Here is a 72,089-nt window from a genome sequence, read left to right as displayed (position 1 = left end):
TTCGGAACTCGCGGGCCTACTGCTGTAATACTCATAGCTTGTTTTTACAACAGGACCCATGCAATAAAACTTGAATGAATGAATGAATGAATGAATGAATGTGTGTGGTGTAGTGGCGCAAGGGGCAGATATGGCCAAAAATAAAACTTGACTTTAGTCGGTTCGCACCATGGGGAAGATGCTTTTCATCTAAAAAAAACAATAAATAATGTCCCCTATAAATTCCGTGTCTTCCTTATCTGTTATTTTCGTATGGTTGTGGTTAACAAATATGGGGTCCCTCAGTTCTGCTTTCTTTAGGTCATACTCTTTTACGTGTTATTGAGAAGCTTTATGTTGAGATATTTTGCCATGAAATTTTGGCGCATGTAGAAAAGAGACGTACAACACTGCGCATGCTGCTCGCCTCTTGTCCTCTGCGCTTTCGCCGCGCTGGTAATCAGTAGAACCACCGTGCTAGCTCTTGCATTCATCATCTCAGCACGAGGTCATGGGCTCAATTTCCGGTCGCGGCAGCCGCATTTCATTGGAAGCAAACTGGAAGAACGCCGGTGACATTTAGGAGCGCGTTAAACAACACCGTGGGCTCAAAATAACCCGAAGCCCCAATGCCTCTTAAGGGGACCCTCCTTCCAAACCCCAGTGCTTCTCTGTGAACTTGCTCGGAATTTTTAGCTCAGGCAAACAAAGATTTTTAATGTACTTTACAGGGCTTGCGCAAGGACAATCATTTTATTGTACAAAACACTTCTATAAAAGTGTGAATTTCCAATTTACGCTTAAGTCAGACTTGCTGGGGGCCCTAGAAAGCCTATCGCGTTCTACTCTGTTGCTTAATAGGAACGATTACGGCATCGGCTGTTTTGAAGACGCTACTGTTCGTGAGATTTCCCATGAGAAATTGTCTCCGTTGTTTCGCAGCAGTTTTGTTTCAACCTCGAAAATAGGACTTTGCTGAAGCACTGGCAATAATTTTGTTCGAACTGCTCCTCACAAACTTCCTTTAGCATATAAGCTAGCGATATATCTTATCATTAAGTGTTAAGCGTTGGACTGGAGGAATATAGCGTGAATTCTAAGCTGTTGATAGGCAAGATGCTGGGACACTGCTGAAATTCTAACGAATTTAAAAAGACAGCACCGTACCATATTCCAGAATGTGTCATTGTGCCTGCGCTGATGCTGCAGTTCTCGTGTGTACTTGATGTTCCGGGTGGAGAAATCATTAAGCCTGCGGCAATACTCCGCTTGGTTGTCGCAGTAGCCCGAGAAGAGATTCGTCCAGTGTTGTTCCATACGTTGACGGGTGAGGTGAGCCTCCAACGCCCCGGCTGCATATGCTTGCAACTCGTCAGGCACACGCTCATTGCTCTCTACCTGGAGGTACGACCACCTGGAAGGCAAAAGGTAAACCTCAATGTGTTCTCCTGGTATCACACCACAGATAGGCGAAATCATTGATTGCTGCATTCCTGTCTGTGTTTTTTCATTAGTCACAGATATTCACAACAACAAAGCGTTGCCAGCTTTCAGTAGTGGCGCTAGAATTTTCCTAATAGGAAAAATGCTGTATTCAACTTTATTAGCATTATATGTCGGAATGCATTTTATGCGAAGAAGTTTTACGTGGGGAAAATTTTGGGATTGAGAAAATTATGTCCGAGTATTCCTTCCCGGATAAATTTTGACCACCTGTGGTTCTGCAACGTGCACGCAAATATATGTGCACGGGGATATTTCTTTTTTTTTTTGTTCATTTCGCTGCTATATATATGCTTCTGCCGTGGCAGGGATAGCCTAGATGGTGGTGCCCTAAAGAAAACAGCAATATAGTCACATGCGCGCAGAGAACATTTGCTTTCTTTCGCAAATTTTTGCGATGAATGTGCATAAATCGGGTATATTATGGTGTCACTGACTCACTGCTTCCTAAGCGTAAATAGAAGAAATCCTCATTATATAGCAGCCCAAGGCACAACACATTCTAACGTGCCTACACAAGGCACCAAAATAGGCACATAGCTTCGAGCGGAGCAGGAGCTTCATGGCAACCAAGTGAAAAGTATCTTGTTTCTGCGGGACGCAAGAAGCTATGGTAACGCAGAACGAGCCACAGGGCTCTCACGGATTTCGGTTCCTTGCGGTGAGATAAGCGAACCGTGCGCTCTCGTTGGGAGGCGATAGAGCCGAGTTGATTTAAAGAGTGGCTTGGAACGCGAGAGCGCACCAGGACTACATCCTAATTAATATAAATCGGGATCATTTTAAAGTTCTACGGAATTTTTAAAAAGAGCATGTTGCAGATAACACAATTCCCGTCCTTCAGCTCCAATATTCCAGCTTCAGCTCCGATGAGGCGGCCATCACTTGCAGGAGAAATCGAAACGCATATTAAACTGATCAATAACCGTCTGCTAATTATCTTTTGAATCAATTACTATACGGCGCGTATTGAAATATAAGCCGTTGAGTTCGCGAAGCTGCGTCCACTTAGAATGAATTTGCAAAATTTGCGAAATCTAACTTGCCGTAAGAATGCGCTATTGTTGCACTTACACTTTTTTTAAACAAAACCCTCTCTTAATAATGCGCATGTATTTGCTTCCACACATTGGGAAATTATCTCTCCAAACTGGTATCAGTCTGGAAACGTCTTGCAAACTCAGCGGCCACAATTCCTACATTGCAATACGTTGGAATAGCGTTGGAAGTTAAGAAACTTTTGGGCGTAGTAAGAGCGTGTGTTGCGAAGGATGAGTTTTTACTGAGTGCTAACTTGGGCTAGTTACGAGCACATAGTCTGGCGAAGAAACAGCCCTTGATAACGGAACAACAGGAGGTGGCAGGTACGAGCCCTTGCGTCTGTTCAGGCACCACTACGGCTGAGATATACATTTTTACGACTCCACGTTTCAAGCTTAACCTAGCGAATAACAGAAATGCAATATTTTTCATGATGTCGCCTGGTGTGTAATTCGGCAAAATGGCGCGTACACTCACCCACTCTCCTCTATTTCGTCTTGAAACGTCGCCCACGCAACCGGTACCCGCAATGAGTCGGCGCTAAAGTCGGCCGCCTGCAATTCGCCGTCGTGTATGACAACCTTCTGTGTGTCCATTTCCACCGTCGCCCAGGCCGATTGGGTGTGGGCGTCTTGCGTCACGGCCAGGGTAAAGAGTGCGCATATCAGCAGTTGAATGATGTTCCCGCGCAGAGATCTTCTGTACATCCTGAATCTGCATCGAACAGGAAATCATGTTGCTATACAGCGAAGCCGTTAGCCTCTCTCTGGTCGGCAGCATTTGCCTCCGTCGGTGGACTGAGGATGATCATCATCAGCAGTGGCTCATACCTCCCAAGTCGAGCAAAAATGCAGTAGTTCCTCCCCTTCGTAACGCACAGGCTAGACGCACTCGGCAAAGTGAAGCGAACAGTGCATACATTCAGTGAAATCATGCCTACAACGTACAGAGCAGCGCAGTTTTGAAAAGAGAAAAACAAGCTCGAAAGAAGCATCTATCATGATCAGCTATAGACCATGCAGCGTAAGCAAATAAAAATGCAATGGTGGGGGGTGGAACTTTATTATTACAGAAATCGTTGCGCGGTTTATTCCTGGGTGGTTCCCTCTGACAGGGATGTAATGGCGATCGCGGCTCGCCGGGCCTGGTCAAGGGTCGCAATGCATCATACCCCCGTTAGCAGTGGCTCATAGCCACGTAAGTAAGCAAAAAATGCAATGACTCATACCCATAAGGCAGTGAGTACAAGCGCTCAGCAAAGTGAAGTGAACAGGGAATACATTCAGTGAAATCACGCATGCAACACAGGAAGCATCATATGCGTCATTGAAAAAAACAAGCTCAAGACAAGCATCTGAACCATCAACAAAGCATTGCAGACCCCACTAAGGTGTTGTAGCGGTGGATTTGCAACAGCTTCACAGGATATTCACTTTTGCAGGACCGGGGTGGCGAGTCAATTTCTTGCTTACTTCTAATCAAACAGAAAACATAGCTAATCTCAAGAAATACAAAATGAAGCAGGGGGATAGCGCCAAACTCCTTTTATTGACTGAAATGATGGTGGAATGCATAATACCAATGTTGAAGGACACACAGCCGAGTCACTAATATTGCAATGTTTGAGTGGCGCATAGGTTGGTGGACGACTAACCAACTCATAGAGTATCTTTGCATTTCGTAGATTATTTTAGCATGTCTTCAATGTGGGGATAGAATTAATTGCCTGTACAAGTGAGGTAGGATGTACGGTTGGGAAAACAATTATCCAAGGCGAGAATGTATCACCTCTTTCAATGCAAAAATCTCTTAGACGGCATGCACTACTGCTTGTACAGAGCCTGTTCTGTACTTACCATCTGCGCAGTATGCTCGATCACTTGGGTTGTCAGCCTAAAGCGCAAAATACGAATACCTCAGATTGCTCTATTTAACAGTGCCTGGTCCTTGTGGCCAGGCCTGACTGTTAAGCTCTGGATGCGAGTGTCTGATAGAAAGCGTTCTCTTACCAAATATACCGTTATGCGCATGCGTGCCTTTCGGGCTTTGCATCTGTGCCGGTGGCGTCCGAATGACGGATGTTAACGCGTGTGAGCACTCGCGCAAACCTACCGCGATAGCGTCGTATCTACGATGGGCCCATCGTATCAGGCAGGGCAACTCGCGCTATCTCCCGCGATAGTTCTACGCACGTTACTTCACAGCCTTTAAATACTGCCCGCAGATAGGGGGTGTTCGTTCTTTTTGTCGATTGCTGTCCATGCTTGCACATGTTGCTTTTGGGCTAGTTGCTTTTGGTTATGTGGGGCACAAGTTCGCCTCAATAAATGGTTGTCTTGCTGTGCGCTCGTCTTCTGTAATTACCGGTGTGTAGCACCACTCGTGACAACTGGTGGAGGTGCTGGGTATGTCCAGCGCTCGTTCAGGCACTCGTGACACCAGTCTGCATCAGCCAGAAGAAGACGACCCACGAAGAAGTCGCCGGAATCTTGGGCTCTCCCCTGAGTACGGCTTCCTACCAGAGAAGACACGCCCTGCAAAACAGGCCACGACAGTCAAGATGAGCGAGCCCATCACTCCTACAGCCGTCGTGTTGCAGCAGCCACGGGAGCCACCAACATTCCGTGGAAATCCCTGCGATGATCCTGAAGACTGGCTCGAACAGTTCGAGCGCTTGGCGAGCTACAACAAGTGGGACGACGATGCGAAGCTGCAGCACGTTTACTTCGCGCTGGAGGAGTCTGCACGTACGTGGTTCACCAACCAAGAGTCGCAGCTCAGGACATGGGAAGACTTCAAGCGAAGCCTTCTTGTTACATTTACAAGTGTCCTTCGCAAAGAAAGAGCAGAGCGACAACTTCAAACACGTCTCCAGCTGCCCAACGAAAGCGTGGCCGTCTTCGTGGAAGAAATGAAGAATCTTTTTGGTCGGGCAGACCCAGAAATGCCGGAAGAAAAGAAGCTTGGTTTTCTTATCAGAGGAGTGAAAGAAGAGCTTTTCGCTGGGCTTATGCGGAACCCACCGAAAACAGTCGCTGAATTTTTAAGTGAAGCCGCAGCCATGGAAAAAACACTCGACGTTCGGAGAAGACAGTATGGACGCCCTGCTCTGGTCTGTGGTGCGTCTCCCACGGAATTCGACACCGTGAGCAGGAGCAACCTTCACGACACAATCAAGGCTGTAGTACAAGAGGAACTTCGTAAAATGTTCCCTAGCTCCAGTCTTCAAGTCGCAGCGCTCAGCGACGTTATCAGGCAAGAAGTCCAGCAGGCACTGGGAACAGGGCCACTAGTTCAGCCGCACCAAGCACCGGAATATACCCCTCGACCACCTCAGGTCATGTCGTATGCCGCCGCGGTGCAAAGCCAAGTGCGGCCGACCAGATCGGCGTACACGCCGTTGCAACGCTCACGACCAAATGACCGCCCGCCTAGAGTCGAACAGGCAGCCCCGAGAAAGTCCGACGTCTGGAGGACTCCCGACCAGCGTCCTTTATGCTTCCACTGCGGCGAGCCCGGCCATGTATACCGTCGCTGCTTCTACAGGAACCTCGGCATCCGTGGGTTCCCTATCGGGGCTCCACGTCCGCAACCTGGCCAAAGGCCACTTGAGATAGAACACTACCTACAAAGGCAGAATTCGTCAACAAGCCGCTACAGGTCGCCGTCACCCTCATCCCGCCGCTCTACTTCTCCTCGTCCTAGCTACGCGGAAGCAGTGCGGGGAAGGTCCCCCAGCCCTGGCTTGGGAAACTGAGGACGGCAACCGGTGGAGGCACGGTTGCGGCCAGTCGCACTGCTGAAAACCCTCCCCCGCCGCAACATTCTAGGGATGAAACTACGCCTGCGCCGCCCGAACAAAATGTGTCAACGACGCGACAATATAGTCTTCATGCCAGCGACGAAACCAAGCGATCCGTCAGTAGCAAATACCGGCAAAGCCGCAGCACCGCACCCCGACGCACGTGCAATACCACAACAAAATCCACAGACCTAGCAGTGAAGATAGACAACCGGGATGTGTTTGCACTGGTTGACACCGGTGTTGACTTCTCCGTCGTGAGCGCAGTGTTTGCCACTAAACTAAGGAAAGTTCTTACTGCTTGGGACGGCCCACAGATACGAACAGCAGGTGGTCACGTAGTAACGCCAAAGGGAAGATGTACGGCTCGTGTAGCGGTGCGAGGACACACGTACCCTACCGTTTTCATCGTCCTAGAGCAGTGCTCCCGTGACGTCATTCTGGGCGTAGATTTCCTTTCGGCAAACAGTGCGGTCATTAATCTACAGGCACAGACCATAAGTCTTTCACCAGAGAACGCCATCGCGCACGATTTAAGTCCTGCATTATCTGCTTCACTCGCGATTCTCGATGAACATATCACGTCGCCACCCCGGTCGAGTACTCTGATCGCAGTGGGTACCAACAACGGCAGCTGCTTGGAGGGATTGGTCGAAGCGAACCCAAGTTTGCTGTTTGAGCGGGGGTTGTCAGTAGCAAGAGGGATCGTCCGCCTGGTCGAAGGAACAGCCAATATACTGATAACGAATTTCTGCTCGGAATACCGTCATCTCGCTAAAGGAACCACGGTGGCGCTCTTCGAGACCATTCCCGACATAGGCAACGTCCTCACGCTCGAAAACGAACTCGCACCTCGACCTCCTGACATTTCATTCGATATAAACCCTGATCTACCGCAAGCGAGACAAGAACGGCTGCAGAAACTGCTTCATACCTACCAGGATTGCTTCGCTACATCGTCCAAGATTCGCCAGACGACGCTTACAAAGCATCGGATAATAACAGATGAATGTACACGGCCTATTCACCAGTCGCCGTACCGCGTGTCCATGAAAGAACGGGAAGCAATCGGGAAACAGATAAAAGAAATGCTGCACGACGACGTCATCGAACCCTCTCAAAGTCCCTGGGCTTCCCCCGTCGTGCTCGTGAAAAAGAGACAACACCCTAAGATTCTGTGTCGATTACCGCCGACTCAACAAGGTCACGAGAAAGGACGTCTACCCGCTCCCTCGAATTGACGACGCCTTGGATCGCCTTTGCAATGCAAGATACTTCTCGTCCATGGACCTAAAGAGCGGCTATTGGCAGGTAGAGGTTGACGAAAGGGATCGCGAAAAGACTGCGTTCATTACGCCAGATGGCTTATACCAGTTCAAGGTCATGCCATTTGGGCTGTGTACTGCCCCTGCAACCTTCCAAAGGGTAATGGACACCGTATTGGCTGGACTTAAGTGGCAGACTTGTCTGGTATATCTTGATGATGTGATAGTATTCGCTTCTACCTTCGACGAACACCTTAGCAGGCTAGAGGTGGTACTGCATGCTATCAAGTCTTCCGGACTTACGATGAAGCCTGAAAAATGTCGCTTCGCCTACGCACAGCTGAAATTCCTGGGCCACGTTGTGAACTCTGCAGGCATCTTACCAGACCCAGAGAAGACGGCTGCCGTGCGACACTTTCCACCGCCCCGTGAAAAGAGAGGCGTCAGAAGGTTTCTCGGACTTTGCCCCTACTACAGACGTTTCGTCAAAGACTTCTCGCGTATCGCAGAGCCTTTGACACGCCTGACAAAAGAGGACGTCCCGTTTGTATGGCATGCACCACAAGAAGCGTTTCGAGAGCTCCAGCGCCGTCTCCAATCGCCACCCATTTTGGCGCACTTCGACGACAAGGCGGAAACTGAAATCCACACCGACGCCAGCAGTTACGGGCTCGGCGCAGTTCTTGTTCAGAGACAGAACGGACGAGAACACGTCATCGCCTATGCCAGTCGTTCTTTATCGAAGGCCGAGTCAAACTATTCCACAACGGAAAAAGAATGTCTGGCAATAGTGTGGGCAACATCAAAATTTCGCCCATATGTATACGGCCGACCTTTTACTGTCGTTACCGATCACCATGCGTTATGCTGGTTAGCAAACCTGAAGGACCCGTCCGGACGCCTCGCAAGATGGAGTTTGCGGCTGCAGGAGTTCGATATCTCCGTAGTCTACAAGAACGGAAGAAAGCATTCAGACGCAGACTGTCTGTCCCGAGCCCCCGTCGAGCAACCACCACCGTGTACAGACGACGACTCTACCTTTCTTGGCATGGTTACCGCCTCCGATTTCGCCACGCAACAGCAGACCGACCCTGAACTTAGTGGCCTCATTGAGTACCTTGAAGGACGAAGTGACAGGGTGCCACAAATCTTCAAGCGCAGTGTGTCAGCTTTCTGTTTGAGAAATGGTGTCCTAACCAAAAAGAACTTCGATCCTACGAAGAAGGCCTACCTTCTTGTTGTACCATCGTCGCTACGTCCAGAAATTTTGCTGGCGTCTCATGATGAAGCAACATCTGGACACCTCGGCTCTGCACGAACACTCGCGCGGATTCGAGAAAGTTATTACTGGCCGCGTATTGCCGAAGAAGTCAAGCACTACGTCCGTACGTGCAGAGAGTGTCAACGCCGCAAGACTCCCCCAACGAAACCTGCCGGATTCCTGCAACCGATCAAACCCTCGAGAAAACCGTTCCAGCAAGTTGGATTGGACTTTCTTGGGCCTTTTCCGACGTCCACCGCTGGGAACAAATGGATTATAGTTGCGACGGATTACTTGACGCGCTGCGCAGAAACGTGCGCCCTCTCAAGAGCCACCGCTGAAGAAGCCGCCAGATTTTTTATTTTTCATATCGTCCTGCGTCACGGCGCGCCAGAGGTCATTATCACTGACAGGGGCACAGCATTCTGTAGTGACCTGATGCAGGCCATACTACGGTACAGCCAAACTACTCACCGCAGAACTACCGCATACCATCCGCAAAGTAATGGTCTCACGGAACGGCTAAATAAAACCCTGGCGGACATGATGTCGATGTACGTTGACGTAGAACATAAAACGTGGGACGAAGTACTCCCTTATGTCACCTTCGCATATAATACCGCCATTCAGGAGACAACTGGGGTGACACAGTTCGCTCTTGTTTACGGCCGGGAAGTGACTACGACACTCGACGCCATGCTCCCTCATGTGAATGAAGGTGACCCACATCCTGACGTGGCGACGTTTCAGCAGCGCGCCGAAGAGGCCCGGCAGCTCGCTCGAGTACGAACAGTAAGACAGCAAGCAATTGACGCCCGGCACTACAACCTTCGACACCGCCATCAAGAATACACGCCCGGCGACCAAGTTTGGGTATGGGCACCAGTTCGCCGACGAGGCCTCAGCGAGAAGCTTCTTCGACGTTATTTCGGCCCATACAAGATTGTCCGCCGTGTGGGTGCATTGAACTATGAGGTCATTCCTGACGGGCTGACGAACTCTCAGCGACGGCGCGCACGGCCTGAAATCGTTCATGTTGTGCGCATGAAGCCGTATTACGCACGTTAGAAAACTTCTAGCGTAGTTTTTTTCTTTACTTTGTGTTCACCACGAACTCTAGTACTGTGTACTTACTTACCTAAGTGCTTATTTTCAACATCGAGACGATGCTTTTTTTGGAGGGGAGCAATGCCACGTGCCTTTCGGGCTTTGCATCTGTGCCGGTGGCGTCCGAATGACGGATGTTAACGCGTGTGAGCACTCGCGCAAACCTACCGCGATAGCGTCGTATCTACGATGGGCCCATCGTATCAGGCAGGGCAACTCGCGCTATCTCCCGCGATAGTTCTACGCACGTTACTTCACAGCCTTTAAATACTGCCCGCAGATAGGGGGTGTTCGTTCTTTTTGTCGATTGCTGTCCATGCTTGCACATGTTGCTATTGGGCTAGTTGCTTTTGGTTATGTGGGGCACAAGTTCGCCTCAATAAATGGTTGTCTTGCTGTGCGCTCGTCTTCTGTAATTACCGGTGTGTAGCACCACTCGTGACAATATGCGTCATTGAAAAAAACAAGCTCAAGACAAGCATCTGAACCATCAACAAAGCATTGCAGACCCCACTAAGGTGTTGTAGCGGTGGATTTGCAACAGCTTCACAGGATATTCACTTTTGCAGGACCGGGGTGGCGAGTCAATTTTTTGCTTACTTCTAATCAAACAGAAAACATAGCTAATCTCAAGAAATACAAAATGAAGCAGGGGGATAGCGCCAAACTCCTTTTATTGACTGAAATGATGGTGGAATGCATAATACCAATGTTGAAGGACACACAGCCGAGTCACTAATATTGCAATGTTTGAGTGGCGCATAGGTTGGTGGACGTCTAACCAACTCATAGATTATCTTTGCATTTCGTAGATTATTTTAGCATGTCTTCAACGTGGGGATAGAATTAATTGCCTGTACAAGTGAGGTAGGATGTACGGTTGGGAAAACAATTATCCAAGGCGAGAATGTATCACCTCTTTCAATGCAAAAATCTCTTAGACGGCATGCACTACTGCTTGTACAGAGCCTGTTCTGTACTTACCATCTGCGCAGTATGCTCGATCACTTGGGTTGTCAGCCTAAAGCGCAAAATACGAATACCTCAGATTGCTCTATTTAACAGTGCCTGGTCCTTGTGGCCAGGCCTGACTGTTAAGCTCTGGATGCGAGTGTCTGATAGAAAGCGTTCTCTTACCAAATATACCGTTATGCGCATGATAAAAATAAAGATCAGGAGAAAGAGGCGCGCTGAACTTTTAAAAGCTGCAGATGAGAGTCGGGAAACAGCTGGGATGCAGCGGAATGCAGTAGGGTTATATCGCCTGACGGCATGTGAAATGTCAGGACAAGAACATGACGAGCTTGGCCACTATTGCGGGATGCTACAAAGAGAAGGGTTGAACGTGCCTTTGTTTGCGAAAAGCCATTCTACTACTTCACTACTCGTCTAATTGCTTCCGTATTATAACAATGGCCCCTCTTAAAGACTTTAAAAAATATTTGTAACAGGGTACCCATTCCCGTGTATTATGCCGTGTTACATATGAATAAAAAATGCTTTTTTTCGGAGAAGGAAATTTTAAAACCTTCACATAGGACACAATAGCTCACATAATGTGGCGCAAAACTAACACTACGTAATGTTAAAATAAATGCTAATAGTGTCGTGCTGACAGCAATCAAACGAAAGGGAAAATATGAAATAAAGAAAACGATTTAACATGTATTTCATACAGCCGATGAAATTTATCTCTCATAACTCATGAGTCACGTGTCCTGTAAAAGAATGTCTTTCGCCTATTGGGAATAGGTTCGCTTTCGGTTCATCAAAAAATGCTAGTAAAATGGTATCAGCATACTAGGATAGATCGTAGCCAATCTCCACTTTATGCCGCATAGACGATGCAAACAATTCACATATTCATCGAAAACATTTGCATATGTCACCGCAAACATCTCTACGACATATCAGTCGAGGCAGGAAACTACACAGCCATCAAAAAACGGAATAAACAAAACTCGCTGCCGAACAGCTGGCGACATTCAGGAATGGTTCTCCGGGTCGCTGTCGATGGTCCGAAATAATGTTTTATGATGTGACATCTTCAGACTCCCTGTTACTCAGCACCCAAAGATTCGTTCGGGCCGAAACAGCATCGCGAGACTGATGTCGTTCATACGAGGGCCCAGTTACTCAAGCACCCAACGCATTCTCGATCACAAGGCGAACATTTATTTCTGCTTCGTGAAAATTGCTGCGACGTGGTAAGGAAAGACACTACTATGGAGCTAAAAGTTTGCTCCTTGGGCAGCGTTGCACTCAGTAAAAACACCCGTAGCTTTGAAATCAGGCGCGGCGCTCGTTAGCCTGAGAAATGCCAGAGATAAGATTTATGCCTATAAGCATCCGGCAAACCTTTGTGTCATAGTAGGTACCGGAACCTAAGCCATAGTTGGCGCGCACGTTGATCTGTGAGGGGCAGTTAACCCCTCTTTTATTACGTTCGAAACAGCGACCCTTGTTTGGAGGTCTTATCATTGAATTTCGTTGATTGGACAATTATGGTAATACCAACACGCAATGTGCAAAAAAGCTAAAGAATGTGCTTTCCAAAGAAATGTACACAAAATACACATGCAGGCGGTAGTAGGTGCTACAGTTTTGGAAATGCAAACTTTACAAAAATTGCACGAAAATTGTTTAAAATATAGCGCTGAAAAACTATGTATAAATAAAGGAACAATACACTAAAATCTTCAAAATGTTCCTACCTCAATTGCTGATAGCACACGAAAATTGCCAGCTTCGAGATTGTTGAGAACGCCAGCTACAATTTTTTTCTTCTGCCTAATGGAAACTGCTTTCTTCTAGTTAGTCTCGCAAATGAAAACAAAGGACTACAGTCTTGTGGGGTAAAATTAGCGAACAACCAATATAGCCATTAAAGACAATCTAAAGAAGACCTACAATATTGTGAACGTATATGTAGGACACCTTAGTGAGAACAAGAAATCAGTCAATTGTGAACTGGCGAAAAGCCAACCTCGCCCCAAGACATCTATAAAACTAGATAGCGAGTTTGGCAGATTCATATCGTCCAACATAACCTACGGGAGTGCCTGGCGCCTGTGCGATTACCGGGATGACACATTTGCGTGCTAGGTAAATGATTGCCTCAGCATGGCAAAAAACTAAACATTCAGAAAGCATAATAACAAATTGAGGCGCTTTTATGTGGGAAAACCACGATCTGATTATGAGGCACGTCGTAGAGGGGGACTATGGAATAAATTGTACCACCTGGGGTTCTTTAATGTGCACTGAAATCTAAGTACACGGGTGTCTTTGCATTTCGCTCCTATCGAAATACGGCCGCCGTGGCAGGGATTCGATCCCGCGACCTCGTGCTTAGCTGCTCAATACAATACCGATAACCAACCACGTCTGGTGACTCAGAAAGCAATAGTCTACTCTTTAGACAGGTTAGACTCAGCACAGCTGATTTGTACGGCAGCCGGTAGCCTTAAAAACGGGCGCAATGAACGTGGTTGACATTGGCTCACAAACCCTGATTTTGGTTAGGAAATCGTGCCATGTTTCGTAGCCGCTGTGGAGATAACCGCGCCGTGTACCTGTAGGGATACTGCCCCTTTTAGACAAGCGACCTTCATCGGCGTTGCTCTGGGGACATATTCTCGGATGGGCGCTTTCAGTGATATCACTTTCAGTGACCGCTTATTGGCTGGCTGAGCAAAGCCAGATGAGTTGATTGGCTAGCTGATCCCTAAGTCGGCTTAGTATAGCCAAAAGTGATCGCTCGAAAATATGTCCTCTGATGTGCAATCATTAGGAGTGATTGGCAGTTCTCCCCGAAGGGCGATGCACTGACCGCGACAACAAAGTCTCGCGTTGGGATTTGATTACTCGGATGGTGCTCTGAATGATCGCCGCAGGTTCTATACGCGAATGCGGCATCTGCGCGTGCACTTATAATATCCGGCACCCTTTAAAGCGTCCACACATCGTGCACGTAGATCTTGGAAGCGCATCGCACAGGCGCCACTGCGCTGACCGTGGCGGCGCCAGTGAAATTACATTGCTTCAAATTGTGAGCACTAATATTGCTTTCCTGCTGAGCACGAGGTCGCGGGATCGAATCCCGGCCACGGCGGCCGCATTTCGATGGGGCGAAATGCGAAAACACCCGTGTGCTTAGATTTAGGTACACGTTAAAGAACCCCAGGTGGTCGAAATTTCCGGAGTCCCCCACTACGGCGTGCCTCATAATCAGAAAGTGGTTTTGGCACGTTAAACCCCATAATTTTTTTAATATTGCTTTCATTCATTCAAGTAATTTTATTGAGTGCCCTTCGATTAGGTGGGATGGGCCTGGACCCCGCCAAGGTTTCGGCCAAGGGTAGCTAGCCTTTGATGGTTGCCTCGGCTCGCTGGATGGCCTAGAGTTGGTGCTGCAGGACCGAGCTGAGCAAAGCAGACTCTCAGTGCGTGCGGAGACTGTCGCTCTTTGAGGCTGTATCATCGTTATTGTGTATTATACACGTACAATCCCATAAGATATGCTCTAGGGTGGCTCTAGATTCGCAGTGTCTGCACTTGTCAGTCGTGTATAAATGTGGGTGTATTATGTTTGTGATAGCTAGACTGCTACGTAACATCTGCTTTATAACTGCCGCCATTCGACACACTGATTTTTGCTTAATTTGGGTGCGGAAATATGTGCCTGTGCAATCTATGGTGTTGTGTAATTTCGTGCAATCTGGATATTATATCTTTTCACTCCCACTCGTTTGTAGTCAAGCTCTCGAGCCATGCGGTGCGCCACCTTATTGCTACCGTCTGGTAACAATGAGGCAACCTAATCTAGCCTCACCTAACCTAACCTAACCCAACCTAACCTAACTTAATGTTAGAAGTCGTAGTACCTCTGGGGAGATTCGACCGTTGGCGAAGTTTCATGATCACAATCACTGATGATTATGTGCGCTTGTTTGTGCTATGACTAACGTGATAGCTATTTCCTCTACGGTTTCTACGTGTCGCGTGTTGACTGTAGCGCTCATCGTGCATTTTCCGCCGCAATTTATCATCACTGCGGTGTAGGCGCGCGTGTTTTTGTATCTAGCTTCGTCTAGAAATGTGGTGTACTTGCTGTTACCGAATTTCTTCTTTATATCGCGTGCTCTGCTTTCCGGCCTACCCTGATGGTGGGTGGGATGCATATTGTTACGTGAAGCGGAAGCCGAATAGTATTTACAATTTACTTACACGTAAGCTCACAGAGCCAAAATGGCGACGCTATATCAAACCGGCACACACGTCGTCTTCGTCCTCCTCAGTGCAGCCACACTGTGGCGGCTGTTCCGTAGCATCACCTCCGGCTGTAGAAGCACCGTGCCGGTGCTTATTCTACACATCCGCGGTGAAAGGTGTGTGGTATGGTTATAGTCTTGCCACGTGAACGATGTCACTTGCAGCTGATGATGACGCTGAGAGATCGGCGGGGATGATTTCATACGTGACATCGGTCACTTGTCGTATCACACGGTAAGAGCCAGTGTAGCGCGACAGCAGCTTTTTGGAAAGGCCCACATGGTGAACGGGTGACAAGAGAAGCACCAGAGAACCCGCAGAAAAGTGCACGTCACGATGGTGGCAATCATAGAGGCATCTCTGATGCCCCTGTGAGGCCTCGAGACGGGAGCGGGCGAGCTGGCGCGCGTGGTCGGCGTGTGCGATCGCGTCGCGGGCGTATTCAGTGGCGGAACGTGTGGCCGAGGGCAGCAAAGTGTCCACGGGCAACACGGGTTCTCGGCCATATAGGAGATAGAATGGTGAATAGCAGGCGGTGTCGTGACGTGATGAATTATACGCGAACGTCACATATGGTAAGTGAAGATCCCAGTCCTGGTGGTCGGTCGCAACGTATTTGCAAAGCATGTCGGTGATGGTCCGGTTGAGGCGCTCCGTGAGGCCGTTGGTCTGTGGGTGGTAGGACGTGCTGAACTTGTGCTTTGTCGAGCAGGAGCGGAGGATGTCCTCGACAACTGCCGACGGAAAGCTGCGGTCACGGTCAGTGAGTAATTGGCGCGGAGCACCGTGCACTAAAATGATGTCACAGAGCAGAAAGTCAGCAACGTCAGTAGCGCAACTTGTCGGGAGGGCTCTGGTGATTGCGTACCGCGTAGCATAATTGGTAGCGACGGCGACCCATTTATTTCCGGAGCCCTAGAGAGGGAATGATCCAAGAAGGTCCAGACCAACACGGAGAAAGGGTTCGGGTGGGATGTCGATCGGCTGGAGACATCCAGCTGGAGGTGTGGAGGGCTTCTTCCGGCGCTGACAGGGCTCACAAGCGGCAACGTAGCGCCGACGCACGTATATGCGCGAGACGCCGAAGTGTCCAGCCAAAGGAGCATCGTGAAGTTGCTGGAGGACAGTCGAACGCAGGTGCGATGGAATGACGAGCAGAAGGTCAAGGCCGTGTGGATCAAAACTGCGGCGGTATAATGCCCCCTCCTTAAGGAGAAACATTCGGAGAGAGGCGTCGCCAGGAGTTGACTCCAGACGGCCGATCAGGGCGCGTAATGAAGGATCGCGCCGTGGCTCGTTGCCGATTTGAAGCAACTGGGACACAGAGAAAACGCAAGCAATGGCGTCCGCATCAGCGGGTTTGTCGACGGGGTAGCGGGACAAACAATCGACATCCTGGTGCAAGCGTCCCGTCTTATATACCACGGAGAAGGTATATTCTTGCAGGCGTAACGCCCAGCGAGCGAGTCGTTCCGTGGGGTCCTTGAGCGAGGATAGCCAGCAGAGCGCGTGGTGATCAGTGATGACACAGAAGGGGCGTCCGTACAAGTATGGATGAAATTTCGCAACAGCCCACCCAAGAGCGAGGCACTCGCGCTCTGTGATCGAATAATTGCGCTCGACGGGTGATAGAAGTCGGCTGGCATAGGCTATAACGCGATCATGCCCACGCTGGCGCTGTGCTAACACTGCTCCTATGCCGTGACCACTGGCATCAGTTCGAACTTCCGTTGAGGCAGACGGGTCAAAGCGGGCCAAAGTTGGAGGCGTGGTAAGGAGAGTAGTCAGCTGCGAGAAAGATGCGGCATGGTCAGGACCCCAAGCAAAAGGGGCGTCTTTCTTCAAGAGGTCGGTAAGGGGAACGTGCGATGGTCGCAAAATCCTTCAAAAAGCGTCGGAAATAAGAGCACAGCCCTACGAAACTACGAACGTCCTTGGTAGACTTCGGAACAGGAAAATTTGTAACGGTGCGAATTTTGTCCGGATCGGGTGGCACGCCTCTGGCGTCTACGAAGTGTCCAAGGACGGCGATTTGACGGCGAGCGAAATGACATTTTGACGAGCTCAACTGGAGACCGGCGCGGCGGACCACGTCAAGAATCGCTGAAAGACGGTCTAGATGCGTGTCGAATGTGGCCGAATAAACGATGACGTCGTCCAGATAGCACAAACAGGTGGACCACTTGAACCCCTGAAGCAAAGAGTCCATCATTCGTTCGAACGTGGCGGGTGCGTTACAGAGATCGAAAGGCATCACCTTGAACTGATAAAGGCCGTCAGGGGTAACAAATGCAGTCTTCTCTCTGTCCATGTCCTCGACGGATATCTGCCAGTAGCCGGGCCGTAAGTCGATAGAAGAAAAATCGGTGGCACCTTATAGGCAGTCTAGAGCGTCATCAATACGTGGCAAAGGATACACGTCCTTTTTTGTGATTTTGTTCAAGTGGCGATAATCTACACAAAAGCGCCACGTTCCATCCTTCTTTTTAAGTACGACGGGAGATGCCCTGGGGCTACAGGAAGGCTCGATAAGGTCCTGTGCAAGCATCTTTGGGACTTCCTGTTGGATAACAGCTCGTTCCGAAGCAGAAACACGGTATGGACGTCGGTGAATAGGGTTCGCATCGCCAGTATTTATGCGATGGGTCACGATGGACGTTTGACCTAAGGGTCTATTGTCAAAGTCAAAAATGTCGCGATAGCCTTCAAGAACGCGGCAAAGAGCTTCAGCTTGAGCAAGTGTAAGGTCAGAGGAGACCATCTTCTTAATGTGGACGTCAGTACCGTCCGATGACGTCACGGTATGGGCTGAGCTGTAACAATCTTCCACTATGAATGGCTCGACCTCATCATCCTGCAAAGCGCGAATTATAGCCAATGAAATCCCTTGAGGCAGAACTTGCGCGGTTAGCGCGAAATTGACAAGTGGAAGGCAGGTGCGGTCACCAGTAATTTTCAGCACAGTGTGCGGCACGGTAACACCATGTGTAAGCATAACGGCCGGAATTGGCGCAGCCACGTAATTTCCGTCAGGTACAGCTGGTGAGGACAACAAGTCGACGTGTGTCACAGAGTGAGGTGGTAGGCGAATAAAATCTATGCAGCTCAGATGCCTTGGAGGCGAGTCCACAGGGTCGGCAAGAAGAGGCAAGTCAAGGCGAAGTGAGTCGGCCGAACAGTCAATGAGGGCAGAATGATGGGCAAGAAAATCCAGACCGAGAATGAGTTCGTGAGGGCAATGCTCGATGATGGTGAAGAGAACGACGGTGTGTCTCTCAGCAATGGTGAGTCGGGCAGAACACATGCCAACAATAGCGACAGTCCCTCCGTCGGCGACTTGTACAACTCGGTTCGAGGCAGGCGTCAGAACTTTCTTGAGCCAACGGCGAAGAGCAGCACTCATAATGGACACATGCGTCCCGGTGTCAATCAACGCGCACACAGGAACATTGTCGACGAGAACGTCCAAGAGATTCCTGTTCGTGGGTAAGGTGAAACGAGGATTTCGTGCCAATGCCGTCAATGCAGCGTCACCTCCAGAAGCTGCACTGTCTAGTTTTCCGCGCGGGGGTGCGGCGAGTAGGTCGGAGAAGGAGCACGGCGTGAAGGGGGCGAACGAGATTGACGACGGGAGGGAGAAGGCGAGCGGGTGTAGCGGGGTCGTGTCGAAGGTGTCGCAGGGTCAGATGATGGAGCGGGCATAGAAGGGGCGAAGGAAAAGGATGCGCTAGAGGGGCAAGGGGGGTAATCAGGATAATACCGTGTCGGAGAAGTCCAGCGGCTGCGGCAGTGGCGAGCGACATGTCCAATGCGTCGGCAGTTAAAACAGATCGGCTTGTCGTCCACGGTTCGCCATACAGAGGGGTTGCACTGTCCATAAGAGGAGTAAGAAGAGCGCGGTGGGGACGTGCGTGGAGACAAAGGTTCCCAGCATGAATATGGTCTATTGTTGAGTAGCCTTTATGGAATCCTGCCTGGTCCTTTGGTTGACAGGAGTGTAAGGTGTTCCTGATTCTATTTGCGATTACTTCAGTAAATACTTTGTAGGCAATGGACAGTAAGCTGATCGGTCTATAATTTTTCAAATCTTCTTAGCGTTCTTCCAAGATTCCGGTACCCTCGAGGTCATGAGGCATTGTGTATATAGGGTGGCCAGTCTTTCCAGGACAATGTTCCCACCATCCTTCAACAAGTCTACTGTTACCTGATCCTCCCCAGCTGCGTTCTTCCTTTGCATTGCTCCCAAGGCGTTCTTTACTTCTTCCGGCGTTACTTGTGGGATTTCAAGTTTCTCTAGACTATTCTCTCTCACATTATCGTCGTGGGCGCTACTGGTACTGCATAAATCTCTAGAGAACTTCTCAGCCACTTGAAGTATCTCATCCATATAGTAACGATAATGCCGGCTTTGTCTCTTAACGCATACATCTGATTATTGCCTATTCCCAGTTTCTTCTTCAGTGTTTTTAGGCTTCCTCCGTTCCTGACAGCATGTTCAATTCTATCCATATTATAGGTCCTTATGTCAGCTGTCTTACGCTTCTTGATAAACTTAGAAAGTTCTGCCAGTTCTATTCTAGCTGTAGAGTTAGAGGCTTTCATACATTGGCGTTTCTTGATCAGATCTTTCGTCTCCTGCAATAGCTTACTGGTCTCCTGCCTAACGGAGTTACCACCGACTTCTATTGCGCACTCCTTAATGATGCCCATAAGATTGTCGTTCATTGCTTCAACACTAAGATCCTCTTCCTGAGTTAAAGCCGAATACCTGTTCTGTAGCTTGATCTGGAATTCCTCTATTTTCCCTCTTACCGCTAACTCATTGATCGGCTTTTTATGTACCAGTTTCTTCCGTTCCCACCTCAGGTCTAGGCTAATTCGAGTTCTTACCATCCTATGGTCACTACAGCGCACATTGCTGAGCACGTCCAAATCTTGTATGATGCCAGGGTTAACGCAGAGTATGAGGTCTATTTCATTTCTTGTGTCGCCGTTCGGGCTCCTCCACCTCCACTTTCAGCTAACCCGCTTGCGGAAAAAGGTATTCATTATCCGCATATTATTCTGTTCTGCAAACTCTACTAATAACTCTCCCCTGCTTTTCCTTGAGCCTATGCCATATTCCCCCACTGACTTTTCTCCAGCCTGCTTCTTGCCTACCCTGGCATTGAAGTCGCCCATCCGCATAGTGTATTTTGTTTTGACTTTACCCATCGCCGATTCCGCGTCTTCATAAAAGCTTTCGACTTCCTGGTCATCATGGTTGGATGCAGGGGCGTAGACCTGTGCTACCTTCAATTTGTAACTCTTAATAAGTTTCACAACAAGACCTGCCACCCTCTCGTTAATGCTATAGAATTTCTGTATGTTACCAGCTATATCCTTATTAATCAGGAATCCGACTCCTAGTTCTCGTCTCTCCGCTAAGCCCCGGTTGCACAGTACGTGCCCACTTTTTAGCAGTGTATATGCTTCTTTTGTCCTAACCTCACTGAGCCCTATTATATCCCATTTACTACCCTCTAATTCCTCCAATAACACTGCTAGACTCGCCTAACTAGATAACGTTCTAACGTTAAACGTTGCCAGGTTCAGATTCCAATGGCGGCCTGTCCGGAGCCAGGGATTTCCATGTCTCAATAATTTCTCTCGTCGTACTCGAGTGCTGATTGCCATGTTATCGGTTGTTAACGAAACTCTCTCTCAAGTCTCTAAATTTATTAAGGCAGTTTGTCGTGTGCGTATCATGGCCACGCACGTTTATATCTCCTTCCGTTTCTCTACCGCGGGTGCGCTTTAAAACCACGGCGCTGCAATTATGCTTCAGAAACTTTCGTTTCTACTTCTCCTCCCTTAAACTCGTTCTCTTAACTACAACACGCAGAGACAAAGCAACCGCGCTCGCTTTCGATCCCATAGTTGAGATGAAAAAGAAAGAAAGAAAAAATATATATATATTGTACTGTAAAATAAGGAGCAGTGGGGCTGTGGCTAGGAGAGAGACAGCGACGATGAGAAAGAACAACCTCGTTTCGGTGCTCGGTCGGCTACACTACCTCTCGCTGCTTCAGCGTTCTAGTCGCGAACGCTTTCTGCTCAAAGTGCTTCGCGACATTTGGTGGAAGGTGCTGGACATATTGCAAACCTGGAACTCCGAAGCCGGACGATCCCTCTCACATCTCCCATGCCTGAGGAGACTAGCACTACCGCGCCACCCATGGCACCGCCTCCAGTCGTCTGTCCTGGTACGCCACGCCAACGGGATCCTCCCATATTCAATGGCACTGACGATCATGACGTAGAGGACTGGCTGTCATCATACAACCGAGTGAGTGCACACAACAAATGGTCTGAAGCTGACAAGTTTGGCTACGTACCATTCTATCTTTCCGGAGTCGCCCATCTTTGGTTCCGCAACCATGAGGCTGACTTTTCCACCTGGTCAGCATTCCGAACGACACTTCAGGAAGTATTCGGTCGCCCTGCTGTGCGCAAACTTCGGGCTGAACAACAGCTTCGCTGTCGTGCCCAACAAAAGGGCGAAACCTTTACGAGCTACATTGAAGATGTAGTTGACATCTGCCGGCGTATAGACCCAGATATGACCGAAGATGCCAAGGTCAAGAACATCTTGAAAGGCATAGAAGATGACGCCTTCCAAATGCTCTTGGCAAGGAATCCTCAGACGGTCAACGACATCATAACGCTTTGCCAGAGCTATGAGGAGCTGCGCAAACAACGGCTTTCTACGCGCCAAGCACTCGCTCCAGACGTCGCGCTTTCAGCTCTGAGTGATGGTGTCACCTCTACTCCTTGCAGTCCAGAAATTTTTGACAGAATCAAGCAATTTGTACGAGAAGAAGTGGCGCGCCAACTCTCTCTTCTGCCAGTCGCTCCAGCCTCAGAGCCGCGCTTGTCTCCAGATCTCCGTCACATGATACAAGAACAAGTCGCTAACGCAGTACCACTTGCTCATCAACCGCCTCCTACGCCTGTGCCACTTACGTACGCTGCCGTTGTCGCTAATCCAATGCCTCCTTCTGCAGGTAATCAATCCAGACTTACCAGCGCCTTTCCCTCACCTCCGCAAGCAGCTGCAACATATTCTCCTGCCCCCCCAAGCAGCTACTGGTCGCCACAGCAGCCCGTGCGCCCACCTCGCCAATATTTCCAACAGTCTCCGCCCGCTGTTCTCAATCCATGGCGCACCCATGACAATCGGCCTATCTGTTATTCGTGCGGCCTACCTGGGCATGTAGCACGGCTTTGCCGTCGGCGTGGATGGTATCCTTCGGATTCTCCGAGGGCACAAAGTAACGGTTTCGACTCTCCGTCCCGTTCTGCTACTGCCGCTCAGCCCTTAGAAGCCTCGTCTCCTCTTTCCCGACCCTTCAATACCCGTCGGTCTCCGTCTCCCCGTCGGCGTTCTCTGTCGCCGCTTATCCGTCGTCCTGAAGCTATCCGAGAGGAAAACTAAGGACCGCAGTTCCGGAGGCAAGAACTGCGATCTTAGCGAACTCCTCAAGACCTCATTTATTTCCTGCGAATGTCCTTGAAGTTTATGCAGAAGACATTGCCGTTCATGCGCTTGTAGACACGGGAGCAGCAATATCAGTGATTTCGGACCAGCTTCGTCTTACCCTTAGAAAAGTAGCGACGACTTATTCAGCCATTTCATTACGTACAGCAAACGCTGCGCCGATTGAACCCTTAGGGAAGTGTACCGTGCGTGTTGTTATAAGCGGCGCTTTATACAATATTGAGTTCGTTGTTCTGCCTCGCTGCTCCCATGCCATGATTTTAGGATGGGACTTTCTGTCCTCTCATCATGCCGTTATAGATTGTGCCCGTGCTGAACTCGCGCTGTCGCCATTCGGCACCAACGTTTTTGAAGATACTGATGACACTTCCGGTCGTGTGTTCGTCACCGCCGACACCGAGATTCCTCCATACTCTGCCGCACTTGTACCCGTTTCCTGCGTTGGGTTTTCCGACTCCACAGTTTTTTTCACGCCGTCTAAACTTGTTACTCGCCGCCATCCTTTCTTGCTTCCTTTTGCCCTTCTTGCCATTCGACAAGGTTCGAGCGCACTTTATGTATCAAACCTGTTTCCTTGCCCTGCTAGGCTGCTCCACAATGAGTGTCTTGGTTATGCCGACGGAATCGAAGCAAGTTTCCTTTACGATGTGCCTGACGACCCGGCTTCTCCTCCGGTTGACACTCTGGGCCTTCAAGTTTCTCCTCCCACGCCGCCGTGTGACCCAACATTTTACCAGAGTATTGACCCCAACCTCACTCCAGCAGAGCACTCCCAGATCGTCCATCTTCTAGACCGCTTTCGCACGTCATTCGACCTACAACAATCTCGCTTAGGCCGCACTTCTACTGTTGTCCATCACATCGACACCGGCAACCATGCGCCTTTACGCCACAGGCCGTATCGTGTATCCGCCACGGAGCGTAGCGTGATCGCTGAGCAAGTTGCAGACATGCTCGAACGCGGTGTCATACAACCTTCGCACAGTCCCTGGGCTTCTCCTGTAGTGCTGGTAAAAAAGAAAGATGGCACAATTCGCTTTTGCGTGGACTACCGGCGACTTAATAAGATCACACGCAAGGACGTTTATCCGCTACCCCGTATTGACGACGCGCTAGACTGCCTCCAAGGCGCTGAATTCTACTCATCCTTAGACTTACGACCCGGGTACTGGCAAGTGCCAGTGGCTGAGTCAGACCATCCGAAAACGGCCTTCATCACACCTGACGGTTTATTTGAATTCACCGTGATGCCATTTGGCCTGTGTAATGCGCCTGCCACATTTGAAAGAATGATGGACAACATCTTGCGCGGCCTCAAATGGCAGATATGCCTATGTTATCTGGACGACATCGTTATCTTTTCACCGGACTTTCCTTCCCACTTACTTCGACTTGAACGCGTCCTAAAGTGCATCGCCGATGCTGGCCTCCAGCTTAACTTGAAGAAGTGTCACTTCGCTGCCCGCCAGCTGGTCATCCTCGGCCATGTCGTGTCGAAAGAAGGTGTACTCCCTGATCCGGCGAAACTACAAGCTGTTGCCCAGTTTTCCCGACCAACGACTTTGAAACAACTGCGCAGCTTCATTGGATTAGCGTCATACTTTCGCCGTTTCCTCCGCAATTTTGCCTCTATAATAGCACCTTTAACGCAGCTTCTTCATGGTGGCCACAACCTTTCAACCTGGTCACCGGATTGCGATGCCGCCTTCACGAAGCTGCGTCGTCTCTTGACGTCACCACCAATCCTGCGCCATTTCGACCCAAGTGCTTCAACTGAAATACACACGGATGCCAGTGGCGTTGGCCTTGGGGCCGTTTTCGCTCAGAGAAAGGCTGGCTTCGATGAGTACGTCGTTGCCTTCGCCAGTCGTGCACTCACTAAACCTGAATCGAACTATTCTGTCACAGAAAAGGAATGCCTGGCTATAATTTGGGCCATAACCAAATTCCGTCCGTATCTTTATGGCCGCCCGTTTGACGTCATAACTGATCACCATTCGCTGTGCTGGCTGTCGTCCTTAAAAGAACCGTCCGGTCGTCTTGCTCGATGGGCCCTTCGACTGCAGGAGTACGACATTCGCGTGCTGTATCGTTCTGGCCGAAAACATTCGGATGCGGATGCCTTGTCTCGTTCGCCGCTAACAGACGAGGCTAGCTTCCCGAAGGCTTCATTGTCCGAGTCTTCCCTTCTGCCACGGACATTCTTCTGGAGCAGAAGAAAGACCCATGGATTGTGTCCATGCTGCGTTTTTTGTCCAGCCCATCGACACCCACTACCAATCGCGCATTACGTCGCCAAGCACATCACTTCTCCATTTGCGACGGGCTCTTGTACCGTCGCAACTACCTCCCGGACGGCCGCAAATGGTTGCTTGTCATCCCGCGACACCTGCGTTCGGATATTTGCGCAGCGTTCCACGACGATCCCCAGTGCGCGCATGCAGGGGTACTGAAGACATACGCGCGTCTACGCCTTTTTTTTTTTTCTTTATTGACGCGTCTACGCCTTCGTTACTACTGGCGGGGGATGTATCGAGTCATCCATCATTATGTCCGCTCCTGTCTGGTTTGCCAACGCCGTAAAGACCCCCCTCGTCGTTCAACCGCGCCATTGCAGCCTTTGCCTTGCCCAGCACGTGCTTTTGATCGAGTAGGCATCGACATTTATGGACCTCTGCCAACCACATCAGATGGCAATCGCTGGGTAATCGTGGCCATCGACCATCTTACGCGCTATGCGGAAACTTCCCCTTTGTCCAGCGCTTCTGCACGTGACGTCGCCTGGTTCCTCCTGCGCCACATCATCCTTCGCCACGGAGCTCCCAGGGAACTACTCAGTGACAGAGGCCGCGTCTTCCTCTCCGACGTCATCGAGGCTCTCCTCAAAGAATGCCGCATCATTCATCGCACCACTACTGCGTATCATCCGCAGACTAATGGCATGACCGAGCGCTTTAATCGCACTCTTGGTGACATGCTGGCCATGTACGTTGCATCCGACCAAACCAAATGGGACCATGTTCTACCTTTCCTGACCTACGCTTACAACACCGCCACGCAGACTACCACGGGATTTTCGCCCTTCTTTCTCCTGTACGGACGCGAACCTTTTTCCACAATGGATACTATCCTTCCGTACCGCCCTGACTCCACGGAAACGACTACCCTATCCGAAGCTGCTGCACACGCAGAAGAGTGTCGCAAGCTTTCCCGTATATTTACGTCAGAAGACCAGCAACGCCAGAAGCACCATCGAGAAAGTTCCAATGCTCCTGTATCGTATGGTCCTGGCTCGCTAGTGTGGCTTTGGGTTCCAGCCTCTACCACCGGACTGTCACCGAAACTCGCGTCGAAGTACCAAGGCCCATACCGCGTGATCAACCAAACGTCTCCAGTCAACTATATTGTGGAACCCCTCGAGCTACCTTTGGATCATCGCCGTCGTGGACGCGAAATTGTGCATGCCCAGCGTCTCAAGCCCTACTATGATCCGCCTGTGCTGTCCTACCCGTAGGTCGCCGGGACGGCTTCCTTTTCCGCGGGGGAGATAACTGTACTGTAAAATAAGGAGCAGTGGGGCTGTGGCTAGGAGAGAGACAGCGACGATGAGAAAGAACAACCTTGTTTCGGTGCTCGGTCGGCTACACTACCTCTCGCTGCTTCAGCGTTCTAGTCGCGAACGCTTTCTGCTCAAAGTGCTTCGCGACAATATATATATACATATATATATATATATATATATATATATATATATATATATATATATATAGAGAGAGAGAGAGAGAGAGAGAGAAATTATCAGTCATAGCACTCGTAGTACAGCCCTCGTGAGCAGCAGCCTTTGAGATAGTTACTCGCGCTAACTTCCCACGCTAAGCGTGCCGCGCTCGCACCTGTTTAAGCTTTTCCTAGACTCTAGAGCCGCTTGAGTTCCCTCGATTCAAACTAAACTATGTCCGCGCAGCCTTGAGCAATCGGAACGCACGTTATCTGCGCTTGACTGGCAGAGAAGGGGGGGCTTTGTTCCGGCCACAAAGCGCTCCATGTCTCAGTAAGGTACCTGGTGTGGTCTCGTGCGGACGCCGTCCTATCGGTGAGCGCATATTCCCGCAGTTCCAGTGAGCGCATATTCCCGCGCAGTTCAATACTTACAAGCATTTGTCACGCAAACCATACTTAGTTCAAGGGAATTTTCCATGTCTTAATAATTTCTCTCGTCGTATTCGAGTGCTGATTGCCATGTTATCGGTTGTTAACGAAACTTCCTCTCAAGTCTCTAAAGTTATTAAGGCAGTTTGTCGTGTGCGTATCACGGCCACGCACGTTTATATCTCCTTCCGTTTCTCTACCGCGGGTGCGCTTTAAAACCATGGCGCTGCAATCATGCTTCAGAAAACGTGGAGATGGCTACATAAATGAGCGGTCCTTAAATTAAAATCTTTAAAAAATGCTTCTTTAACGCATAGTACATCTTCCAGTGAAGTTTACTAACCTACAATGCATAACCAAGTGAAGAAAAGCAAGAACAGACGACAAACTGTTCCAAAGCGCGCACGAATCTTGTCGTCTGTTCTTCACTTTTAGCGGCCGACTCATACTTTAGTATGGTTCATAAAATTGTGCATGCTATAACAAGTTTTCATGGTTAAGCAAAACGTGTTTTTGTGTAATAATAAAGATAAAACAGCTTTTTACGTGCTGTTTTACTGGAAAATTAATCATTGTGACAGACGGAAAGGTGCTTGGCTGTCTCTCCCAGAACAATGCCAATCCGAAGTCACAATATACCGGCATTTCCATGCATACCACACGCAGCAGTGCCAGATTTCCCTCCTAGGTAATATGTTGAGAAACTCTATGCCAGTTGGCGCGCACACATCTCTGAGACCGTTTTTCTTCACTTGAGCTGGTGGCGCCACGTGTACACTTCAGTGCTGCACGCTTTTAGACCAGACCGTCATATTCGCAAGATACAGAGAACAGTTGGCCAGAGAAATTAGCTAGGCATCATGCATCGGTTGGCTTGCCCCGAATCGTGAAAATAACTTGGTTATTTACAGCACTAAAAGTTGGAGAGCACCCAATTCTCTGATCGATTTTATTTGCTCCCCTGCCTTTCTTTCTTTTCTCTTTCCTGAATGACTAACCTTTGGTGCCCGGGATTTACAGCTGTTTCAGTGTCCGATAATAGGATTGTTCACACCCCAATTATAGCCCTTCATAGCTTTTTATACTCATTTTATCCCTTGACGATCTTTTGATCAACACCTTTTACCATTTCATGTTTTCATAGTGTAATCATAGCGTTCTGCGCATTGAGGCGTCATCTCACGCAGTCAGCCATGTACTTATCATTGGTTGTGACGTATGCGCCGTGACTTGAATAGTTAATGTGTATATACGGGGGTCCATGCAAATAAATTGTGTTGGAACTAGCGCCTTGTCTGTATTCTTTCCGCCATCGGTGTCTTGGTGCACTTGACCTGCTTTAAGGAAAATGAACGACATCAACATCTACACTCCGGCCAACCTCCTTGAGGTTGTGCGATATTCCATGAAGGTATGGAGTAACCGCCTCCTTTGCGTTGTTTGAACTTTTTCTTGTGGGTTGTGTCCATGCAGGGCCAGCTCTTTTAACATTCTTAAGCTCGACTTCCGCGACAGCTACCCGCAAACATAAGTCATATCCAGCTGCGCTGAGGCGGTATACCTGCGACTTAAAGCTTTCTTTCGCCTTTGGGACACGGGATTTCTTCAAGGCATTTGTAAGCAAAGAGACAACAACATTTCTCTTTTTTTTGGTATCCCGATCGTTTGGCCAAGCCTCCGGTTGCCTTCAAGCAAATGGCGTCTGGCGCCTGCCCCGCTATGTTATTGTCCATGAATTGCTGAAAGATGCCCCGTTTACGGCGGTACCAACGGCAATTCCACTGCCAGATTGCGTATTTTGGGTTAATCTGTGCCGTGTTTTTTGTGTGGCGCGTTCTCTGCGCCGGTTCTAGCTTTGTCTGAAGAGGCTGGTCTGTCATAAGGCTTGGTGGATTTTATAGGGCCGGTGCACCCGCCTGCGTTCTCTAAACGTGGAAGTGTTGCCTCTAGCGCTTATGTTCTGGCGGTAAGCGCAGTTGCTTCCCCTTATTTTTGGCGAACTTTCCGAGTATGGCTTCAAATTTCTAGGTGAGCGTTTCGGAGAGCACTTCGCTCCATTCGTCTCGCTTCTCCTCGAGCTGTAGCATGCTTACGAATGCATTCAACATGCTTCTCTTTAGAAGCTCGTGATGTGATGACACTCGAATCTTCCGCCGTGCGTTTAAGGCACGGGGATTCAGATTTCATGTCTTGGTTAATTCGGTCTTTAAGAGTGCCGGTCTGTTCATTGCCTGAAACGTTGCCAATGAACGCAAATATATGTGAGTGTTGTGCGAGGTCCGGAGTTGCGATGCTGTGAGGGCTCCGTACCCGCGCCTGGGCTTCTGATGTTCTTCTGATGTTTAGGGCCTTGTTCTCGGCAAATACAATTTCTAGCATCTGACTGATTTTAGTGATTTCTGCCTGGTGGCTTCCCTGGCCCGTAAAGGGGGGGGAATCCTTCTTGTGAGTTTTAAGTGCAGCAGTATGGGCGACCGCGCTAGCCCACATCACCTTGTTTACTTGCTCGCTGCCTCCTGAAGGTCGATTCCCGCTGATCCGGGACGCCGATCTTAAGTGATGATGTCTCACGAGCCGCCAACTGTGATTGTCGCCGGTCCTGCGTAGTAGGCTTGCGTCGTTTCGACTTCGACCTTGAGCGGTGTAGCTGCTAATGTTTACTCACAGTGTATGTTTCCTGACTGGTGCAGCGGCTGGTGGGGGAAAGAGTTCAAACTAGCTTTCGCCCCTCCTCCCTTTTCTTCTCCCTCGCCAGGGCCCCTCCGTCCAAGCTCAGGTGTCGGCATCGCGTTTGGACGACTGACGCGTTGGCCTACGCCATCCTGGCTTGATATCGCCCATTGCCTTTTCCGAAGAAGATATGGCGTTTGGAAGCAGTTTTTGCATTTTCTGTCATCCGTAGGGTGTTTTGTTTCAATCATTGCGCATGTGCGATCGCACTGGTGTGTTTCTTGTAGAACTTTCTCACCGCACGAACGCCATGTCTCTTTTTCGGGCGCCGGGGAGGCGTCCATGCGGTCCCCACCATGCCGCAGGCAGAGCATATTTCGAGTCTCTTCTTGTGCACGTAGCATCTGTACTCAGCACCGCGGTAATGGTCGTGGTAGGACACCTTTTCGCCATCGAAGAGGATGGGCAGTGAATTTTTCTTGCCCATTCTTTTTGTTTGGAGAATGGTTGGGCTTTTCTTGTATACTAAGCTTCGTGTGATGTCTGTTTCTGAGTCTCAGTCTGGGATGTTGTCGATCAGTCCCCTCGTTGTGCCTTCAGGCGATGCTATGTAGGCACTGACCTCGTAGGTACTGCCCGCGAGGCTGTTCCGATATGAAGTCGTATTTCGTTGCGCGAGCCATATCGGGCATGGTTGCAATGACCATGTACGTCTCCGTGTAGGTACAGAGGACCTCTTTTGTCGTTTCTTGTGCCGTGATGCAGTAGCTCAGCGAACTCCATCGCGTAGCCCCGAGGATCTTAGTAACGTCGAGGCCCTCTTGAGAACTCAGGATGATCTATGTCTTCGTGCGGGAGGTGAGGCGGCCGACGCAACTTCTGTCTGTAATGTGGTTTCCGGCTCCTTCCTCGGGTGCCGGCGTCTTCTTTGGACGTAGTCTTCGCCGTTAGACTTAGCTGGCTGAGCGCTCTTTTGCGATGTTAGTGGCTCGCGAGCCAGCGAGCCTCTGCTCCGAATTTCTCCGCTGAGATTTCCTGACTTGCTACTTTGACGTGGTCCATGCCGGAGCGGGGATGTCTTGGAGAGTTCCAAGGGTGATCCGCATCGAAGGCGTCGGGGTTAGGCCTACGGCCTCCGCCGATACCGCGCCGCTGGTGCCGTGCTCCTCGTTAGCGTGTGTGGAGCGTCGATCTGCCGAGACGTATATTGGCCGCCCCGGGCCAGCTGACGGTCGGATCTTCGAGACATTGGTGTCCTCGGGTGGGGAATAGCTTCAGGCACTCGATGTTCTGTCCCTTCTCGAGGTGTACTCAAAAATTACGCTTCCGAAGTTGGTGTTTTGCGGAACCCATGCGAAGCGCATGTACACCCCATACGTGTGCCGATTCCGAAGATAGCGCGATGCCGGGACGATCCGCGGCGCAGCTGCAGTTCGCCATTAAGGGACCTACATACACAGCTTCGCTGGTCATCCGTGTTCGCAGAGTAAAAGTGCAATGAAATTTTGGTAAAGCCTGGCGTGTGTCAGTGGAGGATGGCCTTGTGATCGATTGCTCTGTAGTTATGAGTCTGGCACTGTTCTGGATTCAATACTTATCTAAAAGGCGACGAAAAGATTGCAAGACAGTTTGCAAGTGCAGCTTCACCAGTGCGGCCTAGCGAAAAGGGCGTAAGAGCCCCACGACAGGGGCGTAGCCAGGGGGGGGGGTATATGGGGCTTCAGCTCTCCCCCCCCCCCCGAAATCTTTTCGTGCTGTCATGCACCACCGACCAAACGACCGCCGGTGCCGGAAATCATTCTGGAATTTGTCTAGAACGCATTTTTCACGCTCGAAAAGACATTTCAGCGCGAAGATTGTGAACTCGGACTGGATATCGTGGCAACTCCCATGCACCTGGAGTCACATAACGCAAATATCGCCATCCGAGCACAAAGTTTTAGGTGCGCCTTGATGGCGAGCGGGCTCGTCACGGCATCTCGCAGAGGCTGTGATATATACGGACCGCATGGATTTCAATTCCTAACCTTTATGGGTAGAAAGATCGCATGAACTTTTATGTGAAAGCTGCATTGACATTTCCAAAGTCGTGCTTTACAATTTCCATTCCGGATTTTTGTGAGTTATATGTTCTTATAAACATTTGATGCCAATGCTGCATTGACGTTTCTAAAGTCGTAAATCGGACCATACAACGAGACAAGCCAAATCAACACACTATCAGAGAAGTTGACAAAGCACACAGCAAGCTCCGATGAGACGAGGCGTTGTAATGGTGCATTTGTGCCATCATGTCGGAGAAAAGAATATGAACACTTTTTTTCACCTGCGCCAAAGCATCAATGTCAAGACGCTAAAGCCAGTAAAGGTAACTGTGTTCTTATTTATTTTTTCTATAATATATTGTTCCATCATATATAATAACATATTTATTATTCTTGTTCTCGCTACCTGCGGGCTGCCAGAGCCAGCCAGAGCGCATGCGTTTGTCTCGTGTTGCCGTGACAACCACGCGGGGCACTTTGGTACGCGTTCGTTTTTCTCTGACCGAGTGCATTTGGCCTCAGAGAGTTTTGGATGCTTTCTGGCTAGCAGACGACCAAAAAAGAAGCAATGGTCGCTCGCCACCACCATTGTGGGGACTCGACAGGTTGCAACGTGTTCGCTTGAGGTCATCACCATAATTTCGATGTTATCGCAACGTCTACGGAGTCTTTTATCTCGCCATTGTAGGACAACTAGCAGTATGCGTATGGATCGCTGTGGACCAAGCGTCTCAGGTTTTCTTTGATATTCTTTGGGTAGCTACATTAGGTGCCCCAAGTAGGCATTCGATTGTGGCCAACATGCTTTCCTTTGCTTTTCTTCATTTCGATGCACTGTCCCACGCACACACAAATAAACACATTTTTGCGGCGCAGCGAATTCTCGCATGGTGAAAGCTTGATTTTGTTACTTCTTTTGCGAAAAGTGGTGGGCCACGGGACTCTTCAGTTGCCGGATAATATTATTATATTATTGTGATAGCAACTCTATGGACACTCAAGGCGCATATGTGTAGTCGCTGTCATGTTCCGTATGAAGTCCAAGGGCGGTAACATTGGTAGCGCAGTGAAAGTGCACGGGGGCGGGGCTGATACCACGATGGTTGGTTAGTCTTGGTGCGCAACGGAGAAAAGCGGGGAGGAAGCGCGCCGCCTTCTGTCGCGCGCGACGCATAGGGGCAGTGGAGGGAGGGTGGGCGGGCCTTAGGATTCTGTGATCTAAAATCATGGGGTTTTAGATGCCAAAACCACTTTCTGATTATGAGGCACGCCGTAGTGGAGGACTCCGGGAATTTCGACCACCTGGGGTTCTTTAACGTTCACCTAAATCTAAGTACACGGGTGTTTTCGCATTTCGCTCCCATCGAAATGCGGCCACCGTGACCGGGATTCAAACCCGCGACCTCGTGCTCAGCAGCCCAACACCACAGCCACTGAGCTACCTCGCCGGTTGTTCTGTGATATGTGAATTTGTGGTTGCGCAACATGTTTATTTGCCTTGTCTGACGCATTATACAGGGAGTTTTAGCTAACTTTAGCCAGAGTTTAAAAATATGCCGATGCACTCTAAGACGGCGCGACCAAATGCATGTTGCTCACTTTGGTATGCAGTGGGTGACGGTATTTCTTTACTTTGTTTAATTAGATAATTACTCATTAATAATTGACTAAGTTTTGAAGCAACGGAGCTAGGAAAAAAATTCCAATTAGAAAGTTGCAAAGCGGTTTGCAAGTTTCTGTCTTTCTATGTATTAAGTATTAGTGTTTCTCAGTTTACTGCGGATGCCCGCGAAATACAAAAGAACACAATGTGACATGGCCACTTGCGCTTCGTGCATGCACTGCTTCCAAGCGTTCTACGCACAAACAGCCATAGGTGCGCTACTGCTTAAAAAGCGACTGGGCAATGACGCAAGCGTTGGCTGTTTGATTTAAGCAGCAACCGTTATCGCTTGCACTGCGTAAAGCGACTGACGGGCGTGGTGGTAGTTGGTAGTTCCAGACAGCGATAAACAAACTATCGTGCATTGGCTGTTATAGCGCGAGCAATTTCGTGATGCCTTTTTCCAACGAGGAAAAAGCAGACATGATCCTTGTCCGAGGAGCTAGCTGCAAGCGGACAGGGACAGCAGGCTGCAAGAATATTTGGAAGCTGGCACCCGGGTACGCGACCGAGCTTGATGACAATATTTAACACCTACGAGTCGTTGAAGCAAGCCGGCAGCTTCACAAGAAAGAGCCAGAAAGCTTCACTCATAAATAATGAGGTTCCCTCCAACGTTTTGTCTTTCATGGCGGCTAATTCACACGCTAGCACGCGCAGTGTGAGCGCACAGCTCGGCGTGTCCAACTCGACTGCCTGGATGATTTTGAAAACAACTGGACTGCACCCTCATCACCTGCAGTGGCATGAACGCCTGGAGTCAAAGGATCTCCAAAAGTGATTCGACTTTGCGAATTGGATTTTGATTCAGGAGGAGCAAGATTCTGACTTTCTCACCAAGGTTTCTGGACAGACGAGGCGAACTTTTCCCGAAATTGCCAAGTAAAGATCCACAACGCACACTACTGGAGTGAGAAAAACCCCCACTCGCTAGGAATATCCCACCACCAACATCAGAGGTGTTTTAACGTTTGGTGTGGAATATATGGTAGCACAGTGATTGGCCCAGTGTTTTTAAACAACACTCTGACCGGCAAGAGTGAGGTCCTCAAAGAGCCGGTTGAAGACTTCTGCTGCAAAATGCCGCTAGCCCATCTTGACGCAATGTGGTATCAGCACGACGGGGCCCCAACCCACAGCTGCAGGCAAGCACGAGCATGGCTTGTTGTACGTTACCTTCTCTGGGCAATGGATAGGGAGAAACAGGCCTGTCCTGTGGCCTGCAAGGTCACCCGACCTGAACCCTCTTGACTTTTCGTGTTGGACTGCTGAGCACCAGGTCGCGGGATCGAATCCCGGCCACGGCGGCCGCATTCCGATGGGGGCGAAATGCGAAAACACCCGTGTACTGAGGTTTCGGTGCACGTTAAGAATCGCCAAGTTGTCTACATTTCCGGAGACCTCCACTACGGCGTACCTCATAATCAGAAAGTCGGTTTGGCACGTAAAACCCGTTATTTAATCTTCTTGACTTTTTCTTGTGGGGCTATATTAAGGATCACGTATACATGACGGAAACGACGGCTCCAGAAGCCTTACAGGAGGATATAATTGAAAACTGCCGCAGCATTTCACCGACGCTGCTCAAGGCAGCGACAGCAAGCTTTCTCAGAAAATCCCAGTGTTGTATCGCTGCAGAAGGTGACCGCTTCGAGCGCTTGCTGTGAAAGCGCATGAAAAATAAACGTAAATTCAATGAAAGACTGCGTCTGGTCAGTTAGGATACTCTTATTCTACCATTTTTAGCCTCCCGAAAACAGATTTTTTTTATTCTGGGATGTTCAATTTGCTTACAGCTATCGCGAAATGACGGACCTGTTACTTCCGGCAGCACAAACGATAATGGCTGCGGCTGCTTAACGCTATAACAAACTTTCGTGAGGGGAGCACATCGCTGGCGTAAATGGCACAACCAACGCCTACGTCGTTGCCCTGTCGTTTTTTTAAGCGGCAGCACGTTTATGGCTTTTTATGCGCGGAACGTTGGGGAGCAGTGCAATCACAACGCGCAAGCGGGCGTGTGACTTGGTGTTTTGTGTTTCGCAGACATCATCAGTAACCTGAAATACACTAATACTTAGTAGATATATACAAAAGACAGAAACTGTTTATTCGGGTGTGTTTCAAACCGCTCTGCAATTTTTTAATTAGAATTTTTTCCCAGCTTCTTTACTTCAGAATTTCGTTTATTAAACTTGACTAAATATCTAATTAAGTAAAATACAAAAAGTAGCGTGACGCACTACATACAAAAGTGAGCAACATGCACTTGGTCATGCCGTCTTTGAGTGCATTGGCATATTTTTAAACTTTGGCTAAAGTTAGCTGAAGCACCCGGTATACAGTGACTTTTGCTTAGATACGTAGATTTATCGGATCTTTATACGCATATTTAAATATCTTGTTGCGAGGTTTTGCGCATACATGCAGTGAACTTTGTTTTCAGAAACACTTTTTTTTGCTTTTTATCAAGTTTTATCTTCGCATTTGTGTATTCCATTGTACTTCGTATTTCTAATGTATATTTTGCAGAACTGCTGCTTTTTATATGTGATCTGTGTTGCGACTACAATTTCGGTGCAATTACAATACACGACCGGAAACAGCTGCTCCTGCGCAGTACATTGGAACGAAGGACAGCGCCACTGAGATTTGTCCCTGGCCGTTGCATATGTACAAAAATGTAAATAAGGTTCTTGAATAACAGAGTTTCATTGAAGTATTTGTTCTCAACTTGTTCATTTTACGGCCTTTACATTTATCATATAAGCGGTATGCACTGCTTTGCTGGGTTCGCACTGATGTAGTTCTAAAATTCGTTTGATATTTTTTTTCTTATTAAACAGACAAAAAACAAGGAATCATTGATATCCGTCTTTCCTGGCACAATTTTTGGACATAAGAATGTATTCCTTTATGAAAAAATACATATTTTACTCCTCTTGACAGTGCGTAGCGTCCAAGAATTTCTTTGCGGTTTCTTTGGCAATGGCAAGGCAGTTATTATTATAGTGTGTGATTCCTCGGCAAATACTATGAGGAGGCCCAGCTCCAATGTGAGCCCCCCCCCCCGCCGCCCCCGAACGAAATTCCTGGCTACGCCACTGCCCCACGAGGCCTGATGGATGACTCCAGGGTACCTACGTGGTACTAAGAAAGGGTTCGTCAGGATGGAAGGAAGTACTGCAGTCAAAACGCCGATCTCTCGCCCAGTGGCTGCTGGCTCCTACGCGTCCGGATCTTCCCCTCCCCCCCCAGAAATTCTGTGACGACTGACGTTTAGCATTCTTTACTCAGCATCCCTTCTCGAGAAATAATGCTTCACCGGGTAGCGTGCAGCTATGAAGGGCCCTTCACGCTTCTCAGGACCAGGGAGCTGACTAGGAAATCAGCGTAACAAAAGCTGACGGGCGAGACGAGCGCCCGCCTGGACGAGACTAGACCTGACATAGAAGGTGACACGCAAACAAAGGCGCTCGCGTCGAGGAGACCATTGCAGCCGGCCTTCGTGGAAGCAACCACTACCGTGAATGCCACTCTACCGGAGCGTGACCCCGATTAACGGACCGACACAAATGACCAATTAAAAGAAAGCCAACATCGATGACTTCCGCGAGAAAGGCTTCAACACCAAGTTCCCAGCATGCCACTTCATTGCCGCCATGCGGGGCGAACGTGAAAAATTGAGACGGATCGCAGCGGGATGATGTGGTGTCATGGGCGGTACTTTGCGAACAGTTCAGCGATTGTGTTTCGTTGAGAAGAACAGTGAATTTGCCAGACGAGACAAACGGGGGAAACAAGTGAATAAAGAGAGGATCTTGAGTGCTGTGAGAGTGTGCTGCGCTTTGTACTAGTGCTGCTAGCCGTACGGGTGATCCGAGTCGTATGCGTGCTCATACTCGTGATCATACTGGCACTCGTGCCAGTACAGGTAAACGTTTATCATGTATATGTAAATAAACAATTTTTCTCATCTATTGGACCTCGCCGCAGACCTGTCGGTCACCCCGCACCTGCCACATCATCAACCACGGGAACTTAGTGAACGCTCGGACACTGTAATCGCAACAAGTGGTTGACAGCGATAGCATACGCTACCCTAAATTCCAACAACTGGTTGAAAGCGATGGGACACGTGACCATGTGTCCCAACAATGAGTAGGGTTCCATGTATTTTTCATGTGTGTCAACCAAAACTCTGCAACCAATCAGCTGATACCCCCGTAAGTACACATCGGAAATGCAGTGGCTCATAACCCCGTAAGGCAGAGGTTCCAAGCACTGAGCAAAGTGAAGCGAAAAGTGATTACATGCTCTCTAATCACGCATACAACCTAGAGAACAACATGTCGAAAACTTTCATTATTGTCTCCTAACCGCGTAAGCAAAGGCTCATACACACGTAAGCAATGGTTCACACCCCTTTACGCAATACATTTCGACAGTTGCTATGGGAAGGCCACGTATAGTTAGACAACTACGGCCACCGATCAATACAATAAATGTATGTGCGTACCTTTCGTCACGATGTCCACCGATCCAGACAATAAATGAGTTCCGAGCTTTCTTTTAAGTTCTGTGTAACATCTGCGGCGTGTGATAAACAGCTTAGCTGGTTATCCACCTTCACAGAGTGGAAAGGCTCAAGATCTTTTATAACATGTTTCCGTCGCATACATTGCTTCGCTGGTATGGTGAAACTGATTTATTTTAACAGGATGCAGCTTTATGACGGGATGATGCGGGGCATCGAAGTTCTGACTAGAGGCAGAGGTCAAGTGAGAGCGTCAATTGAGCTATACATGACTTTTGCATGGTAAATATAGAAAGAAAAATAGAAGGCCGCTTATATAATGGTACCGGCGGTTACTAAGAAAGTTAGAATGATAAAAATAACCGCAATGACTAAAGAGAAAGAACCCTCTTATATGCGTAGCAAACTTTGGCTATGTGCCAGAGGTCATTTCCTGCTCCGTTCCCTTCGTCCTTCCCGTTTCAGGCCCTGAAAATTTCGTTGCGCCATCTAAGCTTGAACAGGTGAATTTATCAAAATACATGAAATTCTTACCTCCACCTAGGTGTGTGCGCTCGAGCCAGGACGCGATATTTGCCACCTGCATCCTGCTCCTTTGCAACATTTTTGTAAGCTCATCATTCAACGCGAGATACTGTTGTATAAGATTCTACGCGATATACCGTTCTATAAACACCTCTTAGAATTCTCCAACTGCAGAATTCGAATACACGACTTCAAGTACAAAAGCCCGATATTTAAACCAATACGACGCGGGTGCATGACTTGAAAAGCGGCATAGAACACAGTTAAGAATTCATCGTGGTTAACTCAATGCGTTGAGCTGGTTGGCGCGTTTTGATCTGACCTTACCGAGGTGCAGTTAAAACGTAGGCGACAGCATGCGTGTGCAAGGAACGTGCGAAAAACGCAAGCGAGCAGATAATTGCGTCTGTAAAAACAGATATTAGCTGCTGAAGAGGATGCGTTGGAACCAAAGAGGTATAAAAACAAGAATTCTAAGGTGGAGGCGATGTCCTAAAAGTGAAGCCGCCCGCCACCATCTGGAGGACTGGATTAACATTAGCATGTGGAGGATAACAGACGCGACATCGCGAGAGCATCTACTTTCCGAAGGTTGCCTTGCACTCGTGACTTGTAAGCACTGCCCGGTCGTCTGCTAGCTGAGGCGGGAGCGTCAATTGAACAACGCCCGTTTGGTGACGTAGGATGTAAAGGGAACGTTAAGAAAACGGGATGCTTTCGTAATCTCGACTCAGGAAGCGTTTTCTTCTCACTTCCAAAGGTTTCACATGGTCACTTTCGTCGTACAGATGCTTTTAGATGTGTCTGTCTGTGTCGCTGGTTTTAAGCTTAAACTTGAAGGTCTTGTCAAGTTGTATGGGACACGATAATGTACACGTCTAAGCCAATGAAAACATTTTATCCCGAAACAACAAGATATTGCATGTCAATTAATCTATCATTTCTAATAACAGAACAAGAGAAGTTCAATTGCGACTTTTCTCTATCTAATTCAGCACGAATTCAAAGGTGAAGTAGGGGTGAGTGCGGGTTTCACCTCTACTGGTAAAAATCTGCGAGGCCTGCCACTCCTGAATTTTTCTAAGCAAACCTTTTAAATGCGTATGCATTTCTATGCTTAACCGAGGAGAAAAAACGTACGAAAGTTCGTCAGTCCGTCCGTCCGTCCATCCTGTAAGACGATCGCTTTGGAGATAGCGCCCGCAGCAGCGAGCCAATTAACTCTCGTGCTACATCTCGATTCAATGCCAGCTACGCGGCGAGAACACAGAGCGCACGAAGCTGTCAGCGCTCGCCGCACCTAGCCCCTATCGCAAATGGCTCTCAGGATTGGTGCCCGCACATCTAACTTCAACGTGAACTCAGCGGTGAGGACACAAAGCACACGAGGCTGTCAGCAGTTGCCACTTTCTGTGGCCATCGCAGATAGCTTTCAAGATACAGCCCTTGCGGCCGCGCTAGACATAGCCGCATCTAAAGTGCGGTTTATTACGGTGTATAATGGTTCGACGCGGAAGGATAAGGCGCTAAAGAGCGACAGCTGATTATCAGCAAATCTGGAGTACGCCCCGACCCGCTGAAGACAGCTGCCATCGCAAAGTTCCCGCAGCCAATCGACAAGAAGGCAGTGCGCAGATTCCTTGGCATGTGTGCCTACTATGGGCGCTTTGTCAAGGACTTTTCACCCATCGCGGAGCCGCTAACGCATCTAACCAAATGTTACGTCGAGTTCAAGTGGGAAACGCCGCAGGCCGACGCATCTCAAGAACTCAAACGACGCATACAGTCGCCGCCAGTAGTTGCATACTTCGACGAGCACGCCGAAACCGGGATCCACACTGACGCCAGTAGCCTAGGCCTCGGTGCGGTACTAGTCCAGAAAAGATGGACTTGAACGGGTGATATCTTATGCTAGCCGGTGGCTGTCAAAAGCGGAAGGCAATTATTCCACGACTGAAAAGGAATGCCTCGCCATCATTTGGGCTACAGCAAAATTCCCCACTTACCTCTATGGCAGGCCATTCAAAGTCGTCAGCTACCATCACGCATTGTGTTGGATAGCTAACTTAAAGGACCCTTCAGGACGGCTGGCGCGGTGGAGCCTCAGACTGCAAGAATATGGCGTCACCGTATTATACAAGTCCGGAATAAAACACCTGACGCCGACTGCTTATCACGCGCCCCCATCGATCCCCCGCAGCAAGACGACGAGGACGACGATGCCTTCCTTGGAATTATCGGCGCTGAAGACTTCACTAAACAGCAGCGACCAGACCAGGAGCTAAAAGGCCTCGTCGAGTATTTGGAAGGGAACACCGACGTGGTCCCTAGGGCATTTAAGCGCGGGTTGTCTTCGTTCACGCTGCAAAACAACCTGCTCGTGAAGAAGAACTTCTCACCAGTCCGCGCCAGCTACCTTGTTGTACCGTCGGCGCTGCGCACAGAAGTACTGCATGCCCTACACGACAATCCAACCTCTGGGCACCTCGGATTCTCCCGGACGCTGTCGAGGATACAGGAAAGGTATTACTGGCCGCGTCTGACCGCCGACGTCGCCCGTTACGTCAAGACATGCCGAGACTGTCAGTGACGCAAGACACCACCGACAAGGCCAGCAGGATTACTACAGCCGATCGAACCTCCTCGTCGACCATTCCAGCAGATTGGGATGGATTTGTTGGGGCCGTTTCTGACGTCAACATCCGGAAATAAGTGGATCGTTGTGGCGATGGACTATCTTAGCCGCTTCGCTGAAACGAAAGCTCTACCGAAAGGCAGCGCAGCCGAAGTGGCGAAACTTTTCGTCGAGAACATCCTGCTGCGACGTGATACCAAAGAAGTCCTCATCTCCGACAGAGGAACGGCTTTTACAGCACAGCTCACGCAAGCCATTCTGCAATACAACCAGACAAGACAAAGGAGGGCAACTGCCTACCATCCGCAGACGAATGGTCTCACGGAGCGCCTGAACAAGACCCTCGTCGACATGCCAGCAATGTACGTCGACGTCGAGCACAAGACGTGGGATGCGGTCCTGCCGTACGTAACATTCGCTTACAACACGGCGGTGCAAAAAAACAACACAGATCACGCCATTCAAGTTGGTTTACGGCATGAACCCGACGACGACGCTCGACGACATGCTACCGCACGCCACTGACGAGGAGAATCTTGATGTCGCTACCTATCTCCAGCGCGCCGAAGAAGCCGGACAGCTCGCCCGCCTGCGAATCAAGAACCAGCAGAGGACCGACAGCCGACACTACAACCTCCGACGACGCTTCGTTGAGTAGCAGCCCGGCGACCGTGTTTGGGTATGGACCCCGATACGCCGACGAGGACTCAGTGAGAAACTACTGCGACGCTATTTCGGACCCTACAAGGTCATCCGACGTATTGGCGCACTGGACTATGAGGTCGTGCCAGACGGAATTTCGCATTCAAAGCGGCGCCGCGCACTATCTGAAGTGGTCGACGTGGTGCGCCTTAAAGGGAATCTGAAAGGTTTTCCAGAAAAAATGAGTGAACATCTGTACATAATGGTTTTCAACCCTCCGAATTCGAATATCGTATCGAAATTGAGCGAAAGAAAGCGCAAATATATTTTATTTCGACGAAAAGTGCTGCAGCGGACACGCCCAGCTCGCGCGTCTCGTTTCCGCCTGTGATTGGTCGGGCGCCTCGTGACGTCAACACTAGTAACCGACCGCTGCCGCTACACGTGAAGCGCGGTGCCAGGTAGTTTGGTGTTGTTTTTCTGAGACGGTAATGGAAAATTTAGAGAGACTGCGTTTTTCTGAGGAGTTCGGCGTTACTCCCTACATGTACGAGCCGATTGCGAAGAGACGGCCTATCGAAGAAGCAAACAATGCTGGTGCGAGCAGTGCTTTCGACCCGAACGGAAGCAAAGTCTTGGGATCTCTTCGTGTTGGAAATGCTCTTTGGTGAGTATGTTTTTTGCAAAGCGATCTAGTGATCTCGCCGATCTTTCGCCGATCTAGTGAGCTCGTTTCCGGTCAAACAACTGTGGTGTTTGTGTTCCTGCATGCCTCCTCGTGGAACGTAAGCGGGGATGCGATCGTCGGCATTTGTGCGCTGTCCAAAGCTGTCGGCCATCTACAAAGACGGTTTAAACGCGTGAAAAGCTTCCTGGTTCATGCAGTCCGTGTAGTGACCTTCATCTGTTGACTACCACGTTGACTACCACTCACGTTCATTACCACTCACGTTGACTACCACTCAACATACACGCAGACGCACCAACAAAGGAATGCAGAGTCGATTGATGCAGATTACGATGGCATGCACGCAGAAACAAGCGCGGTCAGGCACGGTCGCGGACGCTGCGAAAGAACGAAACACTAGAGTTGACGTCACAACACCGCGGTTTCCGGTCTCCGCTCGCATCGTCAGCGTCAGCAGCAGCGCGCGGCATTCGACGGGGGGCGGAGCTACAGCGGAATTTCAACCGACGATTACGTCGCTCCTAATTGAAAAAAACCCCCCAAATTTTGCCTACATGGTTTATAACGTTACCGCATCCGTATATGAGCGCCTTATTGAATTCGACAGACTCTTCAGCTTCCCTTTAAACCCTTCTACGGACGCTGACGAACTTCCTACTTCCTTATTTTGTTGTTTTCTTTGCTACGAGTGCTTTTCTTTATCACTTTCGTTTGTTTGCAGCATCGGGTCGATGCTCTTTAAGAGGCGGGTATTGAAACGTGTATTTGTTATCTTTATCGGCCGACCACGTTTCGCCGCCTAACAAATGTTTCGCACAGCGCGAGACGCGCCTGCATGTATCCGAAGTTTCTGGAAAGTTATCGATGCTTCTATCCGCTGTCTGTTGTCGCCGAACCTTGTGTTATCTCATTTCATCGCCTGACGCGAATGGTGTAGAACTTCGTGGAAGGCACGCGGGTCCCAACAATTAGTCTGGAACATTCGACGACTGGTGTATAAAAGCCGACGCGCTTGACCCGCTGATGAGATTTTCGACGATCGCCGACCTTGTTCGCCGCTATCGTTGTGCTATAAGTGTAGCCTGTTTTGTGGGCACAGGTTCGCCCACTAAAAGTTAGTTTTGTCGTTCACAGTATTGCTACTGTGTTCTTCAACGTCACCACCACGTGACAATATATATATATATATATATATAAACGAGAAGAGAGGGGGTTAACCGAGGGTCCCGATTTTTATTAGTCATATCATGAGAAGCCAACAAACACTGACACCAAGGACAACATAGGGGAAATTACTTGTGTTTAATAAATGAACTAAAGAAACCATAAATTAATGGAAATTAAAGTGGATGAAAAAACAACTTGCGCAGGTGGGAACCGAACCCACAACCTTCGCATTTCGCGAGTTGTTTTTTCATCCACTTTAATTTCCATTAATTTATGGTTTCTTTATTTCATTTATTAAACACAAGTAATTTCCCCTATGTTGTCCTTGGTGTCAGTGTTTGTTGGCTTCTCATGATATGACTAATAAAAATCGGGACCCTCGGTTAACCCCCTCTCTTCTCGTTTATTACATAACGAGGGTCTCGAATCCGGCAACATTGATGCCTTCAGGTAGCATGTGTGGGTTTATTGACCAGTTGCCTTCACCCAAAAAGATCACGTTCTCGTGACGCCTGCGGCAAGAAAGACGTTCCACATCAGCCGCCAAGGTATGTGAGTGATGGCGCTGGCTAACACTCCCAGGGTTCTACTAGGACACATAAATACCCAAGAAAGTGGATGGGGAAACAGCGCCGCGGTAGCTCAATTGGTAGAGCATCGCACGCGAAATGCGAAGGTTGTGGGTTCGGTTCCCACCTGCGGCAAGTTGTTTTTTCATCCACTTTAATTTCCATTAATTTATGGTTTCTTTATTTCATTTATTAAACACAAGTAATTTCCCCTATGTTGTCCTTGGTGTCAGTGTTTGTTGGCTTCTCATGATATGACTAATAAAAATCGGGACCCTCGGTTAACCCCCTCTCTTCTCGTTTATTACATAACGAGGGTCTCGAACCCGGCAACATTGATGCCTTCAGGTAGCATGTGTGGGTTTATTGACCAGTTGCCTTCACCCAAAAAGATCACGTTCTCGTGACGCCTGCGGCAAGAAAGACGTTCCACGTCAGCCGCCAAGGTATGTGAGTGATGGCGCTGGCTAACACTCCCAGGGTTCTACTAGGACACATAAATACCCAAGAAAGTGGATGGGGAAACAGCGCCGCGGTAGCTCAATTGGTAGAGCATCGCACGCGAAATGCGAAGGTTCTGGGTTCGGTTCCCACCTGCGGCAAGTTGTTTTTTCATCCACTTTAATTTCCATTAATTTATGGTTTCTTTATTTCATTTATTAAACACAAGTAATTTCGCCTATGTTGTCCTTGGTGTCAGTGTTTGTTGGCTTCTCATGATATGACTATATATATATATATATATATATATATATATATATATATATATATATATATATATATATATATATATCATCAGCCTGGTTACGCCAACTGCAGGGCAAAGGCCTCTCCCATACTTCTCCAACTACCCCTGTCATGTACTAATTGTGGCCATGTTTTCCCTGCAAACTTAATGTCATCCGCCCACCCAACTTTCTGCCGCCCCTTGCTACGCTTCCCTTCCTTTGGAATGCAGTCCGTAACCCTTAACGATCTCTCTTCCCTCCTATACGATAATCTTCCCTCCTCATTACATGTCCTGCCGATGCCCGTTTCTTTTTCTTGATGTCAACTAAGATATCATTAACTCGCGTTTGTTCGCTCACCTAATCTAGTTTTTTCTTATCCCTTAACGTTACACCTATCATTCTTCTTTCCATAGCTCGTTGCGCCGTCCTCAATTTAAGTAGAACCCTTTTCGTCAGCCTCCAGGTTTCTTCCCCGTACGTGAGGATTGGTAAGGCACAGCTGTTATATTCTTTTCTCTTGAGGGACAATGACAACCTGCTGTTCATGATCTGAAAATGCCTGCCAAACGAACCCCAGCCCATTCTTACTCTTCTGATTATTTCAGTCTCATGATCTGGATCCGCAGTCACTTCCTGTCCTAAGTAGATGTATTCCCTTACCACTTCCAGCGCCTCGTTTCCTGTCGTAAACTGCTGTTCTCTTCCGAGACTGTTAAACATTACTTTAGTTTTCTGCAGATTAATTTTTAGACGCACCCTTGGGCTTTGCCTCTCCAGGTCAGTGAGCATGGATTGCAGTTGGTCCCCTGAGTTACTAAGCGAGGCAATATCATCGCCGAATTTCAAGTTAGTAAGGTATTCATTATCTCTTATCCCCAATTTTTCCCAATCCAGGTCTCTAAATACCTCCTGTAAACACGCTGTGAATAGCATTGGAGAGATCGTATCTCCCTGCCTGACGCCTTTCTTTATTGGGATTTTGTTGCTTTCTTTATGGAGGAATACGGTGGCTGTGGAGCTGCTAAATACTTTCAGTATTTTTACATACGGCTCGTGTACGCCCTGATTCCATAATGCCTCCATGACTGCTCAGGTTTCGACTGAATCGAAGGCTTTCTCGTAATCAATGAAAGCTATATTTAAGGGTTGGTTATATTCGGCACATTTCTCTATCACCTCATTGATAGTGTGAATATGGTCTCTTGTTGAGTAGCCTTTACGGAATCCTGCCTGGTCCTTTGGTTGACGGAAGTCTAAGGTGTTCCTCATTCTATTTGCGATTACATTAGTAAATACTTTGTAGGCAACGGACAGTAAGCTGATCCGTCTATAATTTTTCAAGACTTTGGCGTCCCCTTTCTTATGGATTAGGATTATGTTAGCGTTCTTCCAAGATTCCGGAACGCTCGAGGTCATGAGGCATTGCGTATACAGGGTGGCCAGTTTTTCTAGAACAATCTGCCCACCATCCTTCAAAAAATCTGCTGTTACCTGATCATCCCCAGCTGCCTTCCCCCTTTGCATAGTTCCCAAGGCTTTCTTTACTTCTTGCGGCGATACTTGTGGGATTTCAAATTCCTCTGGACGATTCTTTGTTCCATTATCGTCGTGGCTGCCACGGGTACTGTATAAATTTCTATAGAACTCCTCAGCCACTTGAACGATCTCATCCATATTAGTAATGATATTGCCGGCTTCGTCTCTTAACGCATACATCTGATTCTTACCTATTCTTAGTTTCTTCTTGACTGCTTTTAGGCTTCCTCCGTTCCTGAGAACATGTTCAATTCTATCCATATTATACTTCCTTATGTCAGCTGTCTTACGCTTGTTGATAAACTTAGAAAGTTCTGCCAGTTCTATTCTAGGTGAAGGGTTAGAGGCTTTCATACATTCGCGTTTCTTGATCAGATCTTTCGTTTCCTGCGATACCTGACTGGTATCCTGTCTAACGGAGTTGCCACTGAATTCTATCGCAGACTCCTTAATGATGCCCATAAGATTGTCGTTCATTGCTTCAACACTAAGGTCCTCTTTCTGTGTTAAAGCCGAATACCTGTTCTGTAGCTTAATCTGGAATTCCTCTATTTTCCCTCTTATCGCAAAGTCATTGATCGGCTTTTTATGTACCAGTTTCTTCCGTTCCCTCCTCAGGTCTTGGCTAATTCGAGTTCTTACCATCCTATGGTCACTGCAGCGCACATTGCTGAGCACGTCCACATCTTGTATGATACCAGGGTTAGCGCAGAGTATGAGGTATATTTCATTTCTAGTGTCGCCGTTCGGGCTCCTCCACTTCCACTTTCGGCTATCCCGCTTGCGGAAGAACGTATTCATCATCCGCATATTATTCTGTTCCGCAAACTCTACTAATAACTCTCCCCTGCTATTCCTAGTGCCTATGCCATATTCCCCCACTGCCTTGTCTCCAGCCTGCTTCTTGCCTACCTTAGCATTGAAGTCGCCCATTAGTACAGTGTATTTTGTTTTGACCTTACCCATCGCCGATTCCACGTCTTCATAGAAGCTTTCGACTTCCTGGTCATCATGACTAGATGTAGGGGCATAGACCTGTACAACCTTCATTTTGTACCTCTTATTAAGTTTCACAACAAGACATGCCACCCTCTCGTTAATGCTATAGAATTCCTGTATGTTACCAGCTATGTTCTTATTAATCAGGAATCCGACTCCTAGTTCTCGTCTCTCTGCTACGCCCCGGTAGCACAGGACGTGCCCGCTTTTTAGCACTGTATATGCTTCATTTCTCCTCCTAACTTCACTGAGCCCTATTATATCCCATTTGGTGCCCTCTAATTGCTCCAATAGCAATGCTAGACTCGCCTCACTAGATAACGTTCTAGCGTTAAACGTTTCCAGGTTCAGATTCCAATGGCGTCCTATCGGGACCAGAGATTCTTAGCACCCTCTGCTGCGTTGCAGGTCTGACCGCCGCCGTGGTCAGTCGCTTCGCAGCTGCTGGGGACTGAGGGCCGGGGTTTGATTGTTATTTCATATGGGAGGTTGTGGCCAAGTACTGCACCAGGGTGGCCAATCCTGCTGTGGTGAGGAAGTGCGTTACCGGTTCTTGTCACCGGGATTCTAACCACGGTCCTCTTGCACGCGAGGCGGATGCTTTACCTCTTCGCCACCGCTGCACCGTCATATATATATATATATATATATATACGTATATATCAACGACCAGATAGGGGGTTAACCAAGGGGCCCGATTTTTATCAGTCATATCATAAGAAGCCAACAAACGCTGACACCAAGGACAACATAGCGGTAATTACTTGTGCTTAATGAATGAAATAAAGAAACGACAAAATAGTGGAAATTAAAGTGGATGAAAGAACAACTTGCTGCAGGCGGGAACCGAACCCACAACCTTCGCATTTCGCGTTTGGTGCTCTACCTATTGGGCTACCACAGTGCCGTTTCTCCATCCATTTTCTTGGGTATTTATGTGTCCTAGTAGAACCCTGGGAGTGTTAGCCAGAGCCGCGGCTCACAGGCCTTGGCGGCGGACGTGGAACGTCCTTTTTGCCGCAGGCGTCACGAGAACGTGATCTTTTTGGGTGAAGGCAACTGGTCAATAAACCCACCTATGCTACCTGAAGGCATCAATGTTGTCGGATTCGAGACCCTCGTTATGTAATAAACGAGAAGAAAGGGGGTTAACCGAGGGCCCGATTTTTATTAGTCATATCATAAGAAGCCTAGTCATATCATAAGAAGCCAACAAACACTGACACCAAGGACAACATAGGGGAAATTCCTTGTGCTTAATAAATTAAATAAAGAAACGATAAATTAGTGGAAATAAAAGTGAGTGAAAGAACAACTTGCCGCAGGTGGGAACCGAATCCACAACCTTCGCCTTGTATTGTACTGCATGCTAGAAAGCCGTGAGTGGCGGGGAAGGCATTCCAAGGGACGAAAATAGGTTTTGACAGGAAGGGAGACAAAAGCTAAGTGGAAAATAATAAGAAAAGTCACCTAATACGAAACAAACATAGTGTTTTTTTTAGGCTGCTCAAAAGCGTGCAGATAAACTAATACTTTTCAAACAGTAACAGAAATTCCGATGAATCTAACGCACACAAGAATCGGGCCTTTTTGCGGTGGCAAATAAACAGCCAATTTAAATACGCTGTTGTGGCGCTGATGGTGAATAAAAAACATTGCAGCTTTCGGAAAACAAGTTTACACTCGCCGGTGCTTAGCCTTAGTGGGTCCTTTCCAATTTTGCTCAATAACTGCAACTGCCTTGATATGCTTCGGAACATGCACTGCATTGGAGCTTACAACTTTCGGTAAAGCCAAAGGGCGCTAGATAGTGGAGCTGCACCAAGCCGTTTTGATTCAATTTCTGCCATTAACCCTCCACAATTGGTAGAACAGTTTCGCCTAATGCCCGTTTCGCCCATCTATTAGGCGACGTTATGAAAGCTGTGAAGACACTCTAGCTGATATGACGTGTAGACAGTGGCCATTCATGATTAGGTTAAACAGAAGCAAAACCACTTTCCAATTCTAAACCTCTTCAGCCATTACCCATCCGCTCCTTGCCAACATTTTTCGCGTTCCGCCCACAACACCTGTTTTTCACGCGAAGTAATCAACCACGAAACTAACCACTGTTAATATGACGTGCACGCTCAACTTGCGCTATTATCCCACACAAAAAAAAATATTTCTGAATAGCAGGAAACAGCCTCTGTCTAAAAGGGATGTAGAAGGTTACTGCCCGCTGATCGTTCCGGCACTGGCTAGTTGGAGCTGCGTGACAAAATTGATTTATTTGCGTATAATAAAAATTGTTGCGTGGCACTATCATGCCTTCGAGCCCTTTCAGCTCGTGTAGGACATCGCGCTGCGAGCTCTTCTTATCTGAGGACTTGTTTTAGCGAAATGTTTATCTTCCCGTTTCATTCCGCCACGATTCTCTACCAAAGCATCCTGGTGGTGTGGTTACTATGTCGTTGCACTGGTAAGCCCGAGTGCATGGGGTCAAATCGCGTAAGTGGCGGGCTGCATTTCCATGAAAGCAAAATGCAAAAACGCCCGTCTGTCGTGCATTGTTTACAGGCTTAGAAACCCCAAGTGGTCAAAGTTATTACGTAATCCCCAACTGCGGCTTGCCTCAAAGTCACGTCATTGTTTGCGCGTAAGAACTTTGATTTTAATTTTAAAATTTGCTACCATCCACCGCTAAATATGCGAAATAAAACGCACTAATCGCGCTCCCTGGCATCGTCACCTGGTTATCTATATTGAGTGTGCCGGCTCGGCCCCACCGAATCCTTTTTCCCTACTGCACGCGCCTATCCTCTATCAGCCCGATTAATAAGGAAAACCTATAAAAGCAGGCCATCCTATTCGTTGTGAAAGCAAGCAAGTGTCCCCTCCTGTAACAAAGGAGAGCGTTAGGATCAATTAAATTTTGTGGTTTTAGGTGCCAAAAGCACGACCTGATTATGGGACACGTCGTAGTGGAGGACTCCGAAATACGTTGAACAACTTAAAGCTCTTTCACCTACACTTAGAATAAATACACGAGTGTATTCGCATTCAGCCCCCATGGAAATGCGGCCGCCGTCACCGGATTCCATCCCGCAACCTCGTTCTTAGCAGCCCAACACCACAACCACTAAGCAACCTCAGCGGGTAGCGTTAGGTTGGATTGTTCAGACGACGTTGCCGGTCACCACCCTTTGTTGGCTTCGGCGGTTGCAATAAAATGAGAATGATATAGTTTTGCGTTATACGGCCCCTGGTTGCGGATTCGTTCAATATAGGAATTCCATTGGCAAGCAGAATACTTAAACAGCTCCTTTTCTTTATCACAAATTTAGAAATAGCCGGTCAAAACCCGGCCTATTTGTTATTCTCACACATTAAAGTCGTGCTTTATTACTTTTGAAAGCACATTCAGTGCCAGTGAACAAGGACAGAAGGAAGACGACAAGACAATGCGCTAACTTCAACAATTTTATTTTTAGGAACCAACCACCTATTTAACCCACGCACAGCGGCACCACATCATCAAACTTTTAACCATCTAAAGAAGCCACCTCCTTATCCAACAAATCGACCGACGGGGCACTAAAACACTCATCTCTATTCCGACAGATAGCCTGAGCCGCAATAATCTCTCGCACATCTTTATATTTGTGCTTCGGAAGAACACGACAGGACCCATAGACTGGCGCACAGCCGCATTCTTGACAGTGAATTGACCGAAAACGGTATTGCTTACTTCTCACGTTTAGGCTATGTTCTCCTAAGCGGTCATTAACACGCCTTCCTGTCTGTCCGATGTGTTTTTTCCCACAGGAGAGCGGAAGCTCGTAAACAACAGCTTATACGCAACCCACTGGCGCTTTACGACGATTCGTAGAGCATCCGACAGCTGGCTTACGGCACGCGTCCATTAGTTGACATATTTTCGCGAGCTTCTATGGTGCTGAAAAGACCACTTTTGTGTCCACGGGCTAAGCCATTTTATTAAGGCTATGTATCGTTCTATGCAGATAGGGCACTACCGCTACCTTTCCTCTGCATTCCGACCGTTGATTTGCCACATCACGAGTTGGGCTGTCTGACACGCATATTTTTGGCCGCCCCTCTATGACTGAAACCTGCACTGACTCCGGAAATCCTGCTGCTGACAACCTTCCCGATTGATCCATCAGACTCGTATAGATCTTATGGTGGCAAGATTTCATTAATGCATTTTCAAAGCACAAGTTTTCAATGCTCCTCTTGACGAGCTTCGAGTGGGCGGACCGATACGGAAACAATTAATCAAAAATGAATCGTCAACATTAAGAATTCTGAGTTTCTTCCCGCAAGAAGAGAGCAAATTTATTTTTTTGCCATGACTCACTTTCTGAAACTATTACCCTTATTGGGCAAAACTCAGAAGAACTGTGAATTCTTAATATTGACAACCCATTTTTCATTAGAAGCTCTGAAGAAATCTTAGATTTCTTGATAGATAGTTCTGACAAAAGCTTATCAGCTTGCTCCTTTGACATAAAGGACTTGTACTACCCCTTGCCTTAAAGGAACTAACAGCATGCGTAGAAGAGTGCATCGACGAGTCTGACGTGCTTGCATTTGAAAATGCAGCTGGTTTATCCGTTCAGGGCCTTTTAGATATGCTCAGTTGCTACCTTCACTCGACATATGCCGCATGGAATGAAGAAATTTTCATTCAAAACCAGGGTGTCTGCATCGGTTCCTATTTGGCACATATACTAAGTGACATTTTTATTAGCCCACCATAACAAAAAAGCTGTCCCGTACTTTGTCGGAGCATAGTTAAAGTTGTCAGGTACGTTGATGACTATCTAGTCCTTTTCGTACCAGACGCACGTTGTACAGCAGACAAACTTTACGAAGTTGTTTTTCTTTTTCTACAGGGCTTAGCCCAGTTACTCTCACGCTTGAAGAACCGACTGATAAGGTGCTGTGTTTCTTCGATATTCAGCTCGAGCTCATGGAACGGCGGACGTGTTGGGAGTATAAACCTAGGGCTAATAAACCCCTGTTTCCGTATCGGTTCGCCCACTCTAAGCTCGTCAAGAGAAGCATTGCCGACTTGCACTCTGGAAATACATAAAAAAAATCTTGCCACCGTAAGATTTATATTAGTCTTATGGATCAGTCGGGAAGGTTGTCAGCAGCAGGGTTTCCGGAGTCAGTGTAGGTTTCAGCAGTACATGGGTGGCTAAAAAGATGCGTGTCAGACAGCGCAACTCGTGATGTGGCAAATGAATGGTCGGAATGCAGAGGAAAGGTAGCGGTAGTGCCCTATCTGCATAGAACGACACACAGTCTTAATCAAATGGCTTAGAGCGTGAGCACAAAACTAGTCTTTCCAGCGCCAGAAAAGCTCGTGAAAATATGTCGCATAACGGACCCATACCGTAAGCCAGCTGTCGGATGCTCTACGAATCATCGCAAAGCACCAGTGGGTTGCGTAGAAGGTGTTGTTTACGAGCTTCCGCTGTCCTGTGGGAAAAGATACATTGGACATACAGGAAAGTGTGTTAATGACCGGTTACGAGAACATAGTTGAACCGTCATAAACAAGCAATGCGATAGTCTGTCGTCAACTCATTGTCAGAAAGCGGCTGTGCACTGGTGTATGGGTCTTGCCGTGGCCTTGCAAAGCAGAAAGATAAAGATGTGCGAGAGATTATTGAGGCTCAGGCTATCTGTCGAAATAGTGATACGTGTGTTAATGCTCCTTCGGTCGACTTGTTAGATGAGGAGGCCGCTTTTTTATATGGTTAAAATTTGGATGATGTGGCGCCACTGCGCATGGGTGAAATAGGTGGTTGTTTCCTGAAAATAAAATTGCTGAAGTTAGCGCATTGTGTTGTCGTCTCCGGTCTGTCCTGGTTCGCCGGCGCTAAATATGCTTTCAAAGATAGTTTACCAACATGCCCAACAAATGGCAGTACTTTATTAGTATGCGATGTGTAGATGATTGATTTCTGTGCGATAAGGTTATAGGTGGACTTCACCGACGTTGTAGGTATCCGTGTTACAGTAAACGTGGGTCGATTCTCGAGCTAGTGCAATACTGCGTAAACGTGGCTTTTGTAATGCGGTGCTTTCACGTTGCAATTACTGTGTTTCGATATGTGCTTCAGAAAATGAACTGTTTGATAGAATTTAAATTCCCGCATCAAGAAAGCGTCCATCCCAGAGGTTCCAGGATGTGCGTTGGATGGGACGTCATTTGTCTCTCAAACTTATAAGACTGATATTGTATATATTTGAAAGAAAGAAAATTGACACTTTCTAAAAATAATTCTTCCTGAATCAAAATTGTGTTTTCTTTTTTTGACGGTGATTTTCATGCGCATGATTACAAGTAAAACAGAGTCCTCCATGAGTACCTTCGCAAGAATATCCGTCAAAAGGCTGGCTAAGAAGTTCAATACCTATGAGAAATTTCCAATTTTAGTAAGGCATGATTGTGTTCTCGAACGTTGGTAAAAAAGCAATAAATGCTCAATGATGACGAAACCGTATCTTTGTAGCATACGTACGACACTCACAACCAAGCAAGGATCTGCATTCAACCACTCTCATTGAAAAAATAAGAAACAAGTGCACAATTTTAGTATTTTACCGGTACTTACATACGGGGCAGAAACATGGGTTAAAGAAGTTTGAAAGTAGAAGATTGCCCAACGAGTATCGAAAAAAAGATAAGCGTAGCGTTCGAAGACAGGAGCGCAGTAGTGTGGATTAAAAAGTCAAGACAGTTGGCTAATTTTCACACTGTGCTAATTTATCATTTTTCCGGGGACTGTGTTTCACCCGCCAACTTATCGCTATGTGCCCAGCGCGCCTGCATCCATTTGGAACTTACTCGAAAGCTATTCCTGATTCTATATTTATGTGTGTTCTCGCGAACTTTGCGTAATCAGATTGACTGCGCGAAACGAATTGCTTGGTACATTCTGGAAGACACGCGGACGCCAGCTATTACGCTGGAACATTCGACGAATCAAGTATCCAGGCTGACGCGCTTGACCCGCATATCAGATTCAGACTATCGCCGACGGTGCTCGTCGCTATCGTTGTGCTTTGAGTGTAGCCAGTATTTTTCTGGCCACAGGTTTGCCCAATACAGAGTTAGACTCGCAATACAAACTTTTTTTAAAGCGAAGCACTCTTTCAAAGCACTATTTGGTTTTCCCAGTGCTGCGGCTGCTGCTGGTGCTATCTGGCACACCGCGCCAGGGGCTGGTCCGGAGCGTGTGCGTACATGACAGGAATGCGACAGAAAAGAAAGGCGGCACCACAAACGCGTTTGTGCCTTTTTTGCACCCCGTCGAATGCGCAGAATGCCCTTTGGAGCTCCCCAAGCGTCATCACATTCACTTCTTAACCAATGCAATGATCCGTGACACCCCGAAAAAGTACTGCAGAAATTGCAGCGCTTACCTTTCTACTAACGTGCAAGTCCACAGGGAAACTAGATAAAATGGTAGAGAGAAGGGGTGGAGGAGGCAGAGAATGGGTAGAAGCAACGCAGTAGCGGGAACGAGTGAATAACAGCTTTGCCATTCTTTGCTCGCAGTTCTTCTACAAGGCGGAAGGGGTGGGGTTCGATATGACGTGAGAAGGCAAGGAAACAGTGCTGCTATTGATCCGGTTGCGTTTGCGGGCAAACGAGCTAAATTTAGGTTCAAGGTACTCTACGGTACGTTTCTGCTATTTTTTGAAAACTAAACAGCCGGTAAATTTGTCAAACGGACAAGTTACGCAGGGGCGTGCAGAAGCACACCCGCATTAGATTCCCGTGGGGTCCAGGCGATACTACGGAAGCAGTCACACGTTAAATCAACGCTTCTGTGCCTGCCCCGGTAGCTTTGCGGCTATGGCATTGCTCGAGGTTGGGGGTTCGATCCCGACCGCGGCCACCGCATCTCGACGGGGGCGAAACACAACATTCTCGTCCTCATAAACTTAGATTTAGTCCACAGTTAAAGAACACCCCAACGTCCAAATTAATACGAAGTTGGTCGCTACAGCGTGATGATAATGCGATTGGGGTTTGGGCACGCACAGCCTCATAATTCAAATAAATTTTAATACTTCTGCCACGATTGTGACGCAATGAATATGCTCAACCCTCTTAGAGGTTACGAAGTATGGCTCACAAAACCGCCTCAAGCAACCGCGTCCCTCTCTGTGCACTACGCAGACAAACAGCAGTCGTGCACGCAAGGTAATGTTTTATCTCTAATCGCCACTCTCCGTGTGGAACAAAAATTTGAACAAATTGCACATTCGGCGACCACATCGCCGCTAATTATCGTCAGTGAAAGCAAGCAGCACAGAAAGCTTCGAGCACATTCATTCCCACAGTGCGTGGGATACGCATCGTTTTCGCTAGTGTATTTTTCACAGTCACTATAGCGTGCTCAAATTGAGGATAACGCAACGAGCTATGGAAAGTAGAATGATGGGTGTAATGTTAAGAGATAAGAAAACAGCAGATTGGGTTAGAGAACAAACGCAAGTTAATGACACCTTAGTTGAAATCAAGAAAAAGAAATGGGCTTGGGCAGGACATGTAATGAGGAGGTAATATAACCGATGGTCTTTAAGGGTTACCGACTGCATTCCAAGGGAAGGGAAGCGTAGCAGGGAGTGGCAGAAAGTTAGGTGGGCGGATGATATTAAAAAGTTTGCAGTGACAACATGGCCACAATTAGTACATTGCCGGGCTAGTTGGAGACGTATGGGAGAGGCCTTTGCCCTGCAGTGGGCGTAACCAGGCTAATGATGATGATGATAGCGTGCAACTCTTCTAGTTGAAGTGAATTAAGCACAGGAAAGAGCGTTTCGCTGGACGTGTAATGTGTAAGGCAAATATCCGGTAATATAATAAAGATACGGATGGATTCAAGGAAACAAAAGTGCTGTCATCCACAGTACAAAAATAGGCAGTGCAAATAAATAGGAAATTTGTGGGCCAAATATGACGTCAGTTCTCGCAAGACAGGGGTAAGCAAGTATGAATAGGTCTTCATGCTGTAGTGGACATAATTATGCCGCTGCTGATAATGATCATGATATGTTCCATAAAGCACTGAAATATATATGTTTCTGCTTCAGAAAGTTGTCAGCGTTTAACTGTGTTGAAACTTCAGATGCTCCCTGACTCGACGTGTAGGCAAAGCTAAGTGGTGTCTTTACCGATGTACTACAAAAGCTATTACAGAAGATTTGAATTAAGACATGCTGGTGTAACCTAGAGGCAAACGTATTGGTGGTACTTGTGAAGTGTTTCATCCATTTGTGGGTCGTTTCCTTTTGAAAAAAGTGATACCTTTTGTGAAACGTACCACAACACCTGCGCTGGCGATGAAAAATGAATGTGGGAACAGTTGAAATGCCACCTGTTGGTGCGATAATCTAGGATGAAAAGTGAAGCCAGTTAATCACCTGATGTTATGCTCGCACCTACATATGTGTTCAACTAAAAAAAAAATATACATTTATATTGACAAACTAGATACACAAAATCTTTGACCATATACACACAGTTACTGCTTTGTGCATGTGCACCTTCCACCTGACAAAGAAAGTAGTTGTATAGGCTCTTAAGAGATCCGTTGTCATTAATGACTTGAAATGTTTGTGTGCGAATATGATTTTCCTGCATCCTATCAGGTTATTGCACTTGGCTTAAGACGTAGCATAACGGTACGTTGAGGTCTGCATACCCGGTTTAGTGTCCAAAGTAGTGCAATACCATGGGCAAAAGTACTTTTTCCAGAGGCATGGCATTCCCCGGTAGAGCGGCCACGTTTCGGGAGAGGTACAATTCTACTAATTTGCCGATGACCTCGATGAGCGCAGTGCAGGCCAACACTCGGGCAAACAAGTTAACATCCTTTTTTCTACCAAGTGCTTTTTCTAAATATTGTATGGCTCCTACCGCATTGAAGCAGCCAGGGAAAAGTATGCAAGGTATGACAAATGTATGCAAAAGTATCAACGAACATAGAAATATATCAAAGCCGCACGTGATCTATGCTTTAGTGGTCTTTCATATTATTCAAAAGAGAGAGTGAAAATGAAATAAAATTCTTATTTATTTTACTTACAGAGTACCTACATCGCCATAAAGGCATTACGTAGGGGGGAACAAAATATAACCAGTAATTCAGAAAAGCTTTTGGACAGATATACTCACAAACAGAAGCAATACAATAGCATTTAGAGAAAGACATACAAGTAATGTGAAACAAACAGGTTTCAAGATATATAACAATACATTTGTTTTACAGGAGCGCCATCACAGCATAGAATAGAATAGTTCGTTATTTTACACATTTACTATATCCTTTGAAAAATTGTTCCATTGTCTAATTGATTTGGGAAAAAGAGAGTAGTAAAAAGTGCTTGTTCTGCAGTGATAGGCTGCGATCTTTTTCTTTTTATGAAAGCGAGTCGAAATGTAATCTGATTCCAGAAGATAGTTATAGCTATTGATACCTATCTGACTGCTATATATTCGGTGCAATGATTTGAGCCTTAACTTCTGCCTACGCATATTTAGTAGATACCATCCTAAAGTGGCCTTCATTTCGGAAACGCTACAGTACTGGCTCTAAATATTACAGAAAAAACATACTGCTTGGTTCTGAAGTTCTTCCAGTCTATTAATGAGGTAATTTTAATAGGGATTCCATATTACAGAAGCATAATCAAGTATTCTTCTGACATGTAAGAAGTATAAAGTTTCGGTAACTTCGCGCGTTGCCTGTTTAAAATTTCTCCGAATAAAATGTAACATCCTACTAGCTTTGGATATGACATTGTGAATCTGTTTATGCCAAGCGAATGGTTCGGTGAAAAAGACTCCTAGATACTTGTATTCCGATAGTATGTCGAGGAGCGTGCCAGTGATGATATATCGGTGCCGACATTTGGATAATTATCTGGAAAACTTACGCTATTACACTTCTTTATATTTAAATTCATGTTCCAGTTTTTTTTTACACCAAATCGCTACCTTATCTAAATCTTTTTGCAATGTATCTACGTCATTTTCAGTAGTAATTTCTCTGTAAATCACACAGTCATCAGCAAATAGTTTTATGAGTGATGTAATTGGTTCGACAATGTCATTTATGTAGAATGAGAATAACAAGGGGCCCAGTACGCTTCCCTGAGAAACACCCGATGATGGATATCGTTTCTTGGCGCAAGGGCCAGAAATGGCCAAAGAGCGCCATGACATTTGGTGATGAATGGCAATGAGTATCGATGATTATGGCGGTAATCGAGCGGCTGTATATTGGCCTAAAATATTCGCTTTAAATGGTGTAAAATATGTATCTATTAAAATATTGTCAATGAAAAGTGAGTCCTATGGTTGTAAAAGAACGTTGAGAACAATAAGATACTAAAACATGTTAATTTATAGCAGCACCAGTGCCTCTGCAGAGCCCTTTAGTGCAAGGGCTGCGAGGCATGTGCTGTGTAAGTGATTTCATTGCAGCTACAGCCTCTAAGCAGAGGCTGTGCTACAAATAGCCTGGCCAAATGATTGCTATGGTATTAGTTTCTTCTAAGAACTTGAGTACTGATTTAAAATTAAATAGAGGGTCATTGCCTAAAAAGAAGACTGGGTGCAGAGGTATATTATAACTGTATAAGGAAGGGAAGAACTTTTTTCTCTCCATTTCTAATAATGGGCACTGAATGAGAACATGAAGGACTGTAAGTCTACTTCCACACCTAGTGCATGTCGGAGGGTTAGTTCCAGTTAGAATATACGAGTGAGTGCTATAGGTGTGTCCAATTCTTAACCTACAGAGCAGTACTTCCTGTTGTCTCATTGTTTTCTCAGAGATCCAGTTTCCTATTTTCGGTTTGATTAGGTGCAGTTTGTTGGATACCTGAGTGTCCCATTGCCGTTGCCAATATTTCCGTAGTTTATGCTGTAAAAACGGCTTAAGGTCTGTGTAGGGTACAGGTATATTAATGTTTGCATCACAAAAAGGTACGGATGTAGCCCTTTCGTCAGCAGCTACGTTGCCCTCAAGGCCTCTATGGCCAGGCACCCAACAAAGAACAATCATTTGGTTAAACATGTATGCTGAACATAGAAGGTTATACAGTTCATTAAGGATGGGGTTTTTGTGTTTTCGTAGACTTGATATGCAACTAACAACGCTTAACGAGTCTGTGAATATGACAGTGTTTGTTGTACCTGTTTATATGTTTCACAGCATAGAGGATCGCGTATGCCTCCGCTGTGAAAATGCTGGTGTTTGGATTTAATGCACCGGACGTTGAAAATGAAGGTCCGAGCGCTGCATAAGCTACACCATGAGTAGACTTTGAAGCGTCTGTATAAAACTCTGCGCAGGGGTACTTCGCCTGGAGTTCGAGGAAGTGTGAATGTATATGCACCTCAGGTGCATGTTTTGCTATTGCGACGAAAGACATATCACATTGGATAGACTGCCATTCCCAAGGTGGTGCAAGGTTAGTGGGAGTCGTTAGGACTGTTTCTCGATGTTTAATACCAGTTTCGTGAGCCAGTTCTAAGCGCACAGACAGAGGAGCTCGAACAGATGGGCGGTTGTGGTGAAGTCTTGCAGAAGACAAGTCAAGTACGGTTGAGTAACACGGATGTTCGTTATTCGATTTACATTTTAAAAAGTAGGAGAAGCTTAAATACGTTCTGCGCAGATGTAACGACCATTCGTTCGCCTCCACATACAGACTTTCCACAGGACTTGTCCTAAATGCGCCTGTTGCCAGCCTTATGCCTAGATTGTGGACTGAGTCGAGGATTCTGAGAGCACTATCCGATGCGGATTGGTACACCACGGCTGCATAGTCGAGGCGTGATCGTACAAGGCTCCTATATAGGCTAATCAAACACCTCCTGTCACTGCCCCAGTTTGTTCGAGAAAGTAGCTTCAGCAGGTTCATTGTCTTCAGGCACTTCGCTTTGAGATATTTCAAATGTGGAATGAAATTAAGTTTTGTGTCCAAGATAATACCTAAAAATTTGTGTTCAAGGCTGACCGACAGTCGTTCTCCATTAAGGTCAATAGTCGGTCCTGGTGATATGCCTCTCTTGTTTGAGAAGAGAACACATGTGCTTTTTTGAGGGTTAAATTTAAAACCATTTTCTTCTGACCATTTTGAGAGTTTGTTTAGGCCGAGCTGTAGCTGTCTCTCGCAGATGCTAAGATTGCACGATCTAAAAGCTATCTGCACATCGTCCACATAAACCGAGTAAAAGAGTGTGCGAGGTATGATGGTATGTAAGGAGTTCATTTTCACAATAAAGAGTGTACAGCTCAGCACTCCACCCTGCGGTACACCTGTCTCCTGTACGAATGATCGTGACTGTACATTGCCAACTCTAACACGAAACGTTTTGTCAGACAGGTAGCTTTCAATAATGGTCAGCAGGTTGCCACGTATACCCATTCCAGAAAGATCCCGAAAGATCCCAAAGCGCCACGTAGTGTCATACGCCTTTTCCATATCAAGGAATACAGATACGACAAGCTGTTTGTGGATAAAGGCTTCACGGATGTACATTTCCATGCGGACAAGCTGGTCTGTCCTGCCTTCCCTGAAACCGCATTGGTATGGGTCTAATATTTTGTTGGTTTCAAGATAGTGGAGCAAGCGTTTATTCACCATCTTTTCAAAGAGTTTGCATGGGCAGCTTGTCAACGCTATCGGTCTATAACTATTTGCCAAAGAAGGGTCCTTACCCTGTTTCAAAATGGGAATTATAATGGCCTCTTTCCAAACAGAGGGAATCTGGCCGGAAGACCATATACCATTGTAAAGAAAAAGAAGCGTTTTTTGTGTTTCAGATGGCAAGTGCTTTAACATTTCATATATTATGCGGTCAGAGCCTGGGGCAGATTTGTTGCAGCGATTTAGTGCTGCTTGAAGCTCTGCTATGCCAAATGGTCTATTATATACCTCACATTTTGCAGTTTTTCGTACTAATGTCTGCCGTTCTATTCGTGCTTTATGTCTTTGAAATGTGTCCGAATAGTGCGACGAACTGGATATGCGTTCAAAGTGTGCGCCTAGAAAGTTCGCCTGGTCTTCCATACTATCTCCCTGTGTATTTACTAAGGGCAGCGAGTAAGGTTGTCGACCTTTTATTCTGTGCACTCTATTCCAGACCTTTGTCTCATCCGTGTAAGAGTTAATTCCCGATATATAATTTTGCCAACTCTCTCTTCTAGCTTGTCGGCGCGTTCTCCTTCCCTGAGATTTGACATGCTTGAAATTAACAAGGTTTTCTACAGTCAGAGAATCGCGGAGCAGCCCCCATGCTTTGTTCTGCTTTTTACGCGCGTTACGACATTCCTCGTTCCACCATGGAACACGTCGCTTGTTAGATGATCCCTTTGTTTCTGGGATACATTTGGTCGCGGCATCAATCAGAAAAAAAGTGAAGTATTCAACCGCGGCTTCCAGGCTTAGAGCAGAAACGTCAGCCCACGATATGAGAGTAATTTTTCGGAACTGTTCCCAGTCGGCTGAATCAGTTTTCCACCGAGGAAACTGTGGGGGACATTCATTCGTCTTCGGTGTAGACAGAACTATCGGGAAATGGTCGCTCCCGTGTGGATTTCTAATAACGTTCCATTTAAGATCAGGTAAAAGGGTGGGAGATGCAATACTGAGGTCTATAGAGGAATAGATCTTATGTGCAGTATTATAATATGTAGGTGCCTTACTATTCAAAAGGCATGCACCAGATGAAAAGAGAAACTGTTCAATCAGTCGACCTCGCACATCGCAATGAGAGTCACCCCATAGGTTGCTGTGTGCATTAAAATCTCCTAGAACCAAATAGGGTTGGGGTAATTGATTTATTAATGCATGGAATTCATGTTTATGGAGATGATAGTGCGGGGGTATATACAGAGAGCAGACGGTAATAAGTTTGTTTAGAAGTATGGCTCGAACGGCCACTGCCTCTAGGGGCGTTCGTAGTTGTAGATGTTGACACGCTATACCTTTATCGAGTATGATGGCTACGCCGCCAGATGATGCGATGGCATCATCACGATCTTTACGAAAAATAACATAATGACGAAGAAAGTTAGTGTGTTTAGATTTAAGATGGGTTTCCTGTACACACAGCACTTTTAGGGTGAGTTCGTAAAGAAGTTCTTGAACATCATCAAGGTTTCTGAGGAGACCTTTGATGTTCCACTGCATAATTAGCGTGTCCATAATGAAGTTAATTTGGTGCTGTGTGTACGGAAATAGAAGTTGTGCCTTAGATTACAGAGCTCTTTCGAGTCCCTGTAATCGGGGTTTTGCCCTTTTTGAAGCGTTCGAGGGAGCCCCGCCGCTCCTTAGGCGTTTGGTGCGCCTTCAGGACAGGTGTAGTGTCCATTGCCTCTAGCGAGGCGCCGGACACGTGCTCTGACACGCAGTTTTCCGAGTGAGTCCTGCCTCGGAAGGCAAGACACTTGCGCCCACCAGCCCGGAGGTCGATGGGGCTCCCTGAGGGATTTGGCTGCGCCGGCTGTTGCCAGCGCTGGAAGGGGCCCGGATGTTGGGGCAGCCTCGGCTGCGCCCACCTTCGGGCTCGATGGTCCCTTCTGCTGTGTTGACAGATCAGCGCTAGCTACAACCGTCGCGGGGGCAGATGGCGTAACTGCCGACTCACTGCTTGTGGGTCGAACAGCCGCCGGAGGCCGTTGTGACGCTGCCCCCTGACGCGCCACTTCGGCAAAGGTGGTCTTAGGAAGGTATGCAACCCGCCTGCGTGCCTCTTTGTATGATATGTTTTCCTTTACTTTGATTGCGACTATTTCTTTTTCTTTCTTCCAAGACGGGCATGACCGCGAGTATGCGGCATGCTCGCCATCACAGTTCACGCAGTGTGGAGCGTTTTCGCATGTTTCAGAGGCATGGTCACGGGAACTACATTTTGCACATGTCGGCCGGCCTCGGCAGTTCTGGGAACTGTGGCCGAAACGCTGGCATTTGAAGCAGCGGAGGGGATTCGGAACATACGGCCTGACTCGTAGCTTTACATAGCCGGCCTCGAGTGTCTCAGGCAGAATGCTTGAGGAGAAAGTCAGTACAAGATGCTTGGTTTTGATTTCCTTCCCGTCACGCCTTAGCATGATTCTTTTGACATTGATCACGTTTTGCTCACTCCAGCCTTCAAGCAGTTCTACTTCTGTTAACTCCATCAAATCGTCGTCAGAAACAACACCACGACTGGTGTTCATAGTTCGGTGTGGCGTTATTGTTACTGGGATTTCCCCAAATGACTGAACTTTAGGAAGGTTTTCAAGCTGTTTTGGATCGCGGAGTTCCAGAAGGAGATCGCCGCTAGCCATTTTCGTTGCTTTATAGCCTGCACCAAGAGGTTCAGTGAGATTCTTAGAGACTAGGAAAGGAGAAAGCATTCTCATGGTCTTTTCAGGTTTGTTTGAATGAACTACATGGAATCTGGGGAAGTTTGGCAGTTTGTTTCCAAGAAATTGGAAAATATCTTCGGTGCTCCCTCGTTTCTGAGGGCGATCAGGCAGTCGGGGAAAAGAAGTGGCCATTAGTAGAATGGTGTTTTCGGCAGGGATGGCCGCCACCCACCATGGAGCCCTACCCGGGGACGACACAGGACGGAAAATATTCAGTTCTGCGCACGCCAGCGGTACAACCCCGCTATAACCGAATACATATACCCAAGACTGGATATAATGCACAAGGTTAACCCTTGCTGCCTACGAAACCAGAAGTAACACGAAAATAAAGAGAGGACAGGAAAGATTGAAAGTGAGAGAAAGACGAAGATTGGAGGGAGAAAGAGACAGGAAAAGGCAACTACCGATTTCCCCCGGGTGGGTCAGTCCGGAGGTGCCGTCTATGCGAAGCAGAGGCCAAAGGGGTGTGTTGCCTCCGCCGGGGGGCCTTAAAGGTCCAAACACCCAGCATCAGCTCAACCCCCAGGATCCCCCTTTCCCCAGACACGGCTAAGCCGCGCATGACTACACGCGGGAGGGTCCAAACCTCGTGTGCTCGGGTACGTGGTGTCGCAACACACCAAACGCCTGCTTGCGCAGACGCCCCTGCGGGGAGAAACACCCGAAGAAACATTTATTGGTGAAGATGCCGCTTTATTTAGGACTACCGACTGGGTTCTTCCGTTTAAGTAGTTTCGCATTCAATTTTCAGCGTTTTCGTTTAAATTTAATGTAGCAAGCTTTACATCTAAGAGCTTATGGGACACAATATCGAACGCTTTTTGAAAATAAATAAGAACCGCGTCTGTCTGACTATTGTTATCAATGACTTTACATAGGAAGTGCTGAAATTCTATTAGTTCTGTGTTGCAGGAATAAAATTTTCGGAATCCATGCTGGGAAGCTGTAAAGAAAGCGTTTGAGTCAAGGAATGTAGATATGTTACTACATAAAATGTGTTCCAATATTTTGCAACATATCGACGTTAGTGAAATCGGCCTATAGTACTGTCTGAGTTTCCTATCGCCCGATTTAAAAACTGGTGTCACGCTTGCCGTTTTCCAATCTTGGGGAATGAGGCCTGTTTCAAGGGAAAGCTTATAAATGATCGTTAAATACAAAGCAATGATGCTATGACACTCTTTAAGGACCACTGCGGATATTCCATCAGGTCCAATTGCTTTTGTGTCATCTAAATGCGTAATAAAGAACCGACGTCACTAGCATCACATTCAATGCCTGGCATAATATCGCCCTGATTGGCGTTCAAACGCGAAGTCTCCCCAGCGGATTGGAAACACAGACTGGAAGTATTACTTAAAGCATTCCGCCCTCTGATAGTTTGGCGTCACGGTTTCATCGTCAATATTTAAAGATTGTATAGATATGCCTTCTTTTCGGTTTTGTGTTACATATATAAAAAAACGATGTTGGGCTTTCTCCCAAGTACTTGTCTCATTGAACAAAGAACGTATCTTTCACAGATTTAATTGTTGCTTTCAATAGGTTATTAGTCTCTTGCAAGCGTTTTTGATTTGCCAGACTGGTGTCGGCAGAAAACGTTCTATACGTTTGTCTTGCTTTCCTTATATGTTTCTGTATTTCTACGTTAAACCAAGGTTTTTGTTTTTTCGTTGCCGCAGGTATCTGCATGGAACATGAATTTCGACTAGTTGAGATATTTTGACCCGAAATGCTGACCATAAACTTAGCGGACAGCGTGCGTTTGACAGATACTGGAAAATAGGAAATAAATTTTCAAGTTTGGTCCTGATAGCGGCATACTCTCCTCTCTCGTAGCTGTACACTCTTCATTGCGGAATTTCCGCCATTCGTACTCGCTGTATGTTACGTTCTATGACAACTGTCCTGTGGTCACTAATACCTGGGCAAACAATAACTTTTGATATTATGTTCGGCTCATTGCAAAGTACTAAGTCTAAAATTGCATTTTCCCGCGTAGGTTCCAGTACGTACTACTGCAATCCATTTATTCCGAGCAGTTATACGAACTCTGTGTAAATACGAAATCTATTACCAGCCACACATCCGGCATTCCAGTTGAAGTCTGGCGAATTGAAATCACCCCCTAGAAATACGCTATTAAGCACAAGAGATAGCATCTTAGACAGCAGTCCGAATGAGGCGCTGTTGCCGTGTGGGCGGTAGAATGTCCCGTACACTACATTGTTTCCTTTAGGTAATTTCACAAAGCTACAGACAGACTCAGTATTGTTTTCAAATAAAATTTGTGTACTTGACAATGCACTTGATATAGACGGCAAAACCAGGCGGAAAGATGTCTACATTAGGTATAGTCTTGTTTGATCATGATTCGGTGCCCATCACGATCTGAGGTTTAACAGTGGCTACTAAAGACGTGAAGTTATCGACTTTCTTCTCTATGCTGCGACAATTTAAAGCAGGACAGAGAGCCGTTCAGGCTGCGACGAACGAGCTGGGTTATCTTTCGGAGGAATGGAATTCGCAATGCGTCATTTACCTCGATCCAGTCGCGCACGCGCCTGAAGTGGAACTGGCATCCGCATATCGCTATCCCAGACAAACGTTTCTGATCTAGGTCACTTTGTACACCCCTTTGGTCATTTTTTTACAGACAGTGTGCGTTAGTGTTATAAAAAAGATTTTTTATATTCTTCAATCATTAAGCATGGGCAAGTAATGCTTCATTCTGTAAGCGTTGATCGAATTATAAACAGTAGAAAAATAACGACTAAGGTCTGTGACTTCGTAGATGAAACTGGAAACCATTATTTTGTTCAGCAAACAATTTCCTTGCCCGTGCGGCGCTTGTATCGATTGATATCGTCCGAATTATACCTTGGTAAATTAGGCGCATTGCAAAATCACGGAGGAATATTGTGGAACTAAATCAGGCTTTTAAAAGATGTACGATGCATTGAACAGGTGAACAGCCTTTATTTAGATTGCTATTACTTCTTCAGCACTTGCTTGGCCTTGTAAAACGTTTGCGCTATGCCGCTGTTTGATGTCCCAGGAATTGACCCCAATGAGCAGCTGCCGTTGTAAAAGAAGTATTTATAGAGTGAAGTCAGCTACCTTAGGCGTTTCCAAAACAAGCGGAAAAAATTAACTTTCTTACGCTGAATGTGGTTTTAATTGCGACAAAATCCAGAAAGTCATAGGAGAAGCGCTTCACCCGCAAGTGAATGTTGATGAAGATCGCGCATGCGTGGAATATTGGTAATCACAATTAAAATATCAAATAAAAATAAAAGCTGCATGAAAGGACACGTGACAAAAAAATGCGCTTAGAAGAGAAATTACATTTGCTCACGATATGTGACGCACCTTGTACAGGTGCTGACAGTTCCATAATGCAAGTGCTTTAAGGAGACTTTACGCCACCACTTATTTACCAAAGGAGCGTTAAATTGTCCTTAATATGCCACAGGGTGCTTAAAAAGTCCTTATTTAGCAACAAGTAGGGACAGGTTGGTCAATAACTGAATACAAGTCACTCCTTCATCTTTCAAGAGCGTGTTGTACAGTTAAAAAGTTTTTAATATTGCTGCTAGATGTGTCGCGGAAGTTCATATCGCCATTAAAAACATAACTTGTCTTGTAAAACATCTCAAAGCAGTTTTAAAAGGCTACCATGCTACTAGAAAAATGTCCTACATGCCAATTTGGCGGTCCTTACCCGGCTTTGATGACCGCTGGAAGACGCTTTAGCACGTCTGGCAAAGTTATCACAACACAGGAACAATATGTGGTAGAAATATTGTGCATACAACTAAAAGGCGTCTGTTACATTTTATTAGGTAATGGCCAAGGTTTTTCGCACATCTTGTCAATGTATGACAGCCAGACGATTGTGTGTTGAGGGGGTAATTCTGTGCCGGTATGCTCTTTGCTTCTGCTTCGACAGTTTTCAGATGAAATAGATGTTCGAATGCACAACAATTTGACGGAACACACAGAAGGGAAACAAACACACCGAAGCGCTACTTGCAACTATCGATTTATTCCCTTATCAGAGGAAGATATACATGAATATATTGAAAGGGGCAGAACAACAAAAACACTAGAAACATTTTCACATAAAGGACCGTCCCCAAATACCAAGCCGGCTTTGTCAGATGATCCGTCTGCTGCGCTCGACAACGCAATAAAAACGGAAAATCAGGGGACAACATTTCATATTAGGGTGCAAGCAAATAAATTTATTTGCCACTGAGGAAAACAGACGGTGGGCTTACGCACATCCCATGCGCGCAATTTCGGTGACATCGATAATGCTATACGAACACAATGGTATACCAACACTCGCAATTTCAACCTTAGCAAGCTTACAATGAAAACAGGGTTTAAGCTGTCGAGTTTATACGTCGTGGCAAGACCAGACTTATCGAACAACCCTTCCTTTAGGCTCAGTTTATCGAAAGCATTTCATTCGGAGTGCCCCTAGCAGGTGTCCACTTGTGCTGAACCGGTTTGAACTGCCATCTATCGGGATGGCCCACGTGGCTATCCGGCAGTCCGCTCGTGCTCCACTGGAACGTTGGTACGTTTCCCCAGGTGGGTCCACTTATTGCGACGTACTCTAATGAGGCCAATAGCTCTTGGTTTGCAACCTGCGTGAACAAAAGCGGTAAGCTCAAAGAAAATCCGCTTAATGACTTGTCATACTGCAGGCGGGCACCGAGAAAGGCACACGCGGAAGATAGAATGCACGCAGACGATCAGTGAGAGTGTAGTGGTGGAAAGGGAGAGGGGGATCCTGTTCCTGAGAACCGTAATATCACTGGTGCTCACAATATCGGTAGGCGCTATTAACAATATATAAAAAAAAGATCAGAATGTCACACGAGCACCCCTTTTCAACCATCCGAACAAGGCGAGCCATTTTGGGGGAGCTCTATAGCGGTCGAAAACTACTATCCGATGTTAACGTTACAGTCCACATAAAAATTAGCATTTTCCCCTGAAGGGCGAAGCACTGACTGCGACAGCAAGGTTAACCGTTGCGCGGGACTTTGTCGGACGCTGTTGAAAGAATACGCTGGTCAGATTAACGCGGACGCGATCACATGGGTGCGCCAAACTGAAGCGAAGCTGGTAACGAAACACGTATCAATGTAAACAATGGATACGTTGCTCCTCGGAAAGATTCAGCGGAAAACATAGCACTAGTTACAGGTCGAATAATCTTGCCAACGTGATTCCAAATTGCATCTAACATTAAATTGCAGAGCTTTTCAAGAAAGTCTACGCAGTTGCTCTGAAGAGTTCTATGCACCTCTTCACTTGTAGGATACACGAACTTCCTTTCAGAAAAAAATTCTGCTTCGCCAAATCATGAACACTTCACGGGGCAGACGGCAACACTATGCCAAAAGTAAGTATTATGGGAACGCCGGCATCGGATCCAGCAATCAAGAAGTGGAGGAGAATGTGACTCGTGAGTACGTGCAATGGTTCGAGATTCGGCTGGCCGCCATTGGGCGCGGCCGGTCAGGACCGAGGCCTGTTAGCGTGGACTGAGGGAAGCACCGTTCCCACATTGGCGCCCAACGTGGCACACGGGCTTCCTTGTCGGACGGACCATGATCGTCGGGAAGGCGGGCGGTGCCATTTCTACGGCCAGTAGCGACGCCTGCCTGGCCTGGTGTGTGACGATCTCCGCGGTGCCAGCTACAGCTCTGGCTTTCGCTGAGGAGCGTTTCCGCCGGCTGCTCCTCTTTCAGCGTCATATGGTGTCGCATGGTACACGGGCGAGGAGCTGTCTCCAACGCGCTGCTGAGGCTCCCGGCGCCACCGTTGGAGAAGGGACCTACCGGCGTGGTTACTTCATGCAGACGACAAGTTGTAGCGCGGGGACCACACTTTGGTGCTCCAAACCTGGCGGCACGGCCGCGTCCAGTGACGCGTAGACGTTGGTGAGTGACGATGACTGCACTGTTGACATTGACGGAGCTGCCAACGCACGCACGTACAAGTTGCCGAAGAAAACGCCTCGGAAGAACCGCTCGTAGGGTGGCGAAGCCGGGAACAAGAGCGACGCGTCGTCCTCGTCCGAGACCGAGAGGGCGAAGTCGCGGACCCTGGCGGCGATTCCTCGGCGCAAGCCAGCGGCAGCGGCAGCGAAAACGACAATGCCGATGATTCCGAAGAAGTGGAGTTCAACTACGGCTACGACGACAAAGTCGTTTGCGCTTGAGGTCAATTCCGAATGGTAGTGGAAGTAACACCATTCGAGCGATGATCATGTATCGCACAGTGGTAGCACAAGTGCTCACAATATGCACGAAAAATGCATTTCATTGAGAGGTGCTGCGTGCACAGAAAGCGAACCCGTGGTGTCTTTTAGCAACGTCGGTATTTTTTACATCATCCGCCGCTTGGTGATCTGACATTGGTGAGAATGGTTACTTACCCGGCGGTATTTTAGCTATAAGGTCACACAAAAAATAACAGCGAAGTGAAAGATTACAAATTTTGGACCTAGGATTCCAGTGGAGATAACACCGCATTATAGCTGCAGAACAAGAATGAGTGAATGAATAAAGCCTTTATATTAAGGAAGGGGACGGCTCTAGGCCGCTGATGGAAAAAAATGCTGAATTTACTTCTCTTTACAATATAATCCATAAAATCATCATTGTTGCTATTATCATTATTATTACCTAGCATCGCTTAGGAGACAAGTGCGTATGCAGTCTCGTTACCCATACAGAAAGCATTTCTAGATACCTTGACATCAATGCCGCCCATGCCATGACGGTACATTCCTGGGACATCGTATTTTCCATTTGGGCAGAGCAGGTCATAGCGGGCGGCGATCGCGTAAGCCGGGTTTTGCGGCGGGGTGCAGTTGCAGCGGGAAAGCGGGTCGTTCTTGTAGTCGTTGTACCTGCAACGAAGCCATGAACCTTTCTCAGAAGAGACTGTGTAAATGACAAATCCCTGTATGTTTTTTTTAGTAGGCTGCATGTTTCAAACTCTTCCATGGCACCAGTGAAGAAAGCAAGATTATTTGTGCCGTCATTGCAAACATACGCAGCAGATGAGCTCAATGAGTTCAAATCGCCGAAAGCGCACAGCGTGGGTCAGTGGCACGGTATCACAAAATATGGAACGCATGTATATGCGTCTACGGGAAGGAATTCACAAAGCTAGAATATGTTCATTGAAGTTACCTTTCGCTTTTTGTGGTGATCATCAATATAATACTAAGAGGACCACAATGGTTTACCTCAAGACTGCTTAGACTGAGCGTTATGTCGATAGAAATGATATATAAATTAGAGACCAAGTGCAAGGGGCCGTAGCCCTGTAAATGCTCGACGACAAGCGAAAGATAATATTCAGCCACTCGAGACCGACCATCGAAGCATTTGAGAGAGCAGTCGTCTCCGACTAGGCATTACGCGCTCTCCGTGGCGCTGATACGAGCACCCTCAAGCACCGCACCGCCATCTGGTTTCCCGCCCACCTGCGTCGGATCCTGGGCGCCCCGCCCAACCTCAGCGAGACAGATACGACGCTGCGCGCGTGCTTACCGACCGCGCCGTCACCAGCGGGCAACCTCGCCTCGACGAGTTGGAGGCGAACAGGGACGCTCCGGTAACGTACAATGAAATCACTAAACACTTTTACTTGGGAAGACTTCTGTTTCCGCCGCCGCACCCCAAATTAAACAGGCCGCAAGTGCTAACGCTATGTTTTTTACAAACACATCCCTAACCTAACCTGACCTAACCTAACCTATCCTATCCTAACCTAACCTAACCTAACCTAACCTATCCCAACACCGCCACGTTACACATCATCTACCCGGAAGTCTACCCCGACCTTACGTGCCCCTGAAGCAGGGTCACGGCGACACTCGCACACGTCCTCTGGGACTCTGCCTCGGACATGTGGGAGAAGACCATACGAAGCCCGTCCTACAAGACAAGCAATGGGCCGTCCAGCAGGCTCGCGCAGCGGTCGCCAGGTACTCCCTGTCGGTCCGTGCGTGAGCGACACCCCATACGCGCGGACGTACGTCCGGGAGGACCTTTATTACAGTTTGTCCAATCCAACCTAGTGCTGAATGCTACCACCGGTTGCTGCGTGAAGTTAAACTGAACGAATTTATCGGCGATGAATGCGAATTGCTCGGCTAAAATAGAACTGACAGCGACAAAATAAAAGCCATTGCACAAGATCGTATGTTTAATCACGGCTTATTCATTCCAGTGAGCCACACATATTAGTAAATGTGATAAT

This window comes from Dermacentor andersoni, chromosome 7 (assembly GCF_023375885.2).
Source record: "Dermacentor andersoni chromosome 7, qqDerAnde1_hic_scaffold, whole genome shotgun sequence".
Taxonomy (NCBI): domain Eukaryota; kingdom Metazoa; phylum Arthropoda; class Arachnida; order Ixodida; family Ixodidae; genus Dermacentor; species Dermacentor andersoni.
The sequence above is the reverse complement of the archived record's forward strand: the minus strand, read 5'-3'. Positions refer to the sequence as shown.